The sequence below is a fragment of the Podarcis muralis genome, chromosome 13 (genome assembly GCF_964188315.1).
Source record: "Podarcis muralis chromosome 13, rPodMur119.hap1.1, whole genome shotgun sequence".
NCBI classification, from domain to species: Eukaryota; Metazoa; Chordata; class Lepidosauria; order Squamata; family Lacertidae; genus Podarcis; species Podarcis muralis.
In genome coordinates, this window is record NC_135667.1 from 10152750 (window position 1) to 10215749 (window position 63000).

Consider the following 63000-nt stretch of genomic DNA (forward strand, 5'->3'; position numbering starts at 1 on the left):
CTATAGCATAGGCAGCATTATAGATACTGTAGCTCTGCCCAGTCATGTGCATTTCAAAAACACCTGCAGGGAGACTTTCCAGCCTCTCCTCTCCAGTACACGTTCCATCATCCATGACTGGCATACCTGGATCAGGATATAGACAGTCAAATGCCTGCTCCCAGAAGTCCTTCCAAAAGCCATCTGCTTTGGTCCAGTGTGTTTGGATGTTCTGAAGGAATTGGTTGAACTCTAGAAGTTCTTCTGAGTGAATTGTAAAGGAAAGGGCACCTTGGAACAGCTGAAAATCTACATTTTTCACCAATCCAAATGATACAAAATCTATCTGGGCTGTCATGATCCAGACCTTCCCAAATGATGTGTTTTGTTTATTGCTATAATCTATTACAAACATAGCTGTTTTCAGCCATGCAATTGTCCCATCATCTCCATAGATGATAAGGGTACTGGCCTTTTCATCTCTGAGACCTTCATAAATACCTTCAATTTCACCATATATTTTTTCCAGATCTTCTATTCGAGCTTGAAGTGGGATTCTTTTTGTGAAGGCTGAACAGATTCCATTCTGGGAAAACAATGGCTCCAGGATCTTCAAAAAATGTTCTCCGCTGTCATGTTTGACAACAAAGAGCCCCACCCACTTCCATCTGAAGTACTGAAGTAACAGGATAATCCCTACATATTGAAGGTCTTCATTTGGGACCATGGTAAAAAAAGACTTCTGCATTGATTGACTCTCCTCTGAAGCAAATGAGCCATAGGTGAGCTAAAAGAAAATGATAATTTAGCAGAGCATTTCCTTAAGTAGTTTGTAGGCACAATTCTAATCATTAAAAGAAAGAAAGAAAAAACTGATTGAATTTCTAGTTATGGGGAAATAATGCAATTTCCAGGTTATTTCTCTATCACACAGAAGAAGAAGAAGAAGAAGAAGAAGAAGAAGAAGAAGAAGAAGAAGAAGAAGAAGAAGAAGAAGAGGAGGAGGAGGAGGAGGAGTTTGGATTTGATATCCCGCCTTTCACTCCCTTTAAGGAGTCTCAAAGCAGCTAACATTCTCCTTTCCCTTCCTCTCCCACAACAAACACTCTGTGAGGTGAGTGGGGCTGAGAGACTTCAAAGAAGTGTGACTAGCCCAAGGTCACCCAGCAGCTGCATGTGGAGGAGAGGAGACGCGAACCCGGTTCCCCAGATTACGAGACTACCGCTCTTAACCACTAAACCACACTGGCTCATTTCTCTTTTCCTTCTGAATAAAAGTATTGCAAAAGAAACTTCCCAACATTCCCCTATGCACTGATTCTACCTGTGGAATCCTGTAGAGACTTAAGATATCTGCCATGTGGATAGAAGTGTCAGCAGTAAGTCCCCCAATCACAGCCATGAGGTTTTTCTGAGTGTCACATTTGTAGTTAGGAACAAATCTTTGCCATTTGAAGAGAAGGTCCAAAGTGGTTCGATAGGTCATCCTCCCATCAAAGTAGCTGTCATAGATGTGGAAACCAAGGGTGACATTGGGCAAGATCTTTGGATTGTCATTGATCTCTTTTATGGCAAAACCCAAGGCCAGGGTGTTCTGATAGAATTTTGTTGCTAGACTGTGAATACTGTAGACATATTTTTTAAAAAAAAATGGGGAAAAGAATACAACAACTAACTATAATATCTATCAATACAACTATGTAAAAGCTTGGAAATAAATAAAGAGAAATTTGGAAATATGGGAGAGAATGAAACTATCACTGCTAGGCAGAGTTTCTGCCATGAATGTCCTTCCAAATATGCTATTTCTATTTCAAAATGCCCCATGCATAAATAATATTCTATGCTTCAAAGAGTGGCAGAAAAAATTATTAAGGATCATATGGCAGGGAAAGAAGCCCAGAGTAAAATATAAAATTAATATTCTTGCAAAAGAAAAAATAAAAAAACCGGAGGCTTTACCCTGCCAGACCTTCAACTTTACTTTATCATGCTTATGTTGGATAAAAGATTGGATTTTGTTGAAAAATATCAGATTGTTAAATTTAGAAGGACATGATATACAGTTTGGGTGGCATACCTGCCTATGGTATGGAGAAGCAAAAATATATAAAACTTTTACAAATCACATAATTAGAAAAAAACCTGAGATTCCTGCATTCCAACTCTACAATTCTATCATTCTATCAATAGTGTCGCTGCTACTTAGCAAGGTTCCAATCTTGCAGTCATGCCCATCCTCCCACAAAGTCTAGCCTCTCCAGCACCTTATTGCTCTCCATCCCAGTAATCAGCAGCAAAAACAAAAAAATATACCCTACTGCCAGGAGACTCTTTTGTGGCTCTGTCTCACCAAGAAATTTACAAAAGAAAATAGCTCTCATTGACAGCTTTACAAAAGAAAATAGCTCTCATTGACAAAATTTAATATTTCCTATAATCTCAGTAAAATGCAGAATATTCAGAAAGCAGTTCAGTTATTCAGCCTTTCTCAACCTTGGGTCCCCAGATGTTGTTGAACTGCAACTCCCATCATCTCTAGCTAGCAAGGCCAGAGCTCAGGGATGATGGGAGTTGCAGTCCAGCAACATCTGGGGACCCAAGGTTGAGAGGACTGGCCCTGGATTCTAAATATAATTTCCTTGAACATAAGATCACTCATGCAAAGATCGCTTTTTTAGAAATTGTTTTGTGATTTGGTGGAGCTGAGCGGGGGAAAAGAAAACAGGGGTGAGAAGAGAATATAATGCTTACACTGGAAGGCCAAACAGCTTTTGAGATGGTTGCTCTTCAAAGTAAACTTCATCGAAAGAGTAAATGACCTGAGAAACTAATGCACCAATGAGAAGGTCACCTGCTTGGTACCATTCATGGGGAACATGGATTGGATCACCTGTAGGGCACTTCATTGCACTAATCTTGCACACCATGTGGGGCAGCAGCAGCAGCAAGAGCCTCACCATTGAGGCTGCAGACCCTCTCCCTGAAGATACAGGAACCTCTGTGTCCAGACACATCCCCTGTCTGATCAGCAGGCTTACAAATGCTTTAAATGTGAACTTAGATACTGGGCATTGGAGAGACCTGTCAGGGGTGAACTTGGACCACTGAAACAGCCTTCTTACAAACGCTAACCAACAACCTGAAACTAACACAGGGACAAATATAAGAGGACACCTTCACTCCAGTGTGGCTCCCCTTTATTATATAATAAATAATAATACAATTTTATTTATACCCCACCCTTCCCGGTTTAAAAACAAGGCTCAGGGTGGCTAACAGCAAATATAAAACATTGATTAAAATGCGACTTAAAAACAGCATAAAACAGCATAAAATGCAGCATCAATAAAATTCAAAAATTTAGGGTCATTTTGGGGAAAACAAAAACAAAAAAACCCTCAGTCAGTAGACATCAAATGATCACCAGGGCTAACTGGCCAAGTTGGTCATACTAGGGCCAGCAAGGAGACCAGGGAATAATTTAAATGTGGGGTCCCAGAAAGGGTTTCTTCATAGAAGTGGAAAGGGAAAAGGGAATAGAGGATCAGGCTAATTCAAATTGAAGGGCAGGCGGAATAGCTCTGTCTTACAGGCCCTGTGGAAGGAGATCAAGACAGCCCAACAAGACAACAAGAACCCACAGACAGCATATGAATCGATACAGCTGACTTGACCCAACAAGCAAACAAAACCCACTTCAGTCAACTACAGGCAATCAGCAATGCCCTCTCTCAATGCCAATGAGAACTGATATAGAAAACTAAATAGAAAGAGAACCTACCCATGTGATGCTGACACAAAAACCTCTCACATATACCATGTAAAAGAATGAAAGTTTACTACCCTCATTCTCTCCCTGCCCCGCTGTCTCTCCCCAACTTTCTCCTCCCCCAACCTTAGACTGTATACATCAAAGTCTCACGTCAAATATAACTGATCTGCAGAAAGAGGTGTTGGCAGTAATGAAACAAACAGAGACCTATCGCTCTCTTCATGCCCTCACTTCTAAATCTCAGCGGTGGAGGAGCCTGTTTATTTCTAGGCTGGCTTGTTGACAGTTTTCTAACCTCTTCAGGAAAGTGTTGAGCTTTGCCCAGCTGAACAAATTACTGTGATCTGGCTAATTGCAGGTGGAGATAATTAATTCCTTAGATTTTGGACTCAGAGTAGCACTTTTGGTCAGAAAGATCTTGAAACTGTTTCCCCTGCCCTAGATCCTAGCATGTGACATGGGAATTGGATTCCAGAGTCCCATGGTGAGCAAACCCCAACCAGAAAGTGGGACCCTAAAGAAGAGCCATCATCTTGCCCAAAAACCTAAGGAAATTCCAAATCCCATTTCCTATTATTATTATTATTATTATTATTATTATTATTATTATTCCCTGACCATCTGGCACATATAAAAACATAATAAAACTTCAAACATTAAAAACTTCCCAATACAGGACTACCTTCAGATATCTTCTAAAAATTGTGTAGCTCTTTATCTTCTTGACATCTGATGGGAGGGCATTTCACAGGTTTAGAGAGAATTGTTCTTTTCTCTAAAATTGAGATGTTTCATACTTATGTATTTTTATGTATTTATTTATTAGTTGATCAATCTGCACCGAAGTTTTTTGAAAGCTTCCCTACAGGTCAGACCGGGAGAGATCTTGGAGGGCTGCTGCCAGTCAGTATAGACAATATTTAGTTAGATGGATCAATGGCTATGACTCCAACAGCATAAGGAAGCTTCCCATGTGCCTACCCTGCCTTATACCAAGTCAGAGTACTTGCCCATCTAGCTCAGTACTGTCTTCCCTGGCTGGCAGTAACTCTCCATACCAGGTATTCTAGCCCTACCTGGAGATGCCAGGGATTGGACCAGGCACCTTCTACATGCAAAACACATGGCTTCTGATTACTGTGTTACAGATCTCTCTCCCCCTCCCTCCTCCTCCTCTTTCAGTGTTTTTGCACAGGCTACAAATGCACTTGCATTGCTGTGCTTCCACAGCACAGAAGTAGCTGGCAGCGTCTGTGAGCTGGACCCCTCTGATGTTCAGGCAACTTGACTTGTCCTGTTTACTCAGTTCAGCACTGAAGTTGGGCTCTTTGCTTTCTTTAGTTGTTAGTAACTGGAGCAGAAAAGTAGGTCCTTCTCCTGGGTATTGCCTATACCACTGTAAGCTGAGGAAATTGCTAATTTCATACTGGCAGCTGATGGTGGAGTTTTCTCCTTCTTTGCTGACCTCCAAATCTTTCTGGTGCATCTTTTCCTGGCATCTGATCCCTGTACAGAGAAAAAAATTGTGTATTTTTTCTCTACAACAAATAACTTTTCCAACTGCTCAACTGAACATTATATCAGTTTGCATGCAGAAAGCCCCAGCTTCAATACCTATCATCTCCAGGTAGGTTTAGGAGAGACCTTTGCCTGATCTCATGGAGAACTGCTGCCAACCCATATAGACATTACAGAGCTAGATAGACCAATGTTCATGGTTGGTATAAGGCAGCTTCCTATGTATCTGATGCTCAAGGGTTGTTGTGGTTGTTATTTCAATTTATGTACCAGCCTTTATCAGAAGATCCAAGGGCAGTGTACAATATTAAAAACACATTCTAGAACATTAACAACAACAACTTTTTATTTATACCCTACCCATCTGACTTGGTTTCTCCAGCCACTCTGGAGCAGCCCGCTCCTCTCCTCTAAGGGCACTGTCAGTATATGGAAACATCACCGCTGCAGACAGCCAGTTTGTTGACACCACATGATGCGCCTATCTGTGGGAAAGAAGAATTTCCCAGGAAGTTCACAGGCTGGATAAGTCTTTGTGAAGAGTGTAACTTGAAACCTTCCGACTGCGCATGTTCAGGAAGTTTGTCAGACTTGCTGGAAGAGCTGAACTGAAAGGACGTGTTTTTCTCTAGCGCTGTAATGTCAGAAATAAACATCATGTAAATAGATTTCTGACTTATTTTCTTTCCCCTGCGGAAGCAGGAGAGAGGGGTTGTGCATTTTACCCATGCTTGGGAAAATGTCGCCTATCAAAATCTCCCTGGTCTGTCTGAGATATCAGCCAGAGGAGGTTACCGGTAAGCAAGCTCCGAGGACAGTGAGAGGGGCCAGCCTCTATGGAGGGGGCTTGCGAACCGACAGGCACTTCCTGGTGTCCCCTCCCACTGGGGCGGCACGGGTGCCTGATGGGTGTGATCAGGGGTGGGCACAGGGCACCCCTCTCTGCCCACGTCGCTGCCTGTGTGCCTCCCTGTGGAGTCTGTGAGTGGAGCAGGGAAGTGCCCTGTGCGATCCCGGCGCCAAGCAAGGATGGCACAGCTGGCAAGCCACCTGATCTGCTTGCTAGCCCTCCTGTGGCGCAGACTGCCCTAAAACACAGAAAAAACCATGAGTATGTGTATATTGCAATTTGATTTAGAAATGAAATCTGGATTAAAGTTCAAAAGAACAAGAAACTGAGAGAAATGATACTGACAGTTTTATGCAACCACAACATCTCTTTGTTGAAAAACACTCCCAGAGTAAAGAAATAGAAAGAATCCACAGCACACGTAATAAAACTCAAATAGATTTATTTTTTTCAACTACTAAAATGAGAATTTCTGATACAGAAATGAAGGAACTCATCACAGCTACCAATGTCCAATGAAGGCCTGAGTAGCAAGGGGAGAACATTATATCACAATCAAAAATATTTACGTAATGTATAGAAATTCAGTCCCCCCCCCCCCAATATCCTTTAAATACCAAGATTTCATCATGGAACATGTCAACATGTCAGACAACAGAATAAAATATTTGGTTATGTACCCTAACAGCGAAACTGAAACGCAGCTTAAACTTTGTAAAGAAATCTAGCAACATCTTTAAATCGAATGTCTATAACTAATGTGTGCATGTACAAAAGTACAACTGCCTTCTCCAACAGACATTAGGGTATTACGAGTGAAGACATATGGCTTAATTCTTTCTTCGTATTAATTGATTCCTGCTGTTCAGTTCAGGCCTCAGCACAATGATGTAGCATTTTGGGGAAAAGATACAAGCCAGTAAACCAGCACTGGAGGCCAAGATGGAGAAGATCTCCACAGCCACCATGTGTTTCCCTCTTGTGCTCAGGTAGGTGGGAACAAAAGAGACCCAAACACTGCAAAATGCTAACATACTGAAGGTGATGAACTGGGCTTCATTAAAACTGTCAGGTAACTTGCGGGCCAGGAAGGCCACAATGAAACTAGCAATGGCCAAGAAGCCCATGTAGCCTAAGACACAATAGAACATGGTGACAGACCCAACATTACATTGCACAATGGTTTCTTCAGCTACTGAATTCATGTCTAGATCAGGGAAGGGGGGAGACGTTATCAGCCACAGAGTACAGATACCCACTTGAATGAGGGAAGCTGAAAGGACAATGGAATGAGCCAGTCTCTTTCCCACCCATTTCTTCATCTTAGAGCCAGGCTTTGTGGCTATGAATGCTAGAGAAACAATGATGGTCTTGGCCAACACACAAGAAACAGCAACAGAGAAGATGATGCCAAAAGCAGGTTGTTGGAGAAGGCAGGTCACTTTCCCAGGTTGGCCAAGGAAAAGCAAAGAGGAGAGGAAGCAGAGCAGGAGGGAGACCAGGAGAGTGTAGGTGAGCTCGCGGTTGTTGGCGATGACTATGGGGGTATCTTTGTGCTGGATAAAAATAGCCAACACCAAAGCAGTAATCAAAGAACATAAGACACAAACTGAGGCCAAGGTGATCCCTAAAGGTTCTTTATAGGACAAAAAATGTATAACTTTGGGGATGCATCCATTTCTCTTCTTGTTTGGATACTGATCTTCTGGGCAATTGAAACATGCATCCATATCTGAGAAACATAAAGAAAAGTTTAAATAGAAATTCTGTTGTGATTCATGTGACCTAGAACACTGAATGAAACATGTCTTGTGATGAATTGTACATTATGGCTGTTCCACCACAGCAGTACTGGCTGCCGAGGCACATTGGCCATGAGAGACAGCACACCAAACAGTAGTGAACATACTGTCACATATAAAAGTGGTATGAGATTGGGACGGCCGCTTTAGGGCCCAATATAAGGCACAAAACTTTTGGTTTGATTCCCAGGCCCCTGTGACATGGAGATCTGGACGGTGCTTTGTTTCAAAAGAATGTTTGGGGATACTCTCATTTTGGCTGCTTCCCTCCCCCCTTCCTACCTGAAACCCCCTCTCAACCCACAGATGAGAGACATGAGGTAGCAGCGGTGCTGAGAGGACAGCAAAGACGATGGAGGGGGGTACTTGAGACCGGCAAAAGGAGGAGAAGCAGCAGCAACGCCATTGCCTCCACCGTGGCCACCCCAAACTCCCCTCCCTGGGCAGGGGTATGTGTCCCACCGTGTTGCCCCCCCCCCAAAAAAAGCACTGGTTCTGCCTGGAAAAATCCCTGTGTGTCACCCAATGGCTACAGTTCTGTTTCAAGAAAGTTCTGCCTTTTGAATTTATCTTCCTCTGCTGATCTTGTTATGTTAACTAAAGATAAGTGACCCAACTCAAGCCCAGCCTGTGTGTCAGACTCTTTATGTGGTTATCAGGCTGCAAGGGTATTACCTACCAGTCTGGTTTGAAATCTTCCCCTCTGGGCATGGAGTACAATCATAGCAACAAAACTTTTCCCCTTCCTTCCCTTTCTTCTGATGACCAGAGTGGCAGGGTTCATTGCACAAAGAAGAGGGAAGCACCTGTACAAAAAGATGAGAGGAGTTGGGGGTGGAAGTGCTCTGCTATTTGCCACCCACAGGACAATCTTACACTTCATCAATATGTGAACATAAATCAGAACCTAAGAAGGCAAACTCTCTGCAGGTTGGTAACTACGATCCGTACCTGGTTAAAACTTTGGTGCCATAGAATTTTGTCCTCGTTGATGATTAACTCTTTATCTCCTGTATCACTGAGACCCACCCGTCCAACCTTCACTCTCTGGAAAGACATGTTTGGGAATGTGACCAAATTCATGATGTCAAATCCTCCTCTCATTTCCCTGTTATCATTAAATGATACCGTTTCTCCAGCTGAGTTGTTGAATGAAACACCTTGAAGAAATGAGTTAATCTATTTAAGAAGAAGAAGAATCAAACTTTTTGAGGTTCCCAATTGAAACAGATTCCAAAATCAAATTACAAGATTAAATGTAAACAGCAAAAGAGTATCCGGACTAAGATGCTGAATACAGTGGTACCTCTGGTTACGTACTTATTTCATTCCGGAGATCCGTTCTTAACCTGAAACTGTTCTTAACCTGAAGCACCACTTTAGCTAATGGGGGCCTCCTGCTGCTGCTGCGCCGTCACTGCACAATTTCTGTTCTCATCCTGAAGCAAAGTTCTTAACCTGAGGTAGTATTTCTGAGTTAGCGGAGTCTGTAACCTGAAAAGTATGTAACCTGAGGTACCACTGTAATTTGTCAATTTTGTGTGTGTTTTTTTTACACATGAGAAGAGGGGCTGTAAAGGGTAGCAACTCCCTGGTTGATCTTCTCCTTGCATGTAAGGGGCCCAGATTCAATTCCCAGAATCTTCCAGTGACACTAGGAATCTCATATTGTCTCAAACCCTGGAGATTCCAAGCCAGACAGTGTACACAATACTGAAACAGGTGGATGTGATGCCTAATTTAGTATAAAGCAACTTCCTGTCCTTGTGCTAATCAGTCCATTGACAGGAAAATATTTGGCTCTGTAACATTACCTGCCAAGGCTGCAGAAATGGAGATCCAATACTGTAACCAGTGGTCACTGTTCTGTGTGGGGATCTGGATGAGGAAATGGCATGCAATGTGTGAGCTATAGCATAGGCAGCATTATAGATACTGTAGCTCTGCCCAGACATGTGCATTTCGAAAACACCTGCAGGGAGACTTTCCAGCCTCTCCTCTCCAGTACACGTTCCATCATCCATGACTGGCATACCTGGATCAGGATAGAAACAGTCAAATGCCTGCTCCCAGAAGTCCTTCCAAAAACCATCTGCTTTGGTCCAGTGTGTTTGGATCTTCTGAAGGAATTGTTTGAACTCTAGAATCTCTTCTGAGTGAATTGTAAAGGAAAGGGCACCTTGGAACAGCTGAAAATCCATGTTTCTCAGCAATCCAAATGATACAAAATCTATCTGGGCTGTCATGACCCAGACCTTCCCAAATGATGTGTTTTGCTTATTTCCATTTTCTTTTATAAAGATAGCTGTTATCAGCCATGCAATTGTCCCATCATCTCCATACATGATAAACGTACTGGCCTTTTCATCTCTGAGACCTTCATAAATATCTTCAATTTCACCAGATATTTTTTCCATATCTTCTATACGAGCTTGAAGTGGGATTCTTTTTGTGAAGGCTGAACAGATTCCATTCTGGGAAAACAATGGCTCCAGGATCTTCAAAAAATATTCTCCGCTGTCATATTTGGCAACAAAGAGCCCGACCCACATCCATCTGAAATACTGAAGTAACTGGATAATCCCTACATATTGAAGGTCTTCATTTGGGACCATGGTATAAAAAGACTTCTGCATTGATTGACTCTCCTCTGAAGCAAATGAGCCATAGGTGAGCTAAAAGAAAATGATAATTTAGCAGAGCATTCCCTTAAGAAATTTGTAGACACATCAAGAAAGAAAGAAAGAAAGAAAGAAAGAAAGAAAGAAAGAAAGAAAGAAAGAAAGAAAGAAAGAAGAAACTGGGTGAATTTCTCATTATGGGAAAATAATGAAATTTCCAGGTTATTTCTATCTCACACTAATATTTCTCTTTTCCTTCTGAATAAAAGTATTGCAAAACAAACTTCCCCACATTCCCCTATGCACTGATTTTACCTGTGGAGCCCTGTAGAGACTTAAGATATCTGCCATGTGGATAGAAGTGTCAGAAGTGAGTCCCCCAATCACAGCCATGAGGTTTTTCTGAGTGTCACATTTGTAGTTGGGGACAAATCTTTGCCATTTGAAGAGAAGGTCCAAAGTGGTTCGATAGGTCATTCTCCCATCAGAATAGCTGTCATAGATGTGGAAACCAAGGGTGACATTGGGCAAGATCTTCGGATTGTCATTGATCTCCTTTATGGCAAAAACCAAGGCCAGGATGTTCTGATAGAACTTTGTTGCTACACTGTGAATACTGTAGACATATTTTAAAAAAAAAAAAATGGGGAAAAGAATAGTTTCGTACATGACACCATTATGCCACACTCCCATGAATTTGACACCTTCAGCCGTAATATCATTTATGATATATATTTGTACTGGCACCTGCAATTTGCATCATATCTTTGATATAGCTGCTGTTACTTTGATCTGTGCTTATTCTTGCCTCAGCTTTCAGTTTTAAACATTCTTAGAGAACAAACTTATACAGTATTATTACCAATTCTGTATAATTACATTAATTATGTCATCCTCACTGTCCACAGTTTTCTGTATTTCATTTCCCTCTGTTGGCACTCCCACACCCTGCAAATGTAAAAATATTGAATGCGCCAATAACAATGATGGAGTTGCAAATGGCACTAAACCAGGCAAAAACAGGAGACACCAGGACCAGACGGCCTTTCGATAGGATATTATAAAAAATTCCAAGATGAACCCCATTAAAAGATATTATGAACAAGGTTTTAAATACAGGGGAAATTCCAGAATTCTGGAAACAAGCATATATTACATTCATACCAAAACAGGATAAGGACCCACTGGAGACAAAGGATTATCGGCTGATATCATAATTAAATAATTATAAACGCTTTACGTAGGATTCCTCCCTGGCAGACATATGAAACAAAATGTCAGGAATGTCATAAATGTGTTGGAGTACCTAGAAGTACGTAATGAGAAAAGGGCGGCGATAATATTTGTGAACGCCGAGAAGGCTTTTGATAACATCTCCTGGCTGTTTGTGATAAAACTGTTAGAAGGGATGGAGTTTGGCGAGACCTTTATAAAAGGTATAAAATCAATCTATAATGAGCAAATGGCCAATATAATTGAAAACAACAACATATCAGAAAAATGTATGATAAAAAAATATATGACATATAAAGGGACAAGGCAAGGTTGCCCAATGTCCCTGCTGTTATTTATACTAATATTAGAAGTAGTGACTCAAAATATAAGGATGAATAAAAAAATTCAAGGAGTAACAGTTGGCCAGCAAAATTACAAATTAAAAGCATTTGCAGATGACATTGTATTAAGCTTAGAACAATCAAGAGTGAGCATACCAGAGATGACAGATGAGATAAATAGATTTGGAAAATTGGCTGGCTTTAAATTAAATAAAGGGAAAACCAAGATGCTGGTAAAAAATGTGGATAGTCAAACAAAACCGAAATTGAATCAGAATGAGGGTGGGAAATATAGAAAAAAAATCTGGGGATTTCGTGAACAATAACTAACTATAATATCTATCAATACAACTATGTAAAAGCTTGGAAATAAATAAAGAGAAATTTGGAAATGTGGGAGAGAATGAAGCTATCGCTGCTGGGCAGAGATTCTGCCATCAAAATGAATGTCCTTCCAAAAATGCTATTTCTATTTCAAAATGTCCCATTCATAAATAATATTCTATGCTTCAAAGAGTGGCAGAAAAAATTATTAAGGATCATATGGCAGGGAAAGAAGCCCAGAGCAAAATATAAAATTAAGATTCTTGCAAAATAAAAAATAAAAAATGGAGGCTTCACCCTGCCAGACCTTCAACTTTACTATATCATGGTTATGTTGGATAAAAGATTGAATTTTGTTGAAAAATTTAAATTTAAATTGTTAAATTTAGAACGATATGATATACAGCTTGGGTGGCATACCTACCTATGGTATGGAGAAGCAAAAATATATAAAACTTTTACAAATCACATAATTAGAAAAAAACTGAAATCCTGCATTCCAACTCTACAATTCTATCATTCTATCAATAGTGTCGCTGCTACTTAGCAAGGTGCCAATCTTGCAGTCATGCCCGTCCTCCCACAAAGTCCAGCCTCTCCAGCACCTTATTGCTCTCCATCACTGTAATCAGCAGCATAAAACAAAAAACAAACCCTACTGCCAGGAGACTATTTTTGTGACTCTGTCTCACCAAGAAATCTGCTCCCGCTTTACAAAAGAAAATAGCTCTCATTGGCAAAATTTAATATTTAATTTAATATTTCCTATAATCTCCTATAATCTATATTCCAATCCCAAAGAAGGGCAGTGCCAAAGAATGCTCCAACTACCTCACAATTGCACTCATTTCACACGCTAGCAAGGTTATGCTTAAAATTCTACAAGGAGGGCTCAAGCAGTATGTGGACTGAGAACTCCCAGAAGTGCAAGCTGGATTTAGAAGAGGCAGAGGAACCAGAGACCAAATTGCAAACATGTGCTGGATTATGGAGAAAGCTAGAGAGTTCCAGAAAGACTTCTACTTCTGCTCCATTGACTATGCAAAAGGCTTTGACTGTGTCGACCACAGCAAACTATGGCAAGTTCTTAAAGAAATGGGAGTGCCTGATCACCTCATCTGTCTCCTGAGAAATCTCTATGTGGGACAAGAAGCTACAGTTAGAACTGGATATAGAACAACTGATTGGTTCAAAATTGGGAAAGGAGTACGACAAGGCTGTATATTGTCTCCCTGCTTATTTAACTTATATGCAGAATTCATCATGCCAAAGGCTGGGCTGGATGAATCCCTAGCCGGAATTAAGATCGCCGGAAAAAATATCAACATCCTCAGATATGCAGATGACACAACCTTGACGGCAGAAAGTGAGGAGTAATTAAAGAACCTTTTATTGAGCGTGGAAGAGGAGAGTGCAAAATATGGTCTGAAGCTCAACATAAAAAAAACGAAGATCATGGCCACTGGTCCCATCACCTCCTGTCAAATAGAAGGGGAAGGAATGGAGGCAGTGAGAGATTTTACTTTCTTGGGCTCCATGATCACTGCAGATGGTGACAGCAGCCACGAAATTAAAAGATTTCTGTTTCTTGGGAGAAAAGCAATGACAAACCTAGACAGCATCTTAAAAAGTAGAGACATCACCTTGCCAACAAAGTTCCGTATAATAAAAGCTATGGTTTTCCCAGTAGTGATGTATGGAAGTGAAAGCTGGACCATAAAGAAGGCTGATCGGCGAAGAATTGATGCTTTTGAATTATGGTGCTGGAGGAGACTCTTGAGAGTCCCATGGACTGCAAGAAGATCAAACCTCTCCATTCTTAAGGAAATCAGCCCTGAGTGCTCACTGGAAGGACAGATCCTGAAGCTGAGGCTCCAATACTTTGGCCACCTCATGAGAAGAGAAGACTCCCTGGAAAAGACCCAGATGTTGGGAAAGATGGAGGGCACAAGGAGAGGGGGACGACAGAGAATGAGATGGTTGGATAGTGTTCTCGAAGCTACCAGCATGAGTTTAACCAAACTGCGGGAGGCAGTGGAAGACAGAAGTGCCTGGCATGCTCTGGTCCATGGGTTCACGAAGAGTCGGACACGACTAAATGACTAAACAACAACAACAAATAATAATCTCAGTAAAATGCAGAATATTCAGAAAGCAGTTCAGTTATTCAGCCTTTCTCAACCTTGGGTCCCCAGATTTTGTTGAACTACAACTCCCATCATCTCTAGCTAGCAAGGCCAGAGCTAAGGGATGATGGGAGTTGTAGTCCAACAACATCTGGGGATTTAGAAACACTGAACGAGGACTGGCCCTGGATTCTAAATATAATTCCTTTGAACATACGATCACTCATGCAAAGATTGCTTTTTTAGAAATTGTTTTGTGATTTGGTGGAGCTGAGCGGGGGAAAAAGAAAACAGGGGTGAGAAGAGAATATAATGCTTACACTGGAAGGCCAAACAGCTTTTGAGATGGTTGCTCTTCAAAGTAAACTTCATCGAAAGAGTAAGTGACCTGAGAAACTATTGCACCAATGAGAAGGTCACCTGCTTGGTACCATTCATGGGGAACATGGATTGGATGACCTGCAGGGCACTTCATTGCACCTATCTTGCACACCATGTGGGGCAGCAGCAGCAAGAGCCTCACCATTGAGGCTGCAGACCCTCTGCCTGAAGATACAGGTAGCTCTGTGTCCAAACACATCCCCTGTCTGATCAGCAGGCTTACAAATGCTTTAAATGTGAACTTAGATACTGGGCATTGGAGAAACCTGTCAGGGGTGAACTTGGACCACTGAAACAGCCTTCTTACAAAAGCTAACCAACAGACTGAAACTAACACAGGGACAAATATAAGAGGACACCTTCACTCCAGTGTGGCGCCCCTTTATTATATAATAAATAATAATTTTTTATTTATACCCCACCCTTCCTGGTTTAAAAACCAGGCTCAGGGCGGCTAACAGCATAAAATGCAGCATCAATATCAATAAAATTCAAAAATTTAGGGGTCATTTTGGGGGAAAACAAACAAACAAAAACCCCAGTCAGTAGACATCATATGATCACCAGGGCTAACTGGCCAAGTTGGTCCTACTAGGGCCAGCAAGGAGACCAGGGAAGAATTTAAATGTGGGGTCCCAGAAAGGGTTTCTTCATAGAAGAGGAAAGGGAAAAGGGAATAGAGGATCAGGCTAATTCAAATTGAAAGGCAGGCAGAATAGCTCTGTCTTACAGCCCCTGTGGAAGGAGATCAAGACAGCCCAACAAGACAACAACAAGAACCCACAGACAGCATATGAATCGATACAGCTGACTTGACCCAACAATCCCCCTCTCACACAAGGAAACAAAACCCACTTCAGTCAACTACAGGCAATCAACTATGCCTTCCCTTAATGCCAATGAAAACTGATATAGAAAACTGAATAGAAAGAGAGCCTACCCACGTGATGCTGACACAAAAACTTCTCACATATACCATGTAAAAGAATGAAAGTTTGCTACCCTCATTCTCTCCCTGCCCCACTGCCTCTCCCCAACTCTCTTCTCCCCCAACCTTTGACTGTATACATCGAAGTCTCACGTCAGATATAACTGATCTGCAGAAAAAGGTGTTGGCAGTAATGAAACAAACAAACACCTATCACTCTCTTCATGCCCTCACTTCTAAATCTCAGCGGTGGAGGAGCCTGTTTATTTCTAGGCTGGCTTGTTGACAGTTTTCTAACCTCTTCAGGAAAGTGTTCAGCTTTGCCCAGCTGAACAAATTACTGTGATCTGGCTAATTGCAGGAGGAGATAATTAATTCCTTAGATTTTGGACTCAGAGTAGCACTTTTGGTCAGAAAGATCTTGAAACTGTTTCCCCTGCCCTAGATCCTAGCATGTGACATGGGAATTGGATTCCAGAGTCCCATGGTGAGCAAACCCCAACCAGAAAGTGGGACCCTAAAGAAGAGCCATCATCTTGCCCCAAAACCTAAGGAAATTCCAAATCCCATTTCCTATTATTATTATTATTATTATTATTATTATTATTATTATTATTCCCTGACCATCTGGCACATATAAAAACATAATAAAACGTCAAACATTAAAAACTTCCCAATACAGGACTGCCTTCAGATGTCTTCTAAAAATTGTGTAGTTCTTTATCTTCTTAAAATTTAATGGGAGGGCATTTCACAGGTTTAGAGAAAATGGTTCTTTTCTCTAAAATTGATATGTTTCATAGTTATGTATTTTTATGTACAGTGGTACCTCGGGTTAAGTACTTAATTCGTTCTGGAGGTCCGTAGTTAACCTGAAACCGTTCTTAATCTGAAGCACCACTTTAGCTAATGGGGCCTCCTTCTGCTGCCGCACCGCCGGAGCACAATTTCTGTTCTCCTCCTGAAGCAAAGTTCTTAACCTGAAGCACTATTTCTGGGTTACCGGAGTCCGTAACCTGAAGCGTATGTAACCTGAAGTGTATGTAACCCGAGGTACCACTGTATTTATTTATTAATAAATGATCAATCTGCACCAAAGTTTTTTGAAAGCTTCCCTACAGGTCAGACCGGGAGAGATCTTGGATGGCTGCTGCCAGTCAGTGTAGACAATATTGGGTTAGATGAATCAATGGCTGTGACTCCAGCAGGATAAGGAAGCTTCCCATGTGCCTATCCTGCCTTATACCAAGTCAGAGTACTTGCCCATCTAGCTCAGTACTGTCTTCCCTGGCTGGCAGTAACTTTCCATACCAGGTATTCTAGCCCTACCTGGAGATGCCAGGGATTGGACCAGGCACCTTCTACATGCAAAATACATGGCTTCTGATTACTGTGTTACAGATCTCTCTCCCCCTCCCTCCTCCTCCTCTTTCAGTGTTTTTGCACAGGCTACAAATGCGCTTGCACTGCTGTGCTTCCACAGCACAGAAGTAGCTGGCAGCGTCTGTGAGCTGGACCCCTCTGATGTTCAGGCAACTTGACTTGTCCTGTTTACTCAGTTCAGCACTGAAGTTGGGCTCTTTGCTTTCTTTAGTTGTTAGTAACTGGAGCAGAAAAGTAGGTCCTTCTCCTGGGTATTGCCTATACCACTGTAAGCTGAGGAAATTGCTAATTTCATACTGGCAGCTGATGGTGGAGTTTTCTCCTTCTTTCCTGACCTCCAAGTCTTTCTGATGCCCCTTTTCCTGGCATCTGATCCCTGTGTAGGAAAAAAAATGTGTATTTTTTCTCTACAACAAAAAACTTTTCGAACTGCTCATTGGGTCAGGTGCAAAAGACTTTAAAATCCACGGGGGCTTCCTTGCCATGAACGTTTTGGTGATGCCACTCACATCTCACAGAACCTGGCAGGCCTGGGTCAGCAATGGCCCTCCAGGTTTTTGGACTCAACTTTCATCCAGCATGGCCCTTGAGGGAAGACCATAGCTCAGAGGTAGACTATCAGTTTGCATGCAGAAAGCCCCAGCTTCAATACCAATCATCTCCAGGTAGGTTTAGAAGAGACCTTTGTCTGATCCCATGGAGAACTGCTGCCAACCCATATAGACATTACAGAGCCAGATAGACCAATGTTCATGGTTGGTATAAGGCAGCTTCCTATGTATCTTATGCTCAAGGGTTGTTGTTTTGTTATTTCAATTTATGTACCAGCCTTTATCAGAAGATCCAAGGGCAGTGTACAATATTAAAAACACATTCTAGAACATTAACAACAACAACAACAACTGTTTATTTATTATTATTTTTGTTTATTTTTTAAAAAAAGATATTTATTAAAATTTCAACATTTTACAAAAATAAGAAAAAAAAGAAAAAAGAAAATACAAAGTAAAAACAGTTAAAAACAAATCAGTTTTTCCAAATCTTATCTTTCATTTGCTTGTTCCCCAGACCTCCTCACACCTCCCTTTTTTGTATTCCAGTTCAATTAGTTAGTTCAGCAAATCCTTTCCCTTTTTGATTTTATCTTAATCTTTTATCTTAATATATTATAGCTTTATATTATCACCTGTTAACAAACCATTTTATATATTCCTTTATAACATTGCTACTAAAAACCGCTTAACTTCAATCCAACATCATTCTAACATTCCTTAATTTTGCAGTATTTCTGTAAATAGTCTTTAAATTTCTTCCAATCTTCGTCCACCGACTCTTCTCCCTGGTCTCGGATTCTGCCAGTCATTTCCGCCAGTTCCATGTAGTCCATCACCTTCATCTGCCATTCTTCCAGAGTGGGTAAATCTTGTGTCTTCCAACAACTGTTTATTTATACCCTGCCCATCTGGCTGGGTTTCTCCAGCCACTCTGCGTAGCTCCCAACAGAATATTAAAAACACAATAAAACATCAAACATTTCAAACTTCCCTAAACAGGGCTGCCTTCAGGTGTCTTCTAAAAGTCAGATAGTTGTTTATTTCCTTGACATCTGATGGGAGGGCGTTCCACAGGGCAGGCGCCACTACCGAGAAGGCCCTCTGCCTGGTTCCCCGTAACCTCACTTCTCGCAGTGAAAGAACTGCCAGAAGGCCCTCAGCGCTGTACCTCAATGATAAAAACATAATAAATTCCACAATTATGGGGGTTGTGGTCCAGCAACATTGAGAGGGTCACAGTTTCTCCATCCATCCTTTAAAACGGGAAGCATCTTGCCTAGGCAGAGAACAGAAAAAATAAACAAAGAGAAAAGATTCAGCTTCTACCCCAAAAAAGCTATTGACAACAGCAGCAAGGTCCATGATGATATCTCCATTGCTGCCCTTGGTTTAACTCTGCAGAAGCCACATGCAGCAACTAACAGCCAAGCCCTGTGTGCAGCTAATAATAATAATAATAATAATAATAATAATAATAATAATAATTTATTATTTATATCCCACCCATCTGGCTGGGTTTCCCCAGCCACTCTGGGCGGCTTCCAACTGAATATTAAAAACAGTACAGCATCAAACATTAAAAACTTCCCTAAAGAGGGCTGCCTTCAGATGACTTTTAAAAGTAAAATAGTTGTTTATTGCTTTGACATCTGCTGGGAGGGCGTTCCACAGGGCAGGCGCCACTACCGAGAAGGCCCTCTGCCTGGTTCCCTGTAACCTCACTTCTCGCAGTGAGGGAACCGCCAGAAGGCCCTCGGCGCTGGATCTCAGTGTCCGGGCTGAACTATGGGGGTGGAGACGCTCCTTCAGGTATACTGGACCAAGGCCGTTTAGGGCTTTAAAGGTCAGCACCAACACTTTGAATTGTGCTCGGAAACATACTGGGAGCCAATGCAGATCTCTCAGAACCGGTGTTATGTGGTCCCGGCGGCCACTCCCAGTCACCAGTCTAGCTGCTGCATTCTGGATTAATTGCAGTTTCCGGGTCACCTTCAAAGGTAGCCCCACGTAGAGCGCGTTGCAGTAGTCCAAGCGGGAGATAACTAGAGCATGCACCACTCTGGCAAGACAGTCTGCGGGCAGGTAGGGTCTTAGCCTGCGTACCAGGTGGAGCTGGTAGACAGCTGCCCTGGATATAGAATTAACCTGTGCCTCCATGGACAGCTGTGAGTCCAAAATGACTCCCAGGCTGCGCACCTGGTCCTTCAGGGGCACAGTTACCCCATTCAGGACCAGGGAATCCCCCACACCTACCCGCCCCCTGTCCCCCAAAAACAGTACTTCCGTCTTGTCAGGATTCAACCTCAAGCTAATTTTTAAGATGAGATGGAGTCACCATTTACCTTCTTTTCCTGCTATTGTTCTCAGACAATCAGAAGCAAGCCTTCTTGCTGCAACTGAACACAAGAGAACTGTAGGGGGGGAAATACAGCAGAAGATTCCAGCAAGATACAACCTTGAGAGGCCCTTCTGTCTGTCCTGCATGTATCTCATAGATAGAATCATAGAATTGCTGAGCTCGAAAGGACCATGAGGGTCATCTAGTCCAACCCCCTGCAATGCAGGAATCTTTTGCCCAACGTGGGGCTCAATCCCATGACCCTTGGGATTAAGAGTCTCATGCTCTACCAACTAAGCAATATTCATGCTTGTTCAGTCTCTATGCAAACTAAGGCTTTTAGCATGGGGCACCAGCACTCTGGAATTGCTATTGAAATCAGACAGGCTGCTACAATTCTGATAGTTCTTTGCCTGCAGAGAATGATTTTGTTTCCCCAAGCATTTTTAGAGAATGAATTTGGTTCAGAGTTGCTTGCTTATTCCGTATATTATAAGCCTATGATGCCTTAATGGGTTTATTGTATGCCACCAAACTATCTTTCTGGTGAGTTGGTGGTTTCTAAATACAGTGGTACCTCAGGTTAAGAACTTAATTCATTCTGGAGGTCCGTTCTTAACCTGAAACTGTTCTTAACCTGAAGCACCACTTTAGCTAATGGGGCTTCCTGCTGCCGCCGCGCCGCTGGAGCACGATTTCTGTTCTCATCCTGAAGCAAAGTTCTTAACCCGAGGTACTATTTCTGGGTTAGTGGAGTCTATAACCTGAAGCGTATGTAACCCGAGGTACCACTGTACTCTTATAAATAAATGTGACATTTATTGCATCCATTTAGTTCTGATCTGCCTTCTTGGATCAATAAGTGCCTTCTCTAGCTGACAGCAAACCAAGGCTGCTGGGGCAGTGACATGTCTGCCCTGATGGATGACCTTGAAGCTGAATTCATCCTTGAAGTTTCCAGTGATTGGACTACTTGAAATACAGAAGGCTGAAGCTGGTCGTGACCCTGAGAAAACCTCTGCTCCACAAAGCCCTCATGAATGGCCTCTCCAGGTTTTGTGTCAGGCCAGGTGTGTCTTTGTGGCACTGTGGCTCCAGAGCACAGAAATAGACGGCAGAATCATTCAGCCTGGTATTCATCAGGTACAAGGAGGTGGTTTTCTTCTTTTTGTCCAGGCTGATTGTGAAGCGCTCATGAAACTCAGTTCCAGTCTGGACCATCAAGTGTATAAACTGGAGCCGCCTGCCCAACTGCTGCCTGTACCACTGCAAGCTATATTCAGTTCCTTCGTAAGAGCAGTTGAGCTGGGCAGGTTCTCCCTCCTTGACAGAAGCAAACTGGACCTTCTGGGTCACAGAAGACTGGCCTGAAGTGCCTGGAACAGGAATTATGATTGAGAACATAAGAAGAGCCTGTTGGATAAGATCAGTGGCCCATCTATCATTATCATTCACCCTAAGTTCTCAGGATGGGTTAAAACAAATAAAACCCAATACTAACAACAGTTTAAAACAAATAAGTATTAGTAGTAGTAATAATAATAATAATAGAAATAATAAATTAATTGCATTTATTCATTGCTTCCAGAAAGAAGAGGAAAACCTTACAAATACATAAAAACACAAACAGCGTGAAAATTCAAAATACAAAAAAACTACCAGCGCTTATCCAACAACAATATAAATATTATGAATATCAGAGAAATAATTATTTACGAAAAAGGAGGAGGAGGAGGAGGAGGTGGAAGAGGAGGAAAGGGCTCAGTTTTCTTTAGCTTTAATGCAGGGCTGGAAAACCTCTGCCCTTCCAGATGTTCAGCTGGGCCAAAACTACCATCATCTCTGATCAAGCCATGCTGGCAGCTGGGACTTGAAGCAGCAGCACCTGGAGGGCCAAAGGTCCCCTACACTTCCTTTACTGGGAAAAGTAGTCCAATCAAATCAACAGTTACTCAAAAGTAAGCCACACTGTGCCCAATGGGACTACATACCAAAGTAAATGGGGTACGAGAAAATTGCAGCAGCTAAGCCTATGTTACATTTTCATCAGATTGCATCTGTTGCCTTCCTAAAAAAGAAGGATTTTAACCATATCTGCTCAAAAATAAATCCCTTTTAACTCGGTGGGATTTCCCCTCTGTTCGGTGGGAACTCTCTCTGTTTCTCATTTTTCCAGTCTTAAATTCAGCATTCCACATTTAGCAGAAGAAAATGAGGGTTCCAGCAAAGTGCCCGTGAATTCTCAGTTTTACTCAATTTCTTTCTAACTTTCATCTTTCTTTCTGTTACATCCATTGAAGAATCTGAACAAATATGGGTAAGATTGGGTCATGCCTAGAGCCCTGAATCACGAATGAGCTGGGATCCAGCTGTGTTAACCCTTTACTAGAGAGAAAATACCTGTGGAGAGAGCCAGGAGCAAAGGAATGGTGCGTCTCACCAGGGTCTCCATCTTCTTTTGGGTGACAGATGTGATGAATGTGCCTCAGCAAGTTTTATTTGCAGCAAGAGCTGTGGCACAGACCACAAACTTGTGGGTGGTTTCATGTTCCTCTCTCATGGGACCCAAGAAAATAGCACACTTTTTATATGCAACAGTGGCAGCTAGAGTAAGGTAAAGGTAAAGGTACCCCTGCCCATACGGGCCAGTTGTGACCGACTCTGGGGTTGCGCGCCCATCTCGCTTAAGAGGCCGGGGGCCAGCGCTGTCCGGAGACACTTCCGGGTCACGTGGCAGCTAGAGTACTGGTGGCCAAAAACTGGAAGAGCAAGGAGACTCCCTCAATGTCAGAATGGCAAATTAAATTTTGGGAATATATTGAACTAGCCAAGATGACAGCATCAATTAGAATGCAATCAAAACAAAAAATTAAGAAAGGAAATGAAGTGGGTTGAAGAATCCCACAGGATTAGGGTTGGGAACAGTAAATGTTCATCAAGCCCAACTGTTTACACTGTTCTTATATGGGCCTGTGAGAATGCTGGGAGGCCTCTTTCATACTAGTTCTTATACAAAAAGAGAAGGGTTAGTATAGGATTAGATGTGGGAAATCCGTATATATAATATATGTTATGCATAGTGTTGAAATTGTACGGGAACTAACATGCAATATGCATTTAATAATAAATAAATAATAAATAAATAGTAAACTAAATAAAAGGAAAATAGCACACTCTGTTACTCTTCCACCAAATGTGCAGAGCAAAGTCTGTTTTTTATGACTTAAAGGGAGGCTTTTATGACAAAATTTCAAAATGCCACCACTAAATCACAAGAAATATGTGGCTCAGACTGATATCTGATGATGACACAGATTTATTGTCTGGCCTTGGGCAAATCACTTCTCTCTCAAGCAGGTTCCTATTTTATTCTTACTTGTTCTAAATCAGTGGTTCCCAATTAGGGGTCAATACACCACCCAGGCCTATTTAGTGCAAAAGGCAGCCTGTGTGGATTTTCTCTCTCTTGTTTTCTGTGGGAAGCAATGTGGCTGCATTTTGGGGGTGGAAGGAAACAGATGTACGGCAGAATCCTAATAAATTCAAAGGTTGGTCATTCCTATTGGGTCATCAGCAAGAATAAAAACCTCATTCGAAATAAGTACTGTATTTAACTAATTAATCTCTTAAACTAGTGCCCAGTACTTTTTTTTCAGGGGGTACTCAAGGGTATAAGGGGATGCAGGTGGCGCTGTGGTCTAAACCACTGAGCCTCTTGGGCTTGCCAATCAGAAGGTTGGCGGTTCAAATCCCCACAACGGGGTGAGCTCCCGTTGCTCTGTCCCAGCTCCTGCCAACCTTGCAGTTCAAAAGCACACCAGTGCAAGTAGATAAATAGGTACCGCTCTGGCAGGAAGGTAAACGGCATTTCCAGGCGCTCTGGCTTCCGTCACGGTGTCCCATTGCGCCAGAAGCAGTTTAGTCATGCTGGCCACATGAACCAGAAAGCTGTCTGTGGACAAACGCCGGCCCCCTCTGCCTGAAAGCAAGATGAACACTGCAACCCCTATAACAATTTCATAGTGAGTAACAGCACCTTTTTTTCTAGAAGAAAATGCTAATGTCCCTTGTGGGCAGGAGCATCAACTCCAGGGGGCCCCAGGGCCTGGGCATCCATAATTTTTATCCTGTGGGTGCCTGTCTTCCCCCCACCTCCCACTGCCAGCGGCCGCCCAACAACACCACTGTTTGTGGGTTGGGGAACTCTTGACTTCTCTACAGTTGGAATCAATGCAATCTGCAGCGCTAGAAGTCAATGAGATCAGTAGGTGGCAGCAGAGAGCCAAAATAAAAACCAGCAAAGAGCTGCTATAGCATTTGACCTCAGACCAGGGATGGGAGGAATCTATTAGTTTCACTTTCTCTCTGCTTCTCATTTTTCCCGTCTTTCAACATCAGCCTGTGTGAATTATTCTGATTTCTTTTCTTTTTTAAAGTCTTCATGAAAAACTTGTCAGCATTTTAGTCCATTTCTGTGTGTGAGTTTGCCCTAGATACACATTTTTGCAAGCAGTTTCCTCTAACATAATTATACATACGTTAAATGTATTGTATGCACACATTCCCCAAATGTGTGCTTTCACTATTATTAACATAGTTATATAACAGATTTTAACTTCTTTGCAGTAGATTTGGTGTGCTGCTTATTTGATGTCAAGGACTGAGGCTGCAATCCTCTACTCACTGGGAATAAGTCCCTATTCACTGGGAATAAATAACAATGCAGCCCTATACATAACTACTCAGACATAAAGCTTATTGGGTTCAAAATCTAAAACTTCTTAAATACAAAATGAATGCAAATTTATTATTTTATTTCCCCTCCATTTAAGCTTTGTGTGTGTGTGTGTGTACATAGGAAGAAATGTTGGAGGGTATGGTAGTATGTCCCTATTTTCTTCAGATAAATGTTGTAGGGTATGGAATAGGTAAAGGTAAAGGGACCCCTGACCATTAGGTCCAGTCGTGGCTGACTCTGGGGTTGCGGTGCTCATCTCGCTTTATTGGCCAAGGGAGCCGGCGTACAGCTTCTGGGTCATGTGGCCAGCATGACTAAGCCGCTTCTGGCGAACGAGAGCAGCGCACGGAAACGCCGTTTACCTTCCCACTGGAGCGCTACCAGGGTATGGAATAGGATGTCCCTATTTCCATTGGATAAATGTTGGAGGTTATGCTAATTTATTACATATATTTTCATCACAGAAATGTTGGTACCATACAGGATGGGATCCGTTCTGGAGTCCCGTCTGTAACGTGAAATGCCCACAACTCGAAGTGCTGTGTCTGCGCAGGCGCATGGCGCGATTTGGTGCTTCTGAGCATGTGTGAGCGGCGAAAGCCAGAAGTAACCCATTCTGGTATTTCCAGGTTGCCACAGGACGTAACGCAAAAAGACACAACATGGAGCGGATGCAACACGAGGTATGACTGTATTACGTAAAACAGGACATTGCCTGCAGGTCCTGCAATATAACTGATATTGTTATGAGGTCTGGGGGTGGTAGGCTGCATGCCTGGGCCCCCTTTTTATTCCAAGATCCAGCATGGAGACAATTCCTGGAATAGCCAGGCTAGCTTCCTGGTGAGGTAGGTAAATGTAAAGGGACCCCTGACCATTAGGTCCAGTCGTGACTGACTCTGGGGTTGCGGCACTCATCTCACTTTATTGGCCGATTCAGCTGGCGTACAGCTTCCAGGTCATGTGGCCAGCATGACTAAGCCACTTCTGGCGAACCAGAGCAGCGCACGGAAACACCATTTACCTTCCCGCCAGAGCGGTACCTATTTATCTACTTGCACTTTGACGTGCTTTCGAACTGCTAGGTTGGCAGGAGCAGGGACTGAGCAACGGGAGCTCATCCCGTCACGGGGATTCGAACCGCCGACCTTCTGATCAGCAAGTCCTAGGCCACAGTGCCACCCACGTCCCTTTCCTGGTGAGGTAATAGCCCCTAAGTATGGATCGCCAAGATAAAAAAAAAAGGAAGTGGCTCTGCCTGACAGCAAATGGGTGTGCATAGGTATAGGGTGCCTGGAGCTCTCGAGGCTCCAGCCTCCACAACATTTGCCATGAAGGGGCTGGGCGCCCACAGTTTTTTGTGCCAGGGCTGCACACAGCATGGGGGCATGCACACCCGACATCAGCATGCCTGCCGGCGCATACACATGACATCAGCACACTCGCTGATGTGCGCAGGTGATGTCAGCATGCCACAGGGCATGCACACCAGAGGGCAGGCCGACGTCAGATGTTCGTGCACGGCCCTGGCACCAAAACGACATATACAGCATGTAGGCAAAACTGCAGTTGACCTACACACAAGTTTTAGAAACAGCAGGTCAGCAATTGTGTCCAAAATAATAATAATGGAGCAACTTGTTGCTAAACACTTTAATTCTGAGAACTGTAGCCTGTCGGACTTATCAATAATTCCAATAGAGATGCCAACAAAGCATCTCTAGCATATGCTAGACATATTAACACCACATGGCTTCAACCTGGAGGATAGTATCAGCATTTCTTCAGCTCAGTGGATTGAAGGACTTCTGAGCTTTCCATTCCAAAAGTTCAGTACGTACTATTTTGGAAACAGCATCATTTGTATTGGAGCAACAGAGAGAGAAAGAGAGACTGAGGCTGAGACTGAGACTACAATATTTATTTTCTGTGATCCAGTTATGGCTCAAAGCTAATGTTTACTAAGTATTCAAGTGCCTGACATTAGGAACGTTGATAAAGAAGATTTATTTGACAACCATCCAATTTCAACTTGTATTTCTGCAGTTGATAAGGGAAAGTGTTTCCATGTTAACGTCTGATCCTCCACGGAGCTCATTAGAGGCACCCACAGGGATTTCCTAGCTCTGAACTTGGCTGAATCTTTAATTGTCTCATTTGTTTCTAATGGCTTTTGGGTCATGCAATTCCCCCTGTCTAATTAAACAGCGCCTTTAATTAGAGCCCTCCCCGGTGTCTAGTTAGGCAAGGCCTTGGGAGCGGCACCAGTGTTTGAATGCTTAAGGAGAGAATTCAAAGCCCCGTGCAATTTATGGCACAGCCGAAATGGAGGCGAGCCAAAGTCAAATCAAACAGTTTGAACTCCTGCCGTTCCCTCCAGGCCAATTACAGCATTAACAGGTAACAATAGGTCTATTTGAGAGGCAGCTGCGTGGTTCCTAGGCTTCGCGCACTCTCTGCAAGCATGCAGTGGGTTTAATGTTCCGATTACACCAATCGGGGAGGTCACACGATTGACTTCATTAGCGCGGCAACCTCACGGAATTCCTTTCCCCTGTGGGTTTCGCTCTCCAATGAAATGAGCAAATGCTAAGCAGATGCTGAGGACAGGGGAAAGGGTATCGTGTAACATTTCTGAAGCAAATGGACTAGGGAGCCATGCTGGGGAATGAAAAACAAATGCCTTTGCTTCTCTTTGTGATAGGAATTTTATGGTCTTAGATATATGGTAATGTTCATAAGTGTACCAACCAAGCACATACATAGATCAGCACAGGAAGGCCAACCTGGAACCATTGATTCCTAAACCGAGCAAATGTTTTCTCTGCAAGGTCAAACTGGAAAAGCCTCCCCATTGTCTTTTCCTTCACAAATCCTGTCTTAAGGGTATGTCTGTGTTTGAATAGGGTGTGAGCCTGTGACATGGCCCAGAAACTAAGTATTTATCACTACAAAAGAACGGCCAGGCTCCCCAGGCAATCCAATCAAGTAACCCGCCAGACAGGAGATAAACAACAACAGGAGAAAAACAATATTCAAATTTCTGTTTTAGACCGCCTTTTCTGTGATGTAGGTGTGATGTATCTGAGGGGTGGTCTTAGGTTACACCCCTTTTGTGATGTATGTTTGATGTTTCTGGGGGTGGTCTTGATCTACAGGGTGGAAATTTCAAAAGTCTTTATAAGGCCTTGCACACCATTTTTCTGGGTCCCTCCTCTCTCCTGCAGGTTAGGGGAGCACCCTGTTGCAACAGATCAATAAAGGCCAAGCCTACAGGCTGCTGTTTTGCCACAAGTAATCCTGGTTGGTGTCTTTGTTTTTTTGTCCAAGGGAGCCCTCGGATTTTTCCGTTAACATCTTGGAAATGCTGCTGGCTCAGTAGTTCAGTGGTAGGGCCTCTGCCTTGTATGCAGGAGGTCACAGGTTCGATCCCCTGTGGGAAGGGCTGGGAGAGGTCCCCCCCTCAAACTCTGGAAAGTCTCTCCCAGAGAAGATACTGAGCGAGGTGAACCAGTGGTCTGACTCAGTGTACGGCAGCATCATGTGTTCCCATGTGCTGGCATGCTTAAGGGATAAAACTAGTGAGGAAACAGGAAATAGAAATATTCCAAGATAAGAGCATTGGATAAACCCTGGTGGATCAAGCCAATCGACTAGTCTAGCAACATCTTCTCTCAGCAAGCCAACCAAATGACTATGGGAAGCCTGCAAGCAGAAACTGATCACAATACCACTCTCGCCACCTTTGATTCTCTGCAACTGCCAATCAGGGGCATCTGACAATGGAGTCAGGGGCTTCTTACCCATAGACGTTAGTTGCGCGGGGCGCCAGATTTTGGAGGGCACCACAGGCTGAGTGTCTGGGAAGGAGTATCAGGGCGCGCTCCCTTCTCCACTCTGGGGCGGCCCACTCCTCTCCTCTCAGGGTACTTCCTGGCATGCCCTCCCACCGGGGCTGCCTGGGTGCCTGATGGGCGTGATCAGGGGTGGGCACAGGGCGCCCCTCTCTGGCCACGTCGCTGCCTGTGTGCCTCCCTGTGGAGTCTGCGAGCAGAGTGGGGAAGTGTCCTGTGCGACCCTGGCGCTGAACGAGGATGGCACAGCTGGCAAGCCACCTGATCTGCATCTTACGTGCAGCGCCGAGTGTGCATCGGACCACACGATGTAAACGAGCCAGACAGAAGTCCCCCCCCTTAAAAAACTCTGGGAAACGGGGGGGGGGGGCAGAGAGATATTTGCCCTGTATGGAGTAGACCATTGTGGTTAGGAGCCATTGATAGCTTTATCCTCCATGTCTAATTCTCCTTTAAAACCATTTAAGTTGGTGGCCATTGCTACCTGTCTGAAGAAGGCAGGGTCAACCCATCCACGAGGCACACAGGGATGGCTGTAGACAGGATTTCTGATTCAAAGAGAGTTGGGACAGGATTACCTTCGGGGTCCCTTCCAACCCCACAAATCTATGATCCTCACAGGCCTCTTGTGAGATCTCACCAGAACCTGGACGCTGCTGTTACAGATAGGTAGCCGTGTTGGTCTGCCATAGTCAAAACAAAACAAAAATTCCTTCCAGTAGCACCTTAAAGACCAACTAAGTTAGTTCTTGGTATGAGCTTTCGTGTGCATGCACACTTCTTCAGATACACTGAAACAGAAGTTGCCAGATCCTTCTATATAGTGAGAAGGTGGGAAGGGGTTTTACTCAGAAGGGTGGTGGGAATGGGTGATTGGCAGATAGCTGTGATGAGCCTGTTGACGACTCTTAACGACTGCAATAGGTCTTACAGGAAAAAGCAAGGGGTGAGAAGGTGAAAAATGGCTTTGTCATGTATAATGAGCTAAGAATCCAATGTCTTTGTTCAGACCAGGTCTCTCCATGGTTTTAAATTTGGTAATGAGTTGCAATTCAGCAGCTTCTCTTTCCAGTCTATTTCTGAAATTCCTTTGTAGTAAAACAGCTACTTTGAGATCTTGTATAGAATGTCCTGGGAGATTGAAGTGTTCTCCTACTGGTTTCTCTGTCTTGCTAATTTCTGCCTCTGGTCATGCCTCCCACTTGCGTGGGTCCCAAACAAGGTTGCACAAAAGGGGCTGTGGCCCTGTTATTGGAACCAAATCCAGAACACTGTCCCTCCCAAGCCAGTAAAGAAACCGCAGGCGGAAAGCAAAAAGAGTTTACTCAAGGCTGTAGCAGTGAGTCTTGGCAAGATATCTCCAAAAGACTGAGTGTAGAGCACACAAAGCACAAAGCATTTATACAATTGTAGCAAGCACACAGTTGCATGATTTCCTGAGTCACTTGTGGCTAGGAATGCATACTTAAGTCAGGTATTCATCTACTTGGCTACAGAAAAGTTACTTCCTGACCCTCCCTTATCTCGAGCTCAGGTGTAACTGGGCTTGTAGCTCCAAATGTGGGGACATCTTGCAGTTCTGACAGTGGGAACATGGTTCTGCAGACTCAACACTGTTGTGCTCCTAAACTTGTGCAGAGCCTATTCGCCCTGTGGAATCTGATCTCCCAAACTATCGTTCCTGAGAAGCGGCATGCCTGTCGAACAATTTCCTCAATGCCCTTTCCACTTCCTTATTCCTCAGTGTGTATATGAATGGGTTCAACATGGGAGTGATCATGGTTTGGAACACAGCCAGTGCTCCATAGGTGGAGGCACTTGAAGATGGATGTAAATATATAAAGACTGGAGGCGCATACTGGAGCAGCACCACAGTAAGGTGAGCACTGCAAGTGGAGAAGGCCCGCCGCCTCTTCTCTCCTGCAGCTCCCAGCAACTGGAATTCAGGAAGAGATATTGTTAGGAGAACCTGACCTCCAGCATTGTTTAGGTATTGAACCATCATCTAGAGAGCTTCCCAGAAGGAGAACACATGCATATCTTAATAGAAGCATAGCTTTTGCATTCAGGTACACTCACCTCCTGTAAAGCTGCAGTGCTATGATGAATGTAGGCATTGTTTTCAATGTGGAACAGTTCCTGAGTGTCCACTAGTCTATATACTTGTACAGTCCAAACCACAGGGGGAAGGATACGCTCCATAGGGGGCTGAGAGGCCTTTGGCTGGTGCCCAGGGGATATCAGGAATGCTCCCTCCTTCGCTGGGTAGCCCCAATAACAGTAAGACAGGGAGGAAAACTACCATTTCAGTGGGAGCGGTTGATGCCGAAGGTTTCACTGACTCATCATAATATTTTTTTTAGCCATAGGAAACTAATGGGCAAGGAGAAAGTCTAGCCAGCAACTTTCTCCCTGACTCAATCCATGTGCATGGAGCTCTTCGTGGGGCTGAGTAGTGGCAGACCTTGGCACCTCAAATTTCAGCAGCACTCTGTGTGATGCCAAAATTCTGTGTGCCCCTCCCCCACCTCTTCCCTTCCATTCTACATCATAGTTGTGGCGCTCGCAAGGTTCTGTTGCCCAGTTCGAAAAACCGGTCATGTTTCCTGAAACCCATGTCTGGGCTGAGGAGCATTCAGCATTTGTTCCCCTTCCTCTCAGTTTGAAATGATACAGCCTTGAAATGAGAGGACGTGGTTTGGTTATATCCAGAACTGTGCTTAGCAAAACTGCTTGCCCCGCTCCCGCCCCCAACCAAGAACAATGGAACTTGCTGTTGGTTTTCCGAAGACCGGTTTTGAAATCTCAAAATTCCACAGTGCTCCTTATGTGAGGCTCTTAATTTATAAAGCCCTGTGCAAGTTGGGTCCAGGATAGGTTAAGAACTCCCTGAGCTCTTATCTCCCTGCCTTGAGATTACCCAGAGGGCATGGCTGTCATTCCTTACGCTACAGTGGCCCAGCTGGCTTCAATCAGAAGTCGGATATGTAGCCCTCATTTGCACTATACATTTAAAGAGATATCAAAGCACTTTAAACAGCCATGGCTTCGCCCAAAGAATCATGGGAATTCTGCTTTATTGAAGGTGCTGAGCATTGTTAGAAGACCCTTATTGCCCTCAGAGAGCTACCATTCCCAGAGTGCTTTAGTAGTTTGGATTTGATTTCCCGCTTTATCACTACCAGAAGGAGTCTCAAAGCGGCTAACATTCTCCTTTCCCTTCCTCCCCCACAACAAACACTTTGTGAGGTGAGTGGGGCTGAGAGACCTCAGAAAAGTGTGGCTAGCCCAAGGTCACCCAGCAGCTGCATGTGGAGGAGTGGGGACGTGAACCTGGTTCCCCAGATTACGAGACTACCGCTCTTAACCACTACACCACACTAGCTCTTTAACACTCAATTCCTCAATCCCTCTTCTCATGGACTGCTGAGGATTGTAACTGGGAGAGTTCCTTGAGGAACTAGAGTTCACAGGATTCTTTGGAGGAAGGCAAGGCAGTTTAAAGTGATATCATACTGCTTGAAATGTATAGTGCAGATTGAACTGGCGGCCATTGGATGAAGGAATCAAACTCAGACTATGTATCTCTCTATATATCTCAAATCGGAACAGAGTGGAAAGCAGGAAAGTGTTATAAATTAGGTGTCATGCAGGACTAAACAAGCTAGGATGCATATCCAAACAAGTGACACACACTCTGTTAAGTATAATTGTTTAATTCACACTGAAATAGAGATTGCTTGTATGTATATTACTAAAGGTTTAACATTAGAAAATTCCATTGGAGTAAAGAGAAGGCATACCACAGCTAAGAGTAAGAACATTCAAATCACTCACTACTATATTGTATGAAAGTTGGACCGCTCCAGTTCTGTCGCTCTATGTGTTTTTGCTTCTGGTCATGCCACCACTGGTATGTGTCCCTAAGAGGTTTTCACAGATGGGACTGTGGCCCTCATGTTGAAAATGGTTCCCCAACCCCTCTTCTATCCCGGTCCAATAAATCTGCTCCTAAATTTGTACAGAGCTTATCTGCCCTGTGGAATCTGACTGCCCAAACTATCGTTCCTGAGAAGCAATATGTCTCTTGAATGATTTCCTCAACGCTCTTTTCACTTCCTATTTCCGCAATGTGTATATGAATGGGTTCAACATAGGAGTGATGATGGTGTAGAAAACAGCCAGAGTCCCATAGGTGGAGGCACTTGAAGATGGACGCAAGTATATAAAGACTGGAGGTCCGTAGTAGAGCAGCACCACTGTAAGGTGAGCACTGCAAGTGGAGAAGGCCCGCCGCCTTCCCTCCGTTGTTTGGATTTTCAAAATGGCAGATGTGATGTAGGCATAGGAGATACATATGAGCACAAAGCAGCCGGCAGCCACGGCACCAATGTTGGCCAGTATGACGGCATGGTTCACAGCTGTGTCGGCACAGGCTAATTTGAGCACTGGTGGGATGTCACAAAAGAAGTAGTCCACTTGGTTGGGACCACAGTAGGGCAGACGGAACGTCAGGCTGGTATGGATAGCGGCATGAAAGGAACCAGTGAGCCAGGTCCCAGCTGTGAGACCAGAGCAGACCCTCCTGTTCATGAGTGTACTGTAGTTCAGCGGGCGGCAGATGGCAAGGTAGCGGTCATAAGCCATGACGGTGTAAAGGAAGCACTCGGTGCTTGCCAAAAAGTGGAAGGTATAGAGCTGGATGATGCAGCCTCCAAAGGAGATGGTTCTGTAGCTGGACCTTATGAAGCCCATCAAGACTTTGGGCACTGTGACAGAGGAGAGACAGGTGTCTAGGAAGGAGAGGTGGCAGAGGAAGAAGTACATGGGGAGACTATGGAGCTGGGGTTCAAACAAGATGGTGATCAGGATGAGGAGGTTCCCCATCACAGTCAGCATGTAGATGGCCAAGAAGATGAAGAAGAATAGAAGGGGGAGTTCGGCTGTGTTTGGCAACCCCTGCAGGATGAAGACCTTCACAGTTTGGTTGGCAGGGTCCATCTGATAGTACAGGAGGCAAGGAACAAAGTGAGTAATCTGAACCGAAGGGCAAGACAAGATCAAAGGATAACCAAAGGATGTGAGAACATGCACGTTGCAACATGCAGTTCAGTGGCTCACCACAAGGGGTAGTTACATATACAGTGGTACCTCGGGTTAAGTACTTAATTCGTTCCAGAGGTCCATACTTGGTAACCTGAAACTGTTCTTAACCTGAAGCACTACTTTAGCTAATGGGGCCTCCTGCTGCTGTCACGCCGCCAGAGCCCAATTTCTGTTCCTATCCTGAAGCAAAGTTCTAAACCTGAAGCACTATTTCTGGCTTAGTGGAGTGTGTAACCTGAAGCGTATGTAACCCGAGGTACCACTGTATACACAAAGGTTGGCAGTATGAGCCCTGCAGCTCCTAACAGGAAGAAAAGTAATTTAAGCATTCAAATGATGAAAGAAAATAATAATTGTCAGGCTCGTTTCATTTTCTCTGTCTCTGTCTCTGTCTCTGTCTCTGTCTCTGTCTCTGTCTCTTTCTCTTTCTTTATCCATTCCTTCTCCTTCTCCTTCTCCTTCTCCCTCTCCTTCTCCCTCTCCCTCCTTTTTCTCTTTTAACTGCCATAGGTATTTATTGCTAACCCTGATAACTATGTTCCACCTTCACTGTTGGAGGAAGGATGCTTCTGAATTCCACTTGCTTGAAATCGCAAGTAGGGAAAAGTGCTGCTGCATGGAAGTCCTTGCTTCCTAAGCTTCTCTTAGGCATCTACTAACTTGGCCACCATCATATCAGGATGCAGGACTAGAATTTGACATTTGGCTATTTTTACAAAAACAACGAAACCTCAAACTCAAAATTTAAAAGAAGATGTCACGTTTTCTTGATGGATATTAAAGCGTTGAGGTTTAAAAGTAAACTTCCTGAATTTCCAGGAATTTCCCTAAATTTCATCAGTGTTTTATAACGTTGTAAAAGAAAAGCCAATTTTAGAAGAATTAAATTCTCTGAAGTTTTGGAGGGGGACACTTTCCTCGCTTTGTCACAGCTGCTTTTTACAGATCTCGGTCTGCAAGCTTCCAGCATATTTTCCGGACAAGCATACAATGGGAACAAGCATTGCTTTCTACTGAACTAGCTTGCTGCTAGTCTGGATTCGTTTTAATTTTTAAAAATCATTTTAAAACATAAGAACATCCAAAGGCCTATCTGGTCCAGCATTCTGTTCTTACAGTCAACTGGAGGCCTATGAGACCTGAGTGCAGCAGCACTCTTCTCTCCTGTAGCTTCCAGCAACTGAAATTCAGAAAGAGATGTTCTAGCAGAACCTGCTCCCCAATGCTGTTTAAGGAATGAACCACCAGCTAGAGAGCTTCCGAGAAGGATATGTGCATATCTTAATAGAAGCATAACTTTTGCATTCAGATATTCTCACCTCCTGTAAACCTGCAGTGTGAAGATGAATATAGACATTGTTTTCAGTGTGGCACAGTTCTTGAGTGTCCACCAGTCTATATACTTGCACAGTCCAAGCCACAGCCTTCTAGGGGAAGGATACACTCCATGGGGGCCTGAGAGGGCCTTGGGTGATGCCCAGGGAGTATCAGGGATGGTCCCACCATTACGGGGGCAATCTTGTCGCTCTCTTCCTTTCGCCCAACGCGACTGACACAGCAACATTGTGCTGCTGATATCGGCAAGGGCATAACCAGCTAGGACAAATATAACAGTTTCCTCTGGGTATTCTAGCAGGATTACTTCATTAATTTCCCCTGTTGAGAGACAAAAGCTTCCTTTTCCTAGCAAACACAGGGGAGGGATAACTTTTACATAGCAAAAGCTACATTCCCTCTGGGTTTACAGGGGCCATACTCCAGTTGTAGGTGGGGCCAGAGGCAAAAGTAGACACAGCTAAGGATGTGAGTTTTACCTTTGTATAATAAGTTAATTTCTACACATGCTTGTATGCCTCTCTGTATCCTATTAGGCTGCCTGACGTTATGATTTTTTATTATGTTTTAATCATTGATGCTCTGTAATGTGTTTTTGGGATGCAGGTGGCGCTGTGGGTTAAACCACAGAGGCTAGGACTTACTGATCAGAAGGTCGGTGGTTCAAATCCCCGCGACAGGGTGAGCGCCCGTTGCTTGGTCCCTGCTCCTGCCAACCTAGCAGTTCAAAAGCACGTCAAAGTGCAAGTAGATAAATAGGTACCACTGCAGTGGGAAGGTAAATGGCGTTTCCGTGCGCTGCCCTGGTTCTCCAGAAGCGGCTTAGTCATGCTGGCCACATGACCTGGAAGCTGTACACTGGCTCCCTCAGCCAATAAAGCGAGATGAACGCCGCAACCCCAGAGTCGGTCACAACTGGACCTAATGGTCAGGGGTCCCTTTACCTTTACCTTTTAATGTGTTTTTAATGTGGTACACTGCCCTAGGATCTTCTGATAAAGGGTGAAATATAAATTGTAAGCATCATCATCATCAACATCATGCTTAAGCCATGAAGACACAACGATAGACTCCAACTTTGATGACTTTAGATTAGAGAGATTCATGGAGGATAAGGTTATCAGTGGTCACAAACCCTGATGGCTATGTTTTATCTCCACTGTATGAGTCTTAATTCCAGCTGCTGGAAAGTACAGGAGGGAAAAATGATGTTGCACTCAGGCCCTCCTTGAAAACTTCCCATGGGCATCTGGGTGGCCACTGTGAGAACAGGATGCTGGGCTAGATGAAACTGTGCCTGAACCAGCAGGGCTCTCATTCTATTCTCCATTCAGGCAAGCAAGGAGCATTGTCAGAGCTCCCTGTCACATTCCAGCCAGGCAAGAGGAGAGTATGAAGCAGGGCTGATCAGGGGTGTGGCTTGGGAAAGGGGGTGTGGCCTAGACACATGGGCAGAGGAGGGAGGGAAGACACCCACCTGTCCTGTTCCAGAACTGAACTACCTGCAACACGATTGGTCAGTTCACGGAAGCCACACCTATCACTCAGTCTGATTGCCAGTTGCATTGCTAGAATGCGCTACAATGTGACCCCAGTGAGCATCTCAGTTTCAAATATTCTGATTATTTCTACTTTTAGTAGAAATTTTATTTACTTGAAATTTTATTTTATTTACTTGATTTAAGGGGGCAGAGGATTGCATTTGGTCCTCGGTCTCGAGGTTGCCACCCCTACTATAACATTTACCAGGGAGTAAGTCCTTACTCCTCTACCACCACCTCCACACACCCCTTCATTTGTCCTGCTTTGCACATTGAGTTTTTTGCCTAGTGGGAATGTGTCATCAGACTCTTATAGTGCCATCTTGCTTCTCTGGATGAATCCATTCATCTTGCTTCCCTGGATGGATAAATAAGTGTGTGTGTGTGTGTGTGTGTGTGTGTGTGTGTACAAAGCTTGCTGTATAAGACTAAAATTTACGTGCGTTGCTCCGCTGACTCTGGTCAGTCGCCCAAAGGAGTTGCAGCCAGGTGGGGGGGAGGGGTGATGAAGAAGCCAAAGCAAATTGGTTCAGCCTGCCTGAGGATTTTATATCTTCCTGCCACCCCAAGTTAAGAGCATAGATAGCCTTGTGTTGCTGCAGTTGTACAGCTTGAGCAGGTGAGAACTTGGTGAGAAAAGTTTGTTGAGTTCTGCCATGGCTGGTGCTTATTCCCATCAGAAGCGTGAATCTTGGAAGGCCGTCTCCCTGCCATGCAGCCCCTTTCCACTTGGCCTGGGAGCACAGGGCCCTGATTGACTTCAGCTACAGAACCCGAGGCTGTTAAACGGACTCTTGGGCTGGGGTATTTTTTATGGGTTTTGTTGGGGAGGTTGTTGCTGTTATTGTTATACCAAAAAAAAAATCTTTAGATCTTATTATGTGGAAATTGTTTAATTTTGTTGTGTATTTTTGTGTATTTTGTAACTAGTTTTGTTATGTCAGAATTGTGTGGGTTTTTTCCTAGTTGTAAGCTGCCTTGAGCATGGTTTCAACTATGGAAAGGTGGCATACAAACAAAATTACATATATACATACATGACTTTATATGTATGCCACCTTTGCACAGTTAAAACCATGCTCAAGGCAACTTACATTTTTAAAAAAATGCATAACTACAACATAACAAAAGTAGTCATAAACATTTAAAAAATACCCAACGAAATAGAACAATTTCCATATAAATCACAACAAGATCTAGAATAAAGATACAGAAAAACCAACAGCACCCCCACAACAAACCCCAGCCCCATATGTATGGGGAAGTTGATTCATCCCACATTCCCTTTCCCGTATGCCCACCTTTAAGAAAACTGATTAGCTAGAAACATTCTTTAGATCACCCAAGATTCTTGTTCACCACAGACACCATTGGAAAATGAACACATTTCTATTATGCACCAACATAGTATAAGATAGCATTCCCCATATTGTCTGAGTGAACACAGCTAATGGCCAGTGAAATCCTATTAGCTGCCCAGGTAATCATTCAATTGGTGAGGACATTTTCCTGCTCCACAGCTTTCTTAATGCACACTTCATCTCCTTGTTCCTCAATGTATAAATGACGGGATTCAGGAGTGGGGTTACAGTGGTGTAGAACACAGCCACCACTCCGTCCAGTGGGTCTTCAGACCCTGGTCTCAGATAGATGAACACTAGGGGAACATAGTAAGTTATGACAACTGTGATGTGAGCAGCGCAAGTGGAGAATGCTCGGCGGCGTCCCTCAGCACTACGGATCCTCAGGATTGCAGAGATGATGTACACGTAGGATGTGAGGATGAGGAAGAAGCAGGTCATGGCCAAGAAGCCAATGTCTACAAAGGTCACCATCTCATTGAGTGCCGTGTCAGCACAGGCCAGCTTAAGCACAGCGGGGATGTCACAGAAGATATAGCCCACTTGGTCCCCATGGCCATAGGGCAAGTGGAAGGTGAGAGTGGTCTGTATCATAGAGTGCAAGGAGCCCCCAAACCAGGTCCCAAAGGAGAGGCAGAGGCAAGCTTTATGGCTCATAATAGTGCCGTAACGGAGCGGCTTGCAGATGGCCAGGAAGCGGTCATAGGCCATGACGGTATAAAGGAAACATTCAGTGCAGCCCAGGAAGTGGAAGAAGAAGAGTTGGGTCACGCAACCACCAAAGGAGATGACCCCACCACCTTCAAGAAACCCAGCGACCACCTTGGGTACCACCACTGAGGAGACAGTCATATCCAAGAAGGACAAGTGGCAAAGGAACCAATACATAGGTTTGTGCAGCCGGGGCTCAAATGCCACTGCCAAGAGGATCATGAGGTTTCCTATGAAGGTGAGCAGGTAGATGAGCAAGAAGAAGAGGAACAATGGGACTCGTAGTTCACGGGGATAAGGAAACCCGACAATGATGAAATGGTACTGTCCCGTTTGGTTTTCACACTCCATGTAACTTAATGTTCACCTTAGCGTTGTGAATTATTAGACTGCAAAATCCAAACAAGGGAGAGAAGGGGTTGGCATGCCACATCAACTGCTCAGTTCTGGATAAAATTACTTGTAGCCACTTAGGTTATTTCTAGGAGATAAAATGAAAGTACAGATAAAATTAACATTGCGGGTGGGTGGCAGATTCCAAACTGTACCCTCAATTTTCACATGGAATATCAAACGTCTAGACCATTAGTTATATGAATTTCAAACTAGGTGTTCAAGTTTTTAGTTGGACTGCTATGCTCAGAGATTAATTTTGCTGAAAATCATAGTAAAGGTAAAGGGACCCCTGACCATTAGGTCCAGTCACGAATGACTCTGGGGTTGCAATGCTCATCTCGCTTTACTGGCCGAGGGAGCCGGCGTACAGCTTTCAGGTGATGTGGCCAGCATGACTAAGCTGCTTCTGGTGAACCAGAGCAGCACACGGAAATGCTGTTTACCTTCCCGCCGGAGCAGTTCCTATTTCTCTACTTGCACTTTGACATGCTTTCAAACTGCTAGGTTGGCAGGAGCTGGGATCGAGCAACGGGAGCTCACCCCGTTGCAGGGATTCGAACGGCTGACCTTCTGATCGGCAAGCCCTAGGCTCTGTGGTTTAGACCACAGCATCACCCGCATCCCCCACAGCGCCCCCCGTGTTCATAGTACTGATCGCCAAATAAAGTTGTTCGAGCTGTAAGAGTAGGTTGTTTTGCTTTGTTTTTTGTAAGGATTTCATTCTTCACTAGCAGGTTTTTGTATTATAGCTTTGTACAGTAGCCAAAACACAAGTTAATTTTTTGTAACTCCAATTTCAGAAGACCTTGGCTACAACTGAAAACAGAAGTTGTCTCTGAAACTTAATACAGTGGTACCTCGGGTTAAGTACTTAATTTGTTCCGGAGGTCCGTTCTTAACATGAAACTGTTCTTAACCTGAAGCACCACTTTAGCTAATGGGGCCTCCTGTTGCCGCCGCCGCGCGATTTCTGTTCTCATCCTGAAGCAAAGTTCTTAACCCGAGGTACTATTTCTGGGTTAGCAGAGTCTGTAACCTGAAGTGTATGTAACCTGAAGCGTATGTAACCCAAGGTACCACTGTATCATCTCTGTTTACTCACTCCAGCTATTCTCCAGGAATAACATAAAACAGGTCTCACTTTCAATCCCAGGCATCTCTAGGTAGGTCTGGGAGAGACCTCCTGCCTAAAACCCTGTAGAGCCACCCAGGTCTGACACAGAATATAACAGCTCTGTATGATCCTAAGAAACAAAAATGACACTGGCTTGCCATAAAAATTGGCTTGGCACACGAATCTTACAAGCCATGCTAAAATTCAGTCTGGGAGGCAATTATCAAACAAGTATTCTCAGATCCAGAATTTGCAAAACAATTGAATTCCGAATGTGTCCATTTTGGTTCCATTTCTTTCTTAAAGATGAAAGGTGATTCTCTCAGAAACAGAATATACCCTTTGGTTCAAACCCTGAAATCGTCACCTGCCGAAATAATCTCAGGAAACAGAGATGGGGGAAATCAATACTGGCCTGAGACTCTGGGGAGCTGATGCAATAAAGGATGATAGTCTATCTCAGCAGAATGGAGTTTCCTAGGTTCTGAAGCTCAATAGTTCTAGATATTGACTGTGTTCAGAGACAACACCAAATTGTGGTATGGTGTTTCAAGAATGTACACTCATCTTCCCTTTCTCTCCTCTGATATAGGCATAAGGAGATGATAAGATGCTTCAGGTTCTTTCAGGTTCTGATTTAGAGTAACCAATGTTTAGTGTGCCTTATGTTCCTGTGTCATCCAAACTCCTTAACTGTGGTTAATGATGGTTAGCAAAAACCTAGTCGGTTATTAATTGATGCTGTTGTTGTTATTTAAATGTAATTAATAAATTATTATTTATTAAATTTGCATCAGCTGTGGTTTGTCATTGGCTTGTTTCTATTGATAGATAAGAGTAACTACAGTTTGCCCAGGTTTTGATGGCACAGCAAACTGCGGTTAATCAAAACTTCTCCTCACAGTGGCAAAGGAGAGAAGAGCATGCAGAACTGGAGAAAACTAGCAGGACTGGCCAAAGACATTCAGGATAAACAGCAAATGACATTCAGGATAAACAGCAGCTGCTTGAGATGACTGTCCACTCCACCTGATAGCAGAGCTGGTCCTGGTGGTAGATGATGTCTTATAATGCTTAACTATGTTGAACTCATCCCATCACAAAATCTTACCTTTCTGCTTGATGTAATGTCAGATGTTCTATAGCCTGCAGAAATTGAAGCTCTCTTTATTTTACGCCGCAGTCCTTTCCAGTGTTTCCTTAGTCTTCTTTCTCTGCATTTCAAAACAGTCACCACTCTTAAACATAAAGTCAATGCCTAGGTGAGAAAAGAACTCCAATCCTTTCTCAGCTTAGGCTTGTTCACATGTTACACTGAACAGAGGTAGACATGTACAAGTTTCTATGTGAAAGAGTCTACACTTGTTGATCTGTACAATTCTGCTGTTGTGTACACATGTACACACTGTACACTCATTGAACATTATATGTGAATAGCTGTATGAGCGTATAGCTCAACTATTTGGGTATGCAGGTACACAGATTGTACTCTTTTTGACTGTGGCATATGAGCAACCTGTGTATCTCTTTAACCTGAAACCATAGAAGACAAAAATATTCTCCTGTTACAGTAAAATAATCTCTAATCCAAAATCACTCCAGAATGCATGCTGTGAGCATAACAATAACTCTCACTTTGTCTTGGGTATTTCACCAATGGTTCTGGGATTCACCTAGTCCTAGATGGTAGCAACATGGCAATTTATGTCATCAGGCTTCATCACCACCAGTTCCCATAACATCAATCTATTTCCCTCAGGATCACCCACAGCCACCTAGTGGGTGGGGATTTCATTTGTTTTCAAAATACAGTGGTACCTCTGGTTAAGAACTTAATTCATTCTGAAGGTCCGTTCTTAACTTGAAACTGTTCTTAACCTGAGGCACCACTTTAGCTAATGGGGCCTCCTGCTGCCGCTACTGCGCGATTTCTGTTCTCATCCTGAAGCAAAGTTCATAACCCGAGGTACTATTTCTGGGTTAGCGGAGTCTGTAACCTGAAGCGTCTGTAACCTGAAGCATATGTAACCCGAGGTACCACTGTAAATCTATAATGATATCTCATGTTGGCAAACTATAATGAGAGGTATTGAAAGGGGGGAGGTGGTGGTATATTATTACTGTTACATTATATATTGCATTTATGTATCACCTTTTCTCCAAGCGAATCCAGGGATTGCATCAATGATTAAAACAAATACAAAAAATGAGGTTCATAAATAACATAAGACTCGTTTAAAACACACGGTCAGTTACATCATTCAGTAGATGTCAGGGATTGGACTCAACTACCTGACATTTAGAAGACAATAATTTATTTGTACCCCGCCCATCTGGCTGGGCCTCCCCAGACACTCTGGGTGGCTTCCAACAAAAATTAAAAATACATTAAAATGTCACACATTAAAAACTTCCCTAAACAGGGCTGCCTTCAGAGCAGCTTCATCACGCTGGCCACGTGACCCGGAAGTGTCTGCGGACAGCGCTGGCTCCCGGCCTCTAGAGTGAGATGAGCGCACAACCCTAGAGTCTGTCAAGACTGGCCCGTACGGGCAGGGGTACCTTTACCTTTACCTTTAATTGGCTTTATAAATTGTATTATGATTTGGCACGATTTGATATTGTAATAATGTGGCCCAAATTGGAGTGTTATCAATGAAAAAGTCATAAAAATTGTATTTTATAAAAAATTAAGTGCTGCCACCAGAGGCAGTGATGGCCAACAACATGGAAGGCTTTGAGAGGATTAGACAAATTTACAGCATATAAGACTATGATCTACTAGCCATCATAGCTATGCTCTTCCTCCATAGTCAGAGGCAGTCATGCTTTTGAATACCAGTTGCCAGACACTGCAGCAGGGGACAGAGTGCTTGTGTGCTTTGGTTTCATTTGCCGATTTCTTCCGAACTTCTGGTTAGTCGCTACAAGAACAGGATGCTGGACTAGATGGGCCATGAACCTGATCCAGCAGGCTTTTATGTTCTTACCCACCAAACTACATGTAGACCTACAGCACTTTTGCCCCTTTATTCAGTTGAAAAGGTCTAGTGGCTTACATAAAATCAACAATAAACAATATAATTATGGCCCACAGGCTTAAAATCCATAAACAGGGGTGAGCAGAAGGCAAAGGAAGATCTTCTGGTAGATTGGCAAGAGTTTCTGACTCCTAATAGTTTTCCCATAGCAACAACCACAAGGAGTTGTTGTTAGGCCTCTCCTCCTCAAGGAGGGGAGGTGTTGTGGGCGGGACGCGATTTCTGCGTCACACAGGGGGCGTTATGCCCCCTTCCCCACTCACCTGGCTGGCGCACCACGCCCACAGGTAAGTGCCCAACCGGGCGGCTTGGAGGGGGCGTGGTTTGCAGTTGGAGATACTGCTGTGCCAGCCATTCTGCCTCACTTTTCGCCTTCCCGTCGCGAGTCACCCACCCACCACTCCCTTAGGGCTTAGGGCTTAGCTTTTCGCTTGAGCTTGCTATGGACCTTTGGTTGGTCACCCAGGTTGCCCAGGGGGCCTGGTAGGAATTTTTCCAACTGGCATTAGGCCTTTTGGTTTTTTCGCCTGCCTCATAGCAATCGTCACAACTTTCTTGGTATTTGGCGGTTAGGCATTGGAATGTGTTGTTGGTGTGTGGAAGGGCTAGGTGTGGCCATTGCCTACCCCTTCAAATTTGGGTATTCTGTTAAAGGAATCCGGCGGTCGTGGATCCTGTCCGATGCCTGTGTGGTGGGGGGCCATGGCACGACCCTCGGTGACATCAGGGGAGAGCTTATAGTTGTATTGGCATCAACAGGCTCCACCTTCTGGTGAATAAACCCCCTTCAGGCTCACCCCTCTCCGAGTGGGTGGAGTCAATCTGTCGTGGTCCAATGCCTAAACCAATACCTTTTCACTTGTTGTAATCAATAAAGTTGTGGCCTTTTCTTGCCCATTAACCTTATACACTGTGTCCGTGTGTCTTCATTCCACAAAGCGGGGATCGGGTCCTCGAACCACAATCTATCTATCTATCTATCTATCTATCTGTATAAAAATATATATAACAGTGGTTTACAACATTGCCATTGTTATTATTATTTCAGTTTATTAGTTGCTACCCACATAAGGCAGCTCCAAGCAACTTGCAGAATTTGAGAGCATAAAGCATGACACAAAATAAAAAAGAAAAGTACATTACAATAAAAGTCATACAATAATCTATAAACAGACCCATAAACAGCAGCAAAACTTGCAGCAAGATGATAGGTGATGAGCAGAGCAGAGCTTGAATTTTAGCACATATGATACTGTGCCAGGGACAGCCAAGATACAATTAGATGTCTTAATGCAGAATTGGATTAATCAGGTTATTTATTTATTATTTATACCACTTAACTGCAATTGTCTCTCAGCAGTGTACAATAAGCTGAACAAATACAATAGTGACAAACTCCATTACAAGCCAGCTATAAAATCAGAAATGTCCTTAAATTCTTACTGAAATAAAAAGTTACCGACTAGTCTCCAGAAGTTCCATCAGGGAGTGGCCCTGTCTCATCTCAGTTGGCAGGGCGTTCCACAAAATTGAACCCACCATATTGAATGCATGATGCTTCATGAATATGGGCTGTGCCACCAAATTATTGGAGACAAATAACCATAACTCCCCTGAAGACCTCAGTGTTCCAGCAGGGATGTGTAGAAAGAGGCAGGTGGAAGATTCAGTTTCAAAAAACAAAAACAAAAAACGGTGGGTGGGTGGGTGGAAGGGATGAAACATCCCACCGCCGTTATTCTCACAGCAACCCATGAAGTAGGTCAGGTCAAGAGATTATGACTGAACCAGAAACAGTTTGTTCCCCCTTTCATAGTACTAGAACCAGGGCCATGGAACGAAGCTGAAAGCAAAGAGATTCAAGATGGAAGAAGGGTATTCATCATCCCATACACTCCATTAGACTGCGAATTTTGCTACCACAGGACATGGTGAGAGCCACCAACAAAGATGGTTTTAGAATAGGATTGGAGAAGTTGATGGAGGATACAGCAATTGGTGGCTACTGGTAACGAGGGCTACATAGTGACCAGTTTACTTGAACTCACCACTTGCCAAGCTCTCTCTCTCCTTCATTCCTTCCCTTTTATTCAGGAAGATATCTTCCTAAATACAAGTTTCTTCATTGCCCTTTTGATTTCTTCACTTCTCAAGGAATAGATGATGGGGTTTAGTGCAGGGGTGATAGCTGTGTAAAAAATGGACATCACCTTCTGAACCGAGTTGGTTGTGGCTGGCTGCAAATATATGAGGACACAAGGGACGTAGAGAGTCAAGACCACGATGAGGTGGGCTGTGCAGGTGGAGAAAGCTTTTCTCTTTCCTTCCTCCGAGCGCATCTTCAGTATGGTGGCAACAATATGTGCATAGGAGCCCGCGATCAAGATGAAGCAACAGAGGGCAACCACGCCAACATTGATCATGATGACAACTTTGTTTATCGATGTGTCAGCACAGGCCACTTTGAGCAAAGGTGGGACATCACAGAAGTAGTGCTCAAGCTCATAAGGGCCACAGTAAGGGAGACGGAAAGTGAGGACGGTCTGAATAGTGGAATGGATGGTCCCGACGAGGCACGTTCCAGCCATGAACTGGGCACAAACCATCTTGCTCATAATGGAAGAGTAGCGAAGGGGGTTGCATATGGCCACATAACGATCAAAGGCCATGACAGTGAGGAGAAAGCCCTCTGTGCCCCCACAGAAGTGGAAGAAGTAAAGCTGAGCCACACAGCTCTGGTAAGAGATGCTTTGAGAGCCATTGATGAATCCAGCCATCATCTTCGGAACGGTGGTAGTGCAGTAACATACATCTAAGAGGGACAGTTCAGAGAGGAAGTAGTACATAGGGGAGTGGAGCTGAGGACTGAGGCGGATTGTGAAGAGTATGACGGCATTCCCGAGCAACGTCAAGAGGTAGATGGCAAGAAAGAGAGTGAAAAAGATCTGAAGACCCTGGACTTCAGAGAAACCCAGGAGAGTGAATTTAATCACAAGAGTGAAGTTGTCTTTCTCCATCTACCTTCAATTGATTGTTGTGGTTGTTAATGGCACACACCTGAATGTGGGAAGAAAATGAGAATTTTGAGGAGGGGAAGAGGAGGAGGAGGAGAAACTAATCAGTCCATTTTGATTTATCTCCATTTCATTTTTTCCAATCAAGTTTGCCACATTTCCACATCAATTTCCTTTTTTAAAAAATCCTCATGGAAATTCACCGGCATTTTTCCCAATATAGTCAGAATTCTACATGCAATTATGGCTAATAGACACATTTTGGCAAATAATTTTGCCTAACATAATGCATTCTGTATATTGATTTCACTAATATATGCATTTCTATGCACTCTTCCCCCTATTATGTGCATTTTTGTACACAGCATTTGCTTAGAGAGCAGCATTGTGAAATACAGAGAATAGCCAATTTTGATGGGTAGCTGTGTTTTCGTTCACTTTTTATTTCAGGAAGTTGAAACTAGGCAGGTTTGCTTCTCTGTTCTTCCAGCACCCACTTCCCACAGCCACTTCCCACAGCACAGTCTCCCTAATCAAATTAGGAGTGATATGCAGATCAGGTGTGTTCTCACCCTGAAATATCTGGGTTGAGGAGATAGCCCTCTTGAAGTCATACTGAGCTATGAGAACATCGATTCTTAACTATGGACCTTTTCAATCGGCAGTATTTGAACTTACCTGAACCACAAATAAGCCGGCAAAAATCAGTTGCATTGGCCTTCAAATGCAGAACATAGTTGTATCTATCTGACAGAAGATCTCCCTGTCTTTATAAGAGCTCTGGGATGTCTCCAGACAATGACTCTTGCATCAAAGTCAATACGTGATCTACAAGAACATGAGTCCCTCAACTATGGAAATTTCCAGTTGGAAGGATTTGAACTGTTGGTAAAACTGAATGTCAGATTAGTTGTATTCGCGTGCACAATATTCTTGCATCTTGCAAATACTCTGACAAATAGATCTCCCTGTATTTTTAGAGAGGGGTGATCCAAGTCAATGACCCATGCAGCTTCTTTAGCTGCCTTGAGAAGGAGCCAGTGTTTGCATCTTCTTCAGAAGTTGCAAGACGCTTCAACGAGAAGCTCAAGAATGTACAAGGACAAAACAAATGTCTTCCTCAGCCACATTTCAAGGTTGGTTTGAGTACACCAGCTGGGGGAGTTATGAACCCTCTTCTCACCATATCTCTGGTTCTTATTCATCATGGGAGTCGAGAATTCTCCCCAAGCATATTTTGACATCAGTTTGGTGACTCCAAGGAAAAGTACCTTAAAGGATCTACACACCAAGTTTAATGAGCAATTACTGGTGTTTGCATCATTTGTGCAGAATAATAACTACCAGTGAGAAATGAGACTTTTGTTGTATTTGTTTCCATGCAGTATTTTATCTCTCCAAAGGACTTCTGATTTCATCAGATACCTGGTCTTACTCCATTCGGTCATAAAATACAACAAATAACATTTTAGAATGAGAACAGGTTTAATAACAGAAAAATAAAGTGGTGTTGTGTTGTTGTTTTTTTGCATTTTCTATTTTTTTGGATAATTTTATTCTTTATTTAACATAATTGTTACAAAATATAAGCAAAATGTTACAAATACATACATATATATTTCAAATAAGCACATATATGTGAAAATAGGAACAAAAGAGAAGAAACGAAGAAAAGAAAAAAGAAGAAAAAATAAAGGGGGGGGGAGGAGAAGAAATGTTGGTTCCTGATGATTGGGTTATTCCTTCAGAGAAGCTGAGTACTGCTGGCTTAAAATGGTTCAGTTATCTCTTTCTGTCAAGGTCATGCTGACTATAATAATAAGGCCAGAAGGAGCCTGGGTTTCACCTTTCTATCTCTCTTTCCTTCTGGTATGGTGTTCTGTATATAGTATGCTTAGTGTTAAGGTTTCAGTCTTATTATAAGTTACTGTAAGTTTAAGTTAAGTCTGCTGCAACTGGATTTCGTACGGACAGTGCCAATCCTGAATGTACAGTGGTACCTCGGGTTAAGAACTTAATTCGTTCTGGAGGTCTGTTCTTAACCTGAAACTGTTCTTAACCTGAAGCACCACTTTAGCTAATGGGGTCTCCTGCTGCCACTGTGCCACCACTGCACGATTTCTGTTCTCATCCCGAAGCAAAGTTCTTAACCCGAGGTACTATTTCTAGGTTAGCGGAGTCTGTAACCTGAAGCGTATCTAACCTGAAGTGCATGTAATCCGAGGTACCACTGTATTGGATTTGTGACCATTATGCTCATTTGCCTTCAGTAGCCATAAAGCTCTGCTGAATGAAATATTAATTGCCTCTGGTCTATTTTTGGGGAATCCTGCAACTAAGTTTTTACTCTGCTAACTATACGTTGGAGTTCTGCTCTGGATCAACATGAGTAGAATTCATGGCACAGCTATCCCCCACAAATAAACATAGGATTGTATCTAACAAAGTTATGCTCAGAATAGACCCATCAAAAATACTGGAGCAAATATAGTCATGTCCATTAAGAACATAACATCAGAAGAGCACTACTGGATCACACCCAAGGCCCACCTAGCCCAACATCCTGTTGTGGTTCAAGGACCCAATCTCCGCATAGTGGAATGAAAACACAAGGACACGTGATATAAGGTTAATGGGCAAGAAAAGGCCACAACTTTATTGATTACAGCAAGTGAAAAGGTATTGGCTTAGGCATTGGATTACGTCAGCTGACTCCACCCCCTCAGAGAGGGGTGAGTCTGAAACAAGGGGGGTTTATTCACCAGTAGGTGGAGCCTGTTGATGCTAATCCAACTATAAGCTCTCCCCTGATGTCACCAAGGGTCGTGCCATGGCCTCCCGCCACGCAGACATCAGACAGAATACACGACCACCGGATTCCTTTAACGGAATACCCAAAAATTGAAGGCGCAGGCGATGGCCACACCTAGCCCTTCGACACACCACAGCACATTATTCCAATGCCTAACCTACCCACCAATACCACGAAAGTTGTGACGATTGCTACGAGGTAGGCGAAAAAACCAAAAAGCCTAATGCCAAATGGAAAAATTCCTACCAGGCCCCCCAGATAACCAGGGTGACCAACCTAAGGTCCATAGCAAGGCCAAAAGAAACTGAGACCCTGAGCTCTAAGGGAGTGGAGGGTGGGTGACTCGCAACGGGACGACAAAGAGTGAGGCCGGAAGGCTGGCGCTGCAGCAATTTAGGCTGCTATACACGCCCCCTCGTAGGCACCTGGTTGGGTGCCTGCCCGTTGGCGTGGGCGCCAGCCAGGTGAGTGGGAGGCAGGGGGCTAACGCCCCCTGCTTAAGGTGGAGTCCGGCTCCCGACCACAACCACCCCCCTCTCTTGCAGGAGGAGAGTCTTTCTCACAATGGCAAACCAATAACCCACAGGAACATCTGTGCGCAACAGCAACTCTCCTCACTTGTGATTCCCAGCAACTGGCATTCAGAGGTTCTACTCTGAGCAAGACTAGCAGTGGCTACAGCTCATAGAGGTACAATTCATCCCAACTCATGGTGCTTCTGTCTACAGAAGCTACATTGCTGTCCTTCAAGAAAACACCTTCTTGAATGCCAGTTTCTTCACCATCTTCTTGATTTCTTCATTTCTCAAGGTGTAGATGATGGGGTTCAGGGCAGGTGTCACAGATGTGTAAAAGAGGGCCACAATGTTCAGGGCAGAGTGGTTGGTGGATGGCTGCATGTAAATGAATATGCAAGGGCCATAAAGGAGGAGGACTACAGTGAGGTGAGATGCGCAGGTGGAGAAGGCCTTCCTCTTCCCTTCCTCAGAGCGCATCTTGAGAATTGTGGTGGCAATGCGGATATAAGAACCAAGGATCAAAGCAAAGCTGCTCAGTGCCACAACACCAATGTTCACTGTGACCACGGTCTCATTCAGAGAGGTTTCTGCACAGGCTACCTTCAGTAAGGGCGGGACATCACAGAAATAGTGGTCAAGTTTGTAAGGCCCACAGTAAGGGAGGCGAAACGTGAGCACAGTCTGAAGAGTCGAATGAAGTGCCCCCACCAGGCAGGTTGCAGTCACCAGTCTGATGCAAGACACGTTGCTCATGATCCCAGAGTAGTGGAGTGGATCACAGATGGCCACATAGCGGTCATATGCCATGACAGTGATCAGGAAACACTCGGTGCCTCCAAAGAAGTGGAAGGCATAGAGCTGAGCCACACAGCCCTCAAAGGAAATGGCTTGGGAACCAGTCAAGAAACTGGTCAGCATCTTGGGCACGGTGGTGCTGGAATAAAGTACATCCAGGATGGAAAGCTCGCCAAGAAAATAGTACATGGGGGAATGGAGCACAGGGCTGAACCAGATGGTGAGGAATATGAGGATGTTTCCTAGAAGAGTCAACATGTAGATGAAAAGGAAGAGCAGGAAAAAGAGGAGCTGGAGCTCCAGCACATCAGAAAACCCAGAGAGAGTGAACTGAATCCCCACAGTCAGGTTGGGTTTCTTCATCTAATTGTGGTTGTGTTCCAGATCATGGGAGCCTAAGTAAGAAGGTATAGCACCTAAGCAAGAAGATCAAACAAAAGCAGAAATTCTTCTCTTCCCCCACAGCTGCCATTAGAAAAAACGGAGAAAGAAATGTTAAATACACATCACTATGCCATCCCTTTACTGAGCACTGGACAGAACACAATGAGCAGGATTTAATAAGCAGAAATATTGGATGCAGGTACATTTGATGGATGAGATGGGGTGTAGGCAAGCATGACGATGGAAGTGGATTGGGTGTTTGGTGATAGTAGAGGTGCTGGCAAATTGAGCACAGGCTACTTCTAGGAATGGAGGAGAAATTTGGTTCAGTTCACATCTGAAGGCAAACCTACCTAATTTACATTTCCCAGCACAACTCACAAACCAAAATGCAGCCATTCATTCAAAATTCTCACTTCTCTGAATTTTGCAATGCAGTTAGATTTGCCATACATCAGAAAAATTCCTGACATGTCCTAGTTTTCGGGTGTAAAAATGGTGTCAGGGGGGATTTTTGCAGAATTGGGGAAATGTCTGGGAAAGCGTGATGGGGAAAGCAGCAGAAACAGCTCCAAAAGCTAAAAATCACTATGGGGGGAGGTGTTTCCCCAGCAATTTTGGTTTGTTCCCCCAAAAAACTCAACAAAAACTCAGGAATTTTACTTTTTTGAAATATGGCAACCCTAAATACTGCCATGTAATGTGTACAACAATGCACATGCTAGGTTAACATTAATATATATATATATATATTTGTGAAAATAACCTACAAAAATGCATTATATAAGGGGAAATGGCTTGCAGATATGTTTATACTGAGGGAAACTGCTACAGGTTTTTGCTAAAGGTGCTGAGAGTTGTTAGGAAACCCTTATTCCCCTCACAGAGCTACAATTCCCAGAGTTCCCTGGGATTGAGTGTTAAACCCCTCTGTGTAGATGGGGCCTCAGAGTAGATCATTCTGGGCTAGATGGATCAATGTGCTTCTGACTCAGTAGAAGGCAGCATCATGTGTTCACATGAGTCCAAGCCATTTTTTTGCAAGTAAATCCAGATTTGAGTGAAGGCTCCGGCAATAGAATTCCCCAGCATTGTCACAGAAGCAATAGGTGCACAGGTACCGCTCCAGTGGGAAGGTAAACGGCATTTCTGTGCACTGCTCTGGTTCGCCAGAAGCGGCTTAGTTGGGCTGGCCACTTGACCCAGAAGCTGTACGCCGGCTCCCTCAGCCAATAAAACAAGATGAGCGCCCCAGAGTCGGCCATGACTGGACCTAATGGTCAGGGGTCCCTTTACCTTTATCTTATGCTTAAAATCCCTTTCAAACTATCTCTGAACCACACTTGATGAACAAACACTACTTTTGCACCCCTATGTTAACACAAAAACAACCTTGAATCTGATTTACATTACTCAGTTTGTCAGAGTAAAACAAAACAAAACAAAACAAAACAAATATGTTGAAGAGTCATCCAAGCTACCTTTCCTCCAAAGGACTACAGAAATTCCACCATGGGTACATCTGATATCAAGGCCTTTGAAAGTCCCTTCTACGTTTTAATCCATTGCAGCTGATCACTTTATCGTCATGAAGGAATTTATGGAGACTCTCCTGTTGTGCATGTTGAACATGGGCAGGATGGAAAGAGAAAACATTTTATAAACATCCTGTGACTCCAGGGAGACAACCAAATAATTCCCCTCAGAGTAGAGGTGCTGAGATGCAGGCAAACATGTGTTCATAAATTATATTGATTTATTTCCCTTGCTATTTCCTAAGCAAGGGACAGGATTAATGTTGCAATAAGAGGGCGTTCATAGGGAGTGGACTGTAGGTTCATTCCTTATCTAAGATTCTATAGTGTGACAAATATGATTACATTGGCAGTTCCCCTTCTGCCAGTGCTTTTCTTCTAGAAAAATAGTGCACTCACCATGAGGTTGTTACACTAAATGCCACATTTTTAACCAGCGCTTTTCACCCGGGAAAACAGGTGCCGGTACTACATAACCTTGAGTGCCATCAGAAAAAAACACTGCTTACTGCTTATACGCCATAGACTCCAAAAGCATTGCACAATTGATATTCTCCCCTGTAATTATTAAAATTACAATAATCAATTCACCTGGCCAAGGCTCCAGAAGTCAGAGTGGAAAAAGGATCCACAGGCAATGATTATAAGCTCCCCAGCGCTTCATAGGCAGCTATGGTAAGGGAGGAGGGAGAGGCTGGGCTTTGTTACCTATCAGTTATGAGTTTCCCCCTTTCATATCAAATCACTGTATCTTGTTTGGCATCCGAGGCTTTCTGTTGTGACAGTCTTTAAGTTGACAATAAGGTGAATACGTGTCCCTTACAGTGCCAAATTGACAGGGTCAGCTGCTACCCATTTTGTCTTGTTCAGATCAGGTGGAGGAGAGGAATAATACTGTAGAGAGAAGCAGGGGAGTCAATGCAGACAAGGATATTTGCCGTCAGGATGTTGCTCCTGCTGCTTCTGCTGCTCCCCAATATAGTGTCCCAAGGACAAAGCGCTCAATGCACCACAAATCATCCTGTTCATGTTCCACACGAGTGGTATGAGCCAGGTGACCTGGTCATTGGTGCAATGGCATCTCATATCTGTTATATCGTCCCCAATTTATCCTTCAATATACACCCTTCCCAAGCCTTCCTTTATAAGCCAATGTAAGTAACCAGTATTTTTTTGTATTTTTTTTATTCCTTATATCTGACTTAATATAACTTAATATCTGACTTAATATAACTTGGACTGATTTGGAAGGAAAGCTTTAGAACTTTGTTTTTTAGAAATCTACAGGCACACAGGCACTTTAGTATATTCTTCTGAAACAGCGGTATAATACTACAGTGGTACCTCTGGTTGTGAACGGGATCCATTCTGGATGCCCGTTTGCAACATGAAAAGCCTGCCGTATCTGCGCAGGTGCATGGTGCGATTTGGCGCTTGTGCGAGCGGTGAAACCCGGAAGTAACCCTTTCTGGTACTTCCAGGTCGCCACGGGACACAACCTGAAAAAACATATCATGAAGCAAACGTAACATGAGGTATGACTGTATCGTCTAAAAAATGTATAAACCTTTCTGGTTGTGTCCTCTCTTTACAGAAAGGCAAGTGAATCTCTCATATCTAGATTATGCGCACTCTGTAATTTTCCCACTAAACAGTAACTCAATTCATTTGCAGAGTGATGACAAAGTTTTACCAGCACATCCTTGCTTTGGTGTTTGCTGTTGATGAGATCAACGAGAATCCCAGGATGTTGCCCAATGTGTCTCTCGGGTTCCACATCTATGATATTTATTATGATTCAAAGATGACCTACCGAACCACCCTGGACCTGCTCTTTAAATCACATCACTTTATTCCCAACTACAGGTGTGGCATCCAGAAAAATGTCATAGGAGTCATTGGGGGACTCAGCTCTGATACCTCCTGGTGCATGGCAAACGTCTTAGGTCTTTTCAAGATTCCACAGGTAGAATATGGGTTTTGAACAGAAAAGAAAAAAAACTATTCATGCAATAGTCACTGAAATAAAAACCCCACGAATACACTAAGTAAAGGAACATAAGGTTGACCACCCCACACCCTCTCTCCTCTCCCCGCCTATTTTCTTCCCAGTCCTATACTGCATATAACACCAATGTCTCACAACAAATGTAACTGATCTATAGAAAACACAACATGTTGTGTTTTCACACAGACAATGCATGTGCTTTTGTAAATGAGGAAAATCTTTAATAAAAAAACATGAGGAAAATCTTTAATAAAAAAACATTTTAAAAAAGACAAATGCATAAATAATTCACAAGACGTTAACTAATAAACTTCCTCCCATTAAAAATCAATATATTCCATTCCTAGGGAACTAGGATTTTATTCAGCACTATTAATTTTCAGAAGCTAACTGAAAACACTGTTTATTGTTATTGTTCCAGCATTTGGCCTTCTGCAGAGTTATATAGTGGTGTCAGTATTGGGCTGTTCTCCTGCATTGTTGGATTTCATTCTTTGTTGTTTTAACCTTGGCTGAAAGTGTTTGGTATGGTATTTCTGTATGTTACTGATATTTTATATGATGTGGTTGATTGTGCTCAGAGAAGAATAACATATACAATCAAATAGAGATCTTTAGGATTCCCCAAGATATCTTCCCAAGAGAGTTATAAGTAGATAGAGAATCAACCTCTTTCTACAATTGCTATAAAGGTTAGAGAGCAAAAGAGCATGATCAACAATTTCTATTGCTCCACCTCCACCTTGGAGTTTTTTTATTCACCCACCTAGCAGTATATTAACATGAGCCATGATAAATGCATAAATGCTCCCCTGTTCTTGGAGACTATCAATGTGTACAAGTATGAAGATCTGATGATATAATAATAATAATAATAATAATAATAATAATAATAATAATAATATATGCAGAAAACATTGAGCAAGATTGTCTTTGTTATCTATGCAAATTGAGGTTGGTGCTGTCCCCAAACTTTGTACAGTAGGGATTCAGAGGTTTTCTATTGATATTCCAAGAAATTTGATTAACATGAGAATTTTTTTGCACTTGGGTATGGTTGCCTTTTCTCTTCTCTAGATTTCATATGGTTCATTTGAACAAGGCATAAATGATCAAACCAAGATCCCTTCTTTCTACCGCATGGTCCCCAATGAAGACCTTCAGTATCAGGGAATAATCCAGTTACTTCTGCATTTTGGATGGAAATGGGTTGGGCTCATGACTACAGCTGATGAAGCTGGAGAACATTTCTTGCAGACAATTGAACCCATGTTTTTCAAGAATGGAATCTGTTCAGCATTCACAGAAAGAGTTGAACTCAATCTGCATTATAATGGTAACTTACTAAAAATGCTTTTTGACTCAAGGATTTTGTTACCAACTTTCAAAACCAGCAGAGCCAATGCAGTTCTTGTATATGGAGAAAGTAGATTTAATATATGGTTGTCAAGTGCTTTAAACATAATGGAGTTCACCCCACTGCTATTTCCTCAAAAGAAGTCACATGAAGGAAAAGTATGGATTACAACAGCCCAACTTGATTTCATATTATATAGCCTTCAAAAAAAATTAAATGTTAATATACAAGTGCTCCATGGAGCTATATCCTTTGCAATTCACTCCAAGGAGATTCACAACTTTAAAGACTTTCTTCGGAATATATATCCTCATTGGACAGAGAGAGATGGTTTTATCCAAGATTTCTGGGAAGATGCATTCAGTTGTTCACTTCCAAATTCCACTCTCTCAACATTCAACGATCACATATGTACTGGAGAGGAGATGCTGGAGAGCCTCCCTGCACCATATTTTGAAATGAGCATGACTGGGCAAAGCTACAGTATCTATAATGCTGTCTATGCTTTGGCAAATGCCTTAAATAGCAAGCAATTGGCTGGTGCAATCCAAAAGAGTAGAGATGCTAAGGGGAAACTCTCCCCTCAATATGTAGAACCTTGGCAGGTAACATTCTCTCTTACAAAGCATTCACTTCATTGATCCATTATGTAAGCATTTAATTATCAGTAAAGAAATAACAGAAAAGGACTTGAGAAATTAGAAAGAGACTTAGAATATTTCTTATAATGATAGTAAACAGATTTTAGATGGCACAGGCTTTCATAAGCAACAAACTTACAGATAATTCACATTTTACAGGGGGCAGTTGGACATACAAGCAAAATCATTTAAAGCCAGAATAACCTCTAGAAAACCATTTTTTAAAAAACATCTTAAGAATTGCTGTACTTACTGGCGAGGGACAAATGTGGCTCTTCATCTTCCTTCTCTCCCTCACTGAATGATGCTTAAGATGGTACAAGGCCTAAAGACTTTGAGAGATAGCCAGAAGAATGCTTCGCCTGTTGCACAGGGCACAATTGTGGAGCTTTGCAGTCAGTGAGGCCATAGTCACATCCTTCTCCTTCTCATACATCTTGACAGCAGAAACTAATGAAAGGTCCAGTCAGATGTTCTCATATTCCATTCCTACGCTCAGGGAACATGATGTTTGAGGACATGAACATGAGGTCATGAGCTCTCACTTGACTTCTCAAATTCCTTCCCTTTCTTGGATCTTGACAATGGCATGTCCCAAGCAAGCAAGTCCATATACTTAAATCTTTCACATTTATTTATGGAATTCTGTCAACTGTTGAATTTACACTGATTCATGTTTTCCTAGTCTTCCCATATGGGGAATTGAAACAAGGATGCTCTCCATTGTAAACTGAAGTGTTTAACTCTTAGAGGAAAGGGATTTAATACCATCTAGGAAAGCTACCTCGGGTGGCGCTGTGGGTAAAAGCCTCAGCGCCTAGGGCTTGCCGATCAAAAGGTCGTAGTTTGAATCCCCGCGGCGGGGTGCGCTCCCGTTGCTCGGTCCCAGCGCCTGCCAACCTAGCAGTTCGAAAGCACCCCCGGGTGCAAGTAGATAAATAGGGACCGCTTACTGGCGGGAAGGTAAACGGCGTTCCATGTGCTGCGCTGGCTCGCCAGATGCAGCTTGTCACGCTGGCCACGTGACCCGGAAGTGTCTTTGGACAGCGCTGGCCCCCGGCCTATAGAGTGAGATGGTCGCACAACCCCAGAGTCTGGCAAGACTGGCCCGTACGGGCAGGGGTACCTTTACCTTTACCTTTACCTTTACCATCTAGGAAAGCTCTTCAACAATCATAATCAGACTATTAGAATGCTGTACTGACCTTTTGATTCTCTTTCCACCTAGCTCCACTCATTCCTGCAGAGAATCTCGTTCAACAACAGTGCTGTACTGACCTTTTGATTCTCTTTCCACCTAGCTCCACTCATTCCTGCAGAGAATCTCGTTCAACAACAGTGCTGGAGATGAAATTAAATTCAATGAATATGGAGAGTTGGCAGCTGGCTTGGATATTACAAACTTGGTCACATTCCCAAATAGATCGTACATCAGAGTCAAAGTGGGAAGGTGGGATCCTCAGGCCCCACAGGGCAAAGAGTTCACCATTAATAAGGACAGAATCAAATGGCACAGAGACTTCACTGAGGTACAGAAATAACGGCGCAGGCCATGAAATTCCATAATTAAGACTCCAGTGATGAGATAGAATCAAGAAGTGTCCCAGACTTAAGAAGCTCTTGCTGCAAAGGTCAAATGTAGGAACCACGCATCCAAGGCATTTCTCTGCTATAAGGATTTGGCCCCAATCCCATCCATCACTGTCTTCAGACACCTGTCCAGCACCTTCACCACCTCCTCTTGTTCCAATGGAATGGAAAGGTAGAACTTCACATCATCAGCATCCAGATGATACCATGAGCCAAATTCTAGGATATTATTCCTAACAGTTTCATTGAAATAATAAATAGCACAGGAAGCAGAATGAACCATATTGGGACACTACAACCCCAAAGCCGTGGGGTGGTTTCCTAGTACTAGTTTCTCAAATGACCCTACAAGAAGTAACAGAAATAATTCACCCAAACCTTGTCTTCATATTAAACTCTTCCTATATCTTTGAATAGGTGCCACCTCTTTCTATATGTAATGACAACTGCCATCCTGGATACGGGAAGAAAAAGAAGGAAGGAAGGAAGTTTTGCTGTTATGATTGTGATCCATGTCCAGAAGGAATGATCTCAAATGAGAAAGGTGGGAGATGGCATCTTAGGATATACCAATTTATTTTAATAAGCTCTGAACTCTTTGGCAAACTTGTTGTCATTAAACTGATGGAGGAGGGAAGGCTTAACTTTAATAGATGTGTTGTTCTCATTGTTTATAGTTAGTATCAATTTAATTCCATCCTTAAAACATATTAAAAATATTTTAAAATGGAAAGTCATCTATTTTACTTCCAACTTCTACAAAGTTAGGGTGGAATAGAAGTGGTGGTCTCTCCTGAAAGACTTAGGTTGTTTGACAAAAGGTTGAAAGTCCCATTAATCTTGCCTTTCTGGGCTCCAAAGATTTCTGCAGTAATGTATTTTTAATTTTGCTATGCACTACAAGTTGTTACAACAAAAAGAGAAGGGAACCAATAAAAAAGATGTCACCCATGTAGAAAATTCCAGATTTCATACAGAAGTTCTTAAACATTTTGAGATAGAAAACACTATGCTAAAATTTCAATGAGGAAATCCTTAAGAATAGTATTGGATGCTTAAAATTGTCATGCATTCTTTGTTTGTTTTCAGACATGGAAACATGTGTCAGTTGCCCAGCAGATCAGTATCCAAACAGCGGCCAAGATCTATGCATTCCTAAGATTCCAAACTTCCTAGCCTTTGATGAAAACTTGGCCATTGTTTCAACATCCTCTGTGCTTCTATTCTCTCTGATCACAATTCTGGTGCTAGGCATCTTCATTAAGCATCGCAATACAGCCATAGTCAAAGCCAACAACCGAAGCCTCACCTACATTCTCCTTATCTCCCTCCTCTTGTGTTTCCTCTCTTCTTTGTTGTTCATCGGAAAACCTAATATGGTGACCTGCCTTCTCCGACAAACTGCTTTTGGCATTGTCTTCTCTGTGGCCCTCTCTAGCATCTTAGCCAAAACCATATTGGTGGTTTTGGCTTTCATGGCTACCAAACCAGGATCCAATATGAGGAAATGGGTAGGCAAAGAACTGGCTTATTCCATTGTCTTTTCCTGCTCCATTGTTCAAGTAGGGATCTGTGTTCTCTGGCTGGCAAACTCTCCCCCATTCCCAGATGTGGACATGCACTCAATGCCTGAAGAAATCATATTTCTTTGTAATGAAGGGTCAGTCTCCATGTTCTATTGTGTTTTGAGTTACATGGGCTTCCTGGCCACTGTCAGCCTCTCAGTCGCCTTCCTAGCCAGGAAGTTGCCTGACACTTTCAACGAAGCCAAGTTCATCACCTTCAGCATGCTGGTCTTCTGCAGTGTTTGGCTCTCCTTCATTCCTACCTACCTGAGCACCAGAGGAAAATACATGGTGGCTGTGGAGATCTTCTCCATCTTTGCTTCTGGTGCTGGGTTACTGGCTTGTATTTTTGCCCCTAAATGCTACATTATTGTGGTGAGGCCTGACCTGAACAACAGAGAGCAGCTAACACAAAGGAAGGTTTAAATGACAGAGGAATTTGTAGCTCTGTTGGTTCTTAGGTTACCTGGACTTGCTGGCAGGTATCACTTTCCCCTGTTGTTTCCCCACCAAGACCTTACCAGAATATTTACTTTGTCTTCCTACTCTTCTCCTGCATTCATGTGGGTGCCCCACATTTCTGCTCAAGAGTCTCTGTGCCTTTCCTGAACAAATTTGGGGAAACCATAGGAAGCTGCCAAGAGAAGAGAGGAAGAAAACCACAGGAATACTGGAAACTGCCTAATTCTGAGTCAGACCATTTGTCTATCTAATGGGACTGTGGCTGCCTCAAAATTTTCTGGGGTTGTCTGGCAGTGGTGCATCAGGAAGGAACTAAACTCAGATATTAGGCTGGGTTACCTGTGAAATAATCTAGACCCAACTGTGTTCTCGGTGTGTCTTCCCGGGATAATGTAGGAGATTCACTGACTGATTCTCCTTCCTACCTGATGTCCCACCCAACGGCATCCTTTCCTTCACCAAATAGTTGCTTGTGGACAGAGAACCTGTAGAATGCTCAACCATAAGCAGCTTCCCCACAAATAAATTGTTTGCAAAAGAGAAAGTTTTGAAATTATACCCCCCCGTCGCCGCCCTGCCCAATCCTGAGTTTGGAGAAGTTGCAACTTCATATCTTCCCACTCTGCTCCCAGACATATGTTTAATTGGAGCTTTTGACATTACAGTGGTACCTCAGGTTGCATACACTTCAGGTTACAGACTCTGCTAACCCAGAAATAGTGCTTCAGGTTAAGAACTTTGCTTCAGGATGAGAACAGAAATCATGCTCCGGCGGCGCAGCAGCAGCAGGAGGAGGCCCCATTAGCTAAAGTGGTGCTTCAGGTTAAGAACAGTTTCAGGTTAAGAACGGACCTCCGGAATGAATTAAGTACTTAACCCGAGGTACCACTGTATTAGACATTAGGCCAGTTCTTGATCTGCTTCACGATGGATCCAAGATCATGTCAGAGGTCTTCATCAAGTAGGGCCTGAACTGGATTGCTTTTCACCCCTGTTTCCACCTTCACTCCATGTCCATGCCAACTCAATGACCTTTTGTGAACAATCTCTGGAACACTAGTTACCCGTATGGATACATGGTTTTGCATGTAGCAAAGGACAAAAGACTCCAAAGACTGACAACGAAAAGCAGTTCAGCAAGTGGCTGCCAACGGTATGAACTGGGCTCACTTCAATAAAAAGAAAATGTTACTAAGCTATGCTCCTTCCTTTATCTGCTTTTGGAAATTTGCTCTACCCATATGTGGATACAATAGCATGGAACCCTATCTCATTTATTTTGCTGTTGGAATAATGGCCATATTTCCCTTGAAACTCTTTTTAGCAGCTGCACAGGAAGTAGGGTCAAAGGTGGGAGATGGTAGGGTCAACTTCTCTGTGTGTGACTAAATTACTGGATTTATATGATGTAAATAGGATAAAGGGTCTCTCTTCTGTCTCTTTCTCTCCTTATTTTTTAGGTTTTTCTTTTTATTAGTCTTGTTCTGTAGACTAGGTTATATATATATATATGCACTTCCAGTGTATGCAATTCTTTGGGTGGTAACACACCAAGGCATATGGTAAATAACCACAGTTTGAACAAGTAAACATAAAACCGAATGAAAACAGCAGAATGCTTCCTGCTAAATAGTATCTAGAAGTGTTCACTACTGAAGACAATGCTTAAGAATGGAGGAATTGCTGATCCAAATAGACCAAGGACAGCAAGAACTTCCAGCCCTCACAGACTTCATCTTCTTCTGTTCTTGGAGTCTCCTATTCTAATTTCATTTTGTTCTTCATCAGTTTCCCAAGACAAACACAAACTCTCTGAAAATCCCTGACTGACAGCTTTACTTGCATACATTGTTTCTCTCCATTTCTTAGCCATTCAGAAGCACAGTAGAACTCTATTTAGATTCCCATTACCCCAAATCTTAAGTTTCTTTTGCTTGCAATTTTGTCATTCCTGTGCATCTTCTTGTCCCAGTTTTTCACCCAGGGAGGCTCTTTCTACACCGTAAGAAATATGAAAACATTGGCATTTTCCCTACTGCTGATGTGCTATAGACTCCAAAAACATTGAACATATGATTCTCTACCCTATCATTATTAGAATTACAGTAATCAATTCACCTGGCTGAAGCTTTGGATGTCAAACTGGAAAAAAAGAATCAACAAGCTAGTTTGAAATGATTGTAAGCTCCCCAGTGCTTCATAGGCAGCTATGGTAAAGGAGGAGAGAGGGTGGGCTTTGTTATCTCTCAGTTATGAATTTCCCTCTTTCATATCAAATTACTGCATCTTATTTGGCATCCGAGGCATTCTGCTGTGATAGTCTTTAAGTTGACAATAAGGTGGATACGTGTCCCTCAAAGTACCAAATTGACAGAGTCAACGACCACCCAATCTCTCTTGTTCAAATCAGGAAGAGGACAGCAATAATATTGTAGAGAGAAACAGGAGTGTCTATGCAGAGAAGGACATTTGTCATCAGAATATTTCTTTTGCTTCTGCTTCTCCCCAACATGGGGTCCCAAGTACAAAGTGTTAAATGCACAACAGATAATTCTGTTCATGTTCCACACGAGTGGTATGAGCCAGCGGACCTTGTCATTGGTGCAACGGTATCTTATATGTATTACATATTACCCGAAATTTCTTTCAATGAACACCCTTCCCAGGTCTTCATTGATACCCCACTGTAAGTAACTGGTACTTACTATGATTTTATTTATTCTTTATATGCCATGTCTGTCTGGAAAAAAAACTTTTGTTTGGAAAAAAAAGCTTCAGAACTTTTTTAAAAAAAAATGGAAAGATTTTCCAAACACACACACATTTTATTATAAATCTCAATGCACATAGGCGACACATATACTATCAATGAACGCTGAGCTTTTTTTATCCAATTCTATAAAGGCAGAGAGAAAAGAGAGTAAGAGCAAGAGAAAAGGGATGGCATAAAAACATAAGAAGAACAAATGGGCAAGCAGTGGGGTACT

General features: G+C 43.2%; 6 protein-coding genes across 6 annotated transcripts; 1 reads left to right on the top strand and 5 right to left on the bottom strand.

Moving 5' to 3' along the window:
* Positions 1 to 6952: 6952 nt before the first annotated feature.
* Positions 6953 to 7852, bottom strand: LOC114583479 (vomeronasal type-2 receptor 26-like). Its single transcript, XM_077917997.1, has one exon. It carries the CDS (start codon positions 7850 to 7852, stop codon positions 6953 to 6955), a length of 900 nt encoding a protein of 299 aa, XP_077774123.1.
* A 22547-nt stretch (positions 7853 to 30399) lies between these two features.
* Positions 30400 to 33728, bottom strand: LOC144325258 (olfactory receptor 10S1-like). The gene is made up of 2 exons (XM_077917977.1): positions 32860 to 33728; positions 30400 to 30472 (listed from the first exon to the last, which is right to left on the bottom strand). Exons 1-2 carry the CDS (start codon positions 33726 to 33728, stop codon positions 30400 to 30402), a joined length of 942 nt encoding a protein of 313 aa, XP_077774103.1.
* Positions 33729 to 38193: 4465 nt separating this feature from the next.
* Positions 38194 to 39132, bottom strand: LOC114583475 (olfactory receptor 10G6-like). Its single transcript, XM_028704793.2, has one exon. The coding sequence runs from the start codon at positions 39130 to 39132 to the stop codon at positions 38194 to 38196; it is 939 nt and encodes a 312-aa protein (XP_028560626.2).
* Positions 39133 to 45422: 6290 nt separating this feature from the next.
* Positions 45423 to 46349, bottom strand: LOC114583474 (olfactory receptor 10G4-like). The gene has a single exon (XM_028704792.2). It carries the CDS (start codon positions 46347 to 46349, stop codon positions 45423 to 45425), a length of 927 nt encoding a protein of 308 aa, XP_028560625.2.
* Positions 46350 to 49904: 3555 nt separating this feature from the next.
* LOC114583473 (olfactory receptor 10G7-like) lies at positions 49905 to 50834 on the bottom strand. Its single transcript, XM_028704791.2, has one exon. The coding sequence runs from the start codon at positions 50832 to 50834 to the stop codon at positions 49905 to 49907; it is 930 nt and encodes a 309-aa protein (XP_028560624.2).
* Positions 50835 to 55538: 4704 nt separating this feature from the next.
* On the top strand, positions 55539 to 59977 carry LOC114583472 (vomeronasal type-2 receptor 26-like). Its single transcript, XM_077917998.1, has 4 exons — positions 55539 to 56360; positions 57698 to 57925; positions 58404 to 58530; positions 59076 to 59977. The coding sequence occupies exons 1-4, from the start codon at positions 55539 to 55541 to the stop codon at positions 59975 to 59977; spliced, it is 2079 nt and encodes a 692-aa protein (XP_077774124.1).
* Positions 59978 to 63000: the final 3023 nt, after the last annotated feature.

Excerpts from the sequence above, each read along its gene's own strand:
- LOC114583479 (XM_077917997.1), bottom strand. The coding sequence starts at position 7,852 with ATGGATGCATGTTTCAATTGCCCAGAAGATCAGTATCCAAACAAGAAG.
- LOC114583475 (XM_028704793.2), bottom strand. The coding sequence starts at position 39,132 with ATGGAGTGTGAAAACCAAACGGGACAGTACCATTTCATCATTGTCGGG.
- LOC114583473 (XM_028704791.2), bottom strand. The coding sequence starts at position 50,834 with ATGAAGAAACCCAACCTGACTGTGGGGATTCAGTTCACTCTCTCTGGG.
- LOC114583472 (XM_077917998.1), top strand. The coding sequence starts at position 55,539 with ATGGTCCCCAATGAAGACCTTCAGTATCAGGGAATAATCCAGTTACTT. Across the intron at positions 56,361-57,697 it reads AATATGTAGAACCTTGGCAG|CTCCACTCATTCCTGCAGAG; the intron begins GTAACATTCTCT and ends CTTTCCACCTAG. Across the intron at positions 58,531-59,075 it reads AATGATCTCAAATGAGAAAG|ACATGGAAACATGTGTCAGT; the intron begins GTGGGAGATGGC and ends GTTTGTTTTCAG.
- LOC144325258 (XM_077917977.1), bottom strand. The coding sequence starts at position 33,728 with ATGGACCCTGCCAACCAAACTGTGAAGGTCTTCATCCTGCAGGGGTTG. Across the intron at positions 30,473-32,859 it reads TTGAACCCATTCATATACAC|ACTGAGGAATAAGGAAGTGG; the intron begins ATTGCGGAAATA and ends ATTCATATACAC.
- LOC114583474 (XM_028704792.2), bottom strand. The coding sequence starts at position 46,349 with ATGGAGAAAGACAACTTCACTCTTGTGATTAAATTCACTCTCCTGGGT.